At 49.9% G+C, this 62,971-nt stretch overlaps 3 protein-coding genes across 10 annotated transcripts; 1 reads left to right on the top strand and 2 right to left on the bottom strand.

The window, feature by feature from the left end:
* Positions 1-6,203: 6,203 nt before the first annotated feature.
* On the bottom strand, positions 6,204-41,996 carry LOC121443526 (centrosomal protein of 104 kDa). 4 transcript variants are annotated; one of them, XM_041645280.1, is made up of 22 exons: positions 41,618-41,996; positions 37,428-37,579; positions 34,798-34,971; positions 34,578-34,716; positions 33,068-33,130; positions 32,725-32,807; positions 30,881-31,208; positions 29,332-29,559; positions 27,022-27,219; positions 26,018-26,185; positions 25,347-25,520; positions 22,400-22,576; positions 20,154-20,360; positions 19,421-19,528; positions 17,954-17,990; positions 16,974-17,040; positions 16,684-16,792; positions 11,264-11,402; positions 11,102-11,169; positions 8,638-8,728; positions 8,008-8,088; positions 6,205-6,682 (listed from the first exon to the last, which is right to left on the bottom strand). In XM_041645280.1, exons 2-22 carry the CDS (start codon positions 37,538-37,540, stop codon positions 6,675-6,677), a joined length of 2,760 nt encoding a protein of 919 aa, XP_041501214.1. In that variant the 5' UTR covers positions 37,541-37,579; positions 41,618-41,996; the 3' UTR covers positions 6,205-6,674. The 4 variants fall into 4 exon arrangements, with proteins under 4 accessions (XP_041501212.1, XP_041501213.1, XP_041501214.1 ...); XM_041645278.1 differs by having other exon boundaries at positions 6,204-8,088; XM_041645279.1 differs by having other exon boundaries at positions 6,204-8,088; positions 37,428-37,554.
* A 128-nt stretch (positions 41,997-42,124) lies between these two features.
* On the top strand, positions 42,125-55,265 carry LOC121443527 (DNA fragmentation factor subunit beta). 2 transcript variants are annotated; one of them, XM_041645282.1, is made up of 7 exons: positions 42,125-42,368; positions 42,524-42,650; positions 44,207-44,395; positions 46,298-46,377; positions 49,095-49,265; positions 50,455-50,555; positions 54,998-55,265. In XM_041645282.1, the coding sequence occupies exons 1-7, from the start codon at positions 42,246-42,248 to the stop codon at positions 55,263-55,265; spliced, it is 1,059 nt and encodes a 352-aa protein (XP_041501216.1). In that variant the 5' UTR covers positions 42,125-42,245. The 2 variants fall into 2 exon arrangements, with proteins under 2 accessions (XP_041501216.1, XP_041501218.1); XM_041645284.1 differs by lacking the exon at positions 50,455-50,555 and having other exon boundaries at positions 54,998-55,159.
* LOC121443528 (UPF0688 protein C1orf174 homolog) lies at positions 54,652-60,340 on the bottom strand. Of its 4 annotated transcripts, XM_041645287.1 has the most exons (5): positions 60,016-60,340; positions 57,675-57,781; positions 56,539-56,769; positions 56,305-56,436; positions 55,391-55,862 (listed from the first exon to the last, which is right to left on the bottom strand). In XM_041645287.1, exons 1-5 carry the CDS (start codon positions 60,260-60,262, stop codon positions 55,755-55,757), a joined length of 825 nt encoding a protein of 274 aa, XP_041501221.1. In that variant the 5' UTR covers positions 60,263-60,340; the 3' UTR covers positions 55,391-55,754. The 4 variants fall into 4 exon arrangements, with proteins under 4 accessions (XP_041501222.1, XP_041501221.1, XP_041501220.1 ...); XM_041645288.1 differs by having other exon boundaries at positions 54,652-55,862; positions 56,305-56,769; positions 57,675-57,788; positions 60,016-60,114; XM_041645286.1 differs by having other exon boundaries at positions 56,203-56,769.
* Between the last annotated feature and the right edge of the window lie 2,631 nt (positions 60,341-62,971).

The raw sequence follows: 62,971 nt of genomic DNA, 5'->3' as shown, positions 1-62,971 counted from the left end.
AATGTAAGACTTTAGTAACAAGCTTGAGCTATTGGCCAAGCATTTGTAATTAATATAAGCCTCTGTGTGTTTATTTAGAAATGGGTGGTCAGGACAAAAAAAAATTCATCTACAGTTTGTCATAAGATAATAGGAAGAGTCAGGCACATCTTTGGAGACTGGATTGTGATTACTAATCTTATCTGTAGTTTGCTAGGGAACTGTGCAGGAAAACACAACCAGGCTGAAATGGGGATAGTAGTAATCATGGTGATTATGACTCAGGATGGCTTTGGTTATGTCGAGTGGAACCAATGCAAGAAGAAAGGGCCTGTCAGGCAGTGGTGGTGTAGCCAGGCAGTGGTGGCACACACATTTAATGCCAGCACTCAAGAGGCAGGTGGATCTCTGTAAGTTTGAGGCCAGCCGGGTCTACAAAAAGAGTTCCAGGACAGCCAGGACTGTTACACAGAGAAACCCTGCCTCAAAAAGACCAAAAAAGAAAAGAGGAAGAAGAAGAAAGAAGAAGGAAAGAAGAAGAAGGAAAAAGAGGAAGAAGGAAGAAGAAAAGGAAGGAGGAAGAGGAAGCCCAACACATTGTCAAGGATCTTTAGAAGTAGGAAAAGGAGGAAGCAGACAGATGGACAGTGGTATAGTGAGTAGAGACATGGAGACACCTTAGCGGGTTCTCCCCTACAAAGGAATGGACTTCATGTATGATTCATTGGTTTGAGTCTGGTGAGATTTGTAGCTGACCTCAGCACAGCAGAACTGTAAGGTGGAGGCCTCTGTGCTATCCTGCTAAGGAAGCATTGTGAAGTACTGTTGTATTTCAGTAGTAATTATTTTCACCTGTAGGTGGAATGGACACGGCTGGAGGGAGGTGTGGTGCTTGTTCCTTCACTAGCGCATAAGAACCTCCTCCCTCGGAGACACACAGTCGTGGTTGATTGTGCTTTGAAAGTCCTCCACCCTCCTCTCTGGGTCAGAGAGGCAAATGCTGTGCTCCTTGACCTACACATGTGTTCTAGTCAGGGTTACTATTGCTGCCATGAAACACCATGACCCCAAAGCAAAGGTGGGGAGGAAAGGGTTTATTCAGCTTACATTTCCACAGCACTGTTCATCATTGAGGGAAGTTAGGGCAGGAATTCAAGCAGAGCTGGAAACTGGAGGCAGGAGCTGACGCAGGGGCCATGGAGGGGTGCTGCTTACTGACTTGCTCCACATGGCTTGTTCAGCCTGCTTTCTTATAGAACCCAGGACCACCTGCCCAGGGCTGGCACTTACAATGGTGCCCCCATTGATCACTAAGAAAATGTCTTACTGCTGATCTTCTAGGCTTTGGCTGGCTCCACTCCACTGCTACTTCTGTCCTTGTTGGCCCAGGGTACTGGCATCTCCAACACTGCTGGGGTCCTCTACTGCAACTGGACTGAACTTTCACCAATAGCCTCTCCTAGGCTCTACATGGAACCAAGCCTCTGCTTCTCGTGACCCTTTCATTCCTGGATCTTGAACTGTTACTGAGGCTGCACCTTCACTAATGGTCTCTCCTGGTCTCTCACAGTGCTAAGCCTCAAGCTGCTCTACATACATGATCCCTTCATGCCTTCAAAACCAATACCACCTGGGTCACTCTTAAAGTCCAGTTCAGCTTCCAGCATGAGACACAACCTAGACCAGTTCCAGAACATGGCTTCTCTGTGCTCTCAGGAAACACTTCCCAGGAGATTTCACCTCCATGATGCTGGTCTCTCTCTCTCTCTCTCTCTCTCTCTCTCTCTCTCTCTCTCTTTTTCTGAGACAGCGTTTCTCTGTGGTTTTGGAGCCTGTCCTGGAACTAGCTCTTGTAGACCAGGCTGGTCTTGAACTCACAGAGATCAGCCTGCCTCTGCCTCCCAAGTGCTGGGATTAAAGGCGTGCGCCACCACCGCCCAGCGTGCTGGTCTCTTTTTAATCACTAATTTCTCACCTCCAGCCAACCAGTATCAATTGTCCCAGTAATGCAAAGGTTTCACTTCAATGGTGCTGGTCTCTTGATAATCGAGGCTGATTATTCAGCCCCAGCTGACAAGAATGATAGACTCTCAGTTCAAAGTAGCAAACAACCCTGACAGAATTGTCAAGCTTTCCCCCACCCCGAAACATCCCAAGCCAGGCCTCCATCGACTGCACTGCCCTCAACATTCTCAGCTTCCAAGCCCCTACAGAACATGCCACAGAGCTCTTAACACTCAAGGCTCTTTTGCCCAAAGTTCCAAAGTCTTTCCTTTATCCTCCTCAAAACATGACCAGGTCCATTACAGCATATCCCACTTGTCTTAGACCACTGTTACTGTGATGGAAACACCGTGACCAAAAAAGCAAATTGGGAAGGAAAGGTTTATTCAGCTTACATTTCTACATCATTGCTCATCCTTAAAATCAGGACAGGGACTCAAACATGGCAGGAACCTGGAGGCAGGAGCTGACGCAGAGGCCATGAGGGGGTATTGCTTACTTCTTGCTTCCCATGGCTTGCTCAGCCTGCTTTCTTTTTTTTTAATAGTATTTTTATTTATTTATTTATTTATTAAGGATGTCTGCCTTGTCCCCGCCACCGCTTCCCATTTCCCTCCCCCTCCCCCGATCAAGTCCCCCTCCCTCATCTGCTCGAAGAGCAATCAGGGTTCCCTGACCTGTGGGAAGCTCAAGGACCGCCCACCTCTATCCAGGTCTGGTAAGGTGAGCATACAAACTGCCTAGGCTCCCCCAAAGCCAGTACGTGCAGTAGGATCAAAAACCCACTGCGATTGTTCTTGAGTTCTCAGTATTCCTCATTGTCCGCTATGTTCAGCGAGTCCGGATTTATCCCATGCTTTTTCAGACCTAGGCCAGCTGGCCTTGGTGAGTTCCAGATAGAACATCCCCATTGTCAATATCAGTCCGAACACACTGAACCTGATAGAAGAGAAAGTGGGAAGTACTCTACAGCACATGGGCACAGGAGACCACTTCCTACGTATAACCCCAGCAGCACAGACACTAAGGGCATCATTGAATAAATGGGACCTCCTGAGGCCGAGAAGCTTCTGTAAAGCAAAGGACACTGTCACTAAGACAAAAAGGCAACCCACTTACTGGGAGAAGATTTTCACCAACCCCGCAACTGACAAAGGTCTGATCTCCAAAATATATAAAGAAATCAGCCTGCTTTCTTACAGAACCCAGGACCACTAGCCTGAGGAAAGCACCACTCACAATGAGCTGGGCCCTCCCCCAGTGATCACTTTTAGAGGAGCAGCAGGAGGCAATTGAAGTTCAAGGTGTTAGCCCACCAGGAGGCAATTCCCTGGTGGATGAATCTCTGATAGAAGAGGCCCTGAGACCTGAGACTCTGGAATGTCTTTTGCTTCTGCTGTGCCTTTACGTGTTTGCGGCTGCTGTCTTTTTCTGGTATCTGGCTTGGTGTGAATGGGTGTGGGAGATCCCCACTGCCTGTAATATAGTATGCTTATCTCATTCTGCTGGGCATTTTTACCTGTGAATTCTTATGAAGATGATTCCTTCCTAAGCTGTGCTCTCTGATTGATAATAATAATGTTTATACAGAGTTTTGATGAATAAAAATACATACAAGGACATGTTACAGAGCCAGGGCCTATGAGTTTCACCTAAGGAGCTGCACAGATTGCAGCTCAAGTTAATAATGATTAAGAAAAACGATTGAGGGCTGGAGAGATGGCTCAGTGCTTAAGAGCATTGCCTGCTCTTCCAAAGGTCCTGAGTTCAATTCCCGGCAACCACATGGTGGCTCACAACCATCTGTAATAAGGTCTGGTGCCCTCTTCTGGCCTGCAGACATACACACAGACAGAATATTGTATACATAATATATATATATATATATATATATATATATATATATATATATATACGATTGAGTCCCAGGAGCCGGGCTGGCTCCAATTCCTCTCATCTTAATGTAGAAAGAAGCACTCACAGACTTCAGTGGGCATCATTAGCTCAAACAAAGCCTCACAATAACCTCAGGTTAGAGCAGACGCTTTGATGATAGCTCTGAGGTCACAAACCCAAGAAGACAATCTAAAGTTTTAGAAAGCCACACAGCTGAATGAGGAACTCTCTAAGTTCAGAGAACAGAACGAAACAGCCTAATTATTACTGGGATTGGATGACGACCAAAGGTGACGATTAATTCCTTGTACCCATTTCTGCCCTCAATCTCCTGATATAAACAATATTTATGAGTGGGTATGGACTCTAAACATTTAAAGTAGAGCTGACCGACTCTTTCCCATATAGAAAATTTTAGATTCATGATTTCTTTAAGATTCCTTGTAAGATCACCTTTTAAGATAAGTAGTAGATTGGTCCTTTCTTTGGCTCTACAAAATGTAGCCTGCCTGTAGAATACCTTGCTTGCTTATGCACTGCTGATCTCTAACAAGTTGCGTGAGTGTGAATATGCCTGGGTTCTTGGAATAATCAATTTCTCACCTGTCATACAGAAAATCATGGAAGGGATGTGGAAAACAGGCTGTGTTTTATTTGTACTCATTGTAATAATTCACTTGAAAAACAGAATGTAACCACACTGTAATTTTTATTCTCCCTGGAAGATTTTCCTGAGGTATATAAGATGTAAGTGAAAGAATGAAGAGAGAGTTAAAATAGATTAGAAGGAAAACATCAAGAATAAGGTTAGAAGGAAAACATCAAGAGAGATAGAAGGGACATTTCTGGATAGAGATAGAAAAGAGAAGATAGAACACAGAAGAATAAAGAAGGAAACCTTCAAGAGACAATGTGTCTTTTCCCTTAACCCTCCTCTGCTGTGGGATAATGCTCTTGTACACTGTAAAGATTTGTCATTTGTATTGGTTTAATAAAACGCTTATTGGCCAGTAGCCAGACAGGAAGTATAGGTGGGGCAATCGGACTAGAATTCTAGGAAGAGGAAAGGCAGAGAGTCACACCAGCCAGATGCAGAGGAAGTAAGATGAGAATGCCTTACTGGGAAATGGTTCCAAGCCACGTGACTAAATATAGATAAGAATTATGGGTTAATTTAAGTTGTAAGAGCTAGTTAATAATGAGCCAGAGCTAATAGGCCAAACAGTCTATAATTATATAAGCCCCTGTGTGTTTCTTTGGGACTGAATGGCTATGGGACTGGGTGGGACAGAAACTTTGTCTACACCCTTCAGATAACGAAGTCACAGTAAGTGCTGACTCTGTGGATTCCCTTTGTACCCTGCACTGCTGGGGCTGGTCCCTAAGACATTGATAATCACTAATTGAAGAAATGCCTTCCTGCTGGAGCCATTTCCTCAACTGAGGCTTCTTTCTTTCTGGTGACTCTAGTGTATGTGAAGTTGACATAAAACCAACCAGGACAACACCCAGCTGCTCATCTTTGTCTACATAGGTGACTTATCAAGCTTTAATTCTAGAACCATTCATGGTTGGCTGGCTTTATCACTGGGCCTGCGGAGGAGCAGAAACGTGGTGTTGGAAGCAGACAGAAGAGGTGGTACACCTCATGGGAGAGCAAATCAGAGAGGAGAAGGAGAGGTCAGGGTAGAGAGATCATGCCCCAGCCCAAAGGTCTGGTTAATTCTCTCTGGAAACTTGCCCCACAGACACCTAGAACGTGACTTACAAATCCAGTGAGCTGGGCACAGTGGTGATTGCCTTTAGTCCCAGAACCTGGGAGCCAGACTCATGTGGATCTCTGAGCTCGAGGTCAGCCTGGCCTACACCACAAGCTCTAAACCAGCCACGGCTGCATAGTGAGACCTTGACTCAAACACAGAAACAGGACTGAAGAGGTGGCTCGGTGGTTAAGAACTCTTATTGCTCTGTAGTGAGCCTTGGTTCAGTTCCTAGTACTCACACGGTGGGTGGCTTATAACGATTACTCCCGTTCCAAAGAATCTGGTGCCCTTTTCTGACTTCCATGGGCACCAGGCACACATGTGGTGCACAAACATACATGTTGGCAAAACACACACATGTAAAAGGAGTAAATCTAGTAAAAAAATGAAATCTGTAGGGGCTGGAGAGATGGCTCAGGGGTTAAGAGCATTGCCTGCTCTTTCAAAGGTCCTGAGTTCAATTCCCAGCAACCACATGGTGGCTCACAACCATCTGTAATGAGGCCTGGTGCCCTCTTCTGGCCTGCAGGGGTACGTGTAGGCAGAACATTGTATACATAATAAATAAATAAATATTTAAACAAAAAAAAATGAAATCTGTATATAAAATCTTGAAATAAAAGTGACAAACACTGAATGATCTTTTTACTGTATTAATGTACTCAAGTCAAATTAGCACATAAATCCTAAAACAATAAAAATATATTATTTTATACTTCTGGCACCTGAAATAAAGACAAATAGAAAAACTATGTTAAAACATTAAAAAGTTGCAGGTTTTCATTAAAGGTATTTACAATGTATTTCAGTATCAGATATGACACAATTCTTTTAAATTAGGTTTAATAGAATATCTTTTATGAAAAATAATATAAATAAATATTAAATATCCACAATGTGTCGTACGTGAAGCTTGAGGAGTGTTCCACACTTTGATATTATGAATGGTGGGCTCTTAGCTCCCTCCCTGAATCAAGCACAGTGGTGTGGAGCTTTGAGGCTGCCGAGACCGCCAGTCACCTCTGCAGAAACTCATGATTCTGTAACAGGCAAACACGGGAGCTAAAATAAGGGATTCTTTTTTGTTCTGTTTAATTTTGAGCCAGTGCCTCACTCTGGAGCCCAGGCTTCCCTTGAACTTGTGGTGAGCTTCTGACTCCGGCCTCTCGAGTGCCAGGAGCACAGGTGTGAGCCACCACGTGGGCTAAGAAGGAAGGATTTTTACAATTATCTTAGTAAAGGCCTCCGACAGGATCCTCCTCTCAACAGATCCTGTTCCACGCGACACTCTCAGCCATGCACAGCAGCTGTCTGCCAACATCAGGGGTGAGCTCATGGGATTGACTACCCAGCATGCTCGCTGCTCAGGCACCTATACATATGGAGTTTTACATGGTTGGGAATTTTAAAGAAATATGCCCTAATTTTATAACACTCATTTTCTCAATCCTAGACATTTCAAGGGGAAATGAGGAAAACCTCAGGAAGTAGGCACAGGGCAGGGCCTCAGTGGCCCCCTTCAGCCTGGGGCGGAGACAGGGGCATGAGTTTCAGATGGACTCAGTTCTCCACAGATGCTTGTCTGCTGGAGCTCCTGGGAGGAAGGCGGGCGGAGGATGCTGCAGCTGCCCCTGAGGTCTTGTGAGTGACATCCTGTGAATGATCTGGGAAAGTGGGTTCACTTACATCATAGGACATAACACAACTTTTTGGGTTAGCAAATGTGGAAGGTGCTTTCTTGTGCCGTAAAGAAACTGAGGCTTGCAGGTGGGTAACCAGGGGACATCACCCAAAGCCCATTGAGGACTCTGCAGCAGAGGATCTGAGCCCGCTGAGGGAAGGCATCAAGGCAGGGCTGTCAGTGGGGAATGGCAACAGGTGTGCACAGGAGCACTGGGCAGTGTGTCCTGGAGGGGCTTGTTCTTAGGACGGCCGCCTTTTGCTTGCTTCCCTTTATTGCTTGTCACTGTATATGCTGTGACAACCTAGCAGACAGGCCGTGAGAGAGACAACACAGGAGGTTCAGTCTGGCCTGCTGCTGTCTGCTAGGGTCACCAACGCTGAGCTTAGCCCTGTGCAAAGTCTAACATGTGCAACAGACACCAGTGAGCTCAAAGTTTGGGGCTTCCTGAGCAAGAGGTACTTTTGTGCCCGGGCACTGACAAAGGGCCTAGCGTAGGATGGGTTCTTTGGTCATATCCATACACTCTGTTCCTGTGACACAAGAGGCCAAGGTCAGCAGGCACAGAGTCCTGCATCACTATATCAACACACATGGCTTAGAACGGGGAAATTTGCACAGCCCCTGGCAGAGACAGAAGTGGAAACTGTCACCGTCTCATGTACGTCCTGCTGGAGCTCTTACTCGGGCCCCCCTTTGGGGTGGGGATCTTGCTTCCAACCTTGGGTCCTGAGGTGCCTGACTTCGATGCTGCTGGGCCCTTCCCTGTAGTGGAGACAGATGCACAGGACACAGAACCACATGAAAAGAGGAACTCTTACCTGCAGGTGGACTGTAGACCCCATAGTGACTGTGAGAATGGCCGAGAACCCACACTAGGCTAGAAATGCATATGGCAGCGGGAGAGGAAGACACAGGACACATGCACAGAAGGCCATCAGTTCAAAGACCCAGGAAGGGAGTGGAGAGCCTTCCTTGTGCATAAGTACGGAGATGCAGAGCTACACCCCCAGAACGAGCCACTGTTTCACAGTATCACCACATCCAAAGGTCTTCTGTTCTCTGGGAGGGTGTCTTAATCTGAAATGAATGCCTTAGATGGTGGGCTGAAAGAAGGCAGTGGCTTCCTCTGTGGGTGCAGCAGCTGTGGGGAGCCTTACAGCCCCCAGTGAGCTGCCAGGAGGCATCTGTGGGGAGCAGCTGCCCCTTGGAGAATAGGGTTAGCAGGTCAGATGCACACAGACAGGAAACTCAGGATGCATCTCACCTAAGTTGCAGCAGAACGCAGGGCCCCACGTGTGACTTCTGACTCACCTTGCTGCGGGGCTGTGGCCCTGCTGAGAATGTGTGTCTTGCGCAGGTTCATTGTACAGCCAGTAGGGCCCATCAGATGAGCCTTCCACGCCTGCAACAAAGAGGAGGCTCAGCATGTTAGCCTGGTGGCTCCAAGGGACCCAGGGCGCTGCCAGAGTACACAACTCACTGTTCACAATGGGAATGAGGTGCCAACCAGTGAGAGACCTGGCTCCCTGCCCTTCTTTGGCCTGAGCACCAGAGTCTTACAGGCTGGTTTTGCATTTCACATTCCACCCTGGATGACTGGAACCTGAGTCCTGTGGCTACGAGGACTTATTTTTGCCAGCTGCTAGAAGGCACTAGGCAGTGAGCTCTTCCCTTGTTGAGCTGCAGGTGAACATGTAGGTTAGCTAGCAACTCCATGGCAGCCCAGCCTGGAGTCAGGGGAACCATGAGGTGGTAAATGGATGTTGTCAGACAGAGCTAAGGTCGCATAGACACCCGGAATAGGAAGTCATGTGACAGCAAACAGCCACCGATAGTACATGGCAGATGGTGGGCACAGAGGGCAGAAAGGAGGAAGCTGCTGGCTGGTTCAGTACTGTTCAGGGCAGAGACCAACAGAGCGAGGGCAAGAGAGAGAAGACTGTGGGCAGCTGGAAGTGAGTCAGTAAAGGCAGTAATTATGATGAAAACTGAAAGCTCCTAAATTACAGATGAGTCTGGACATGAGGACGTGAGGACGTGCAGGACGTGTAGGTATGAACAAGTCCTCTTACACAGGGTAGCAGGGTCAGCACAGCGGTCTCAGCCTGGATGCGGGTCTTACAACAAGCCCTACGTACAGACTGGGGAAATCAACGCTAGAGCTCAAAGCCTGGGCCTGTGAGATGGAAACCATGCACCCAAGCGGTCTTCAGCGGGTGTCCAGGCTGCTGGAGCCACACCCTGGGCTCCAGAACAGAACCTGACAATAGCAGGGGCCGGACCCACCGACTCCAGGGTGGTCCTAGGGCAGACACATTGTGTCCTTGGACCTTTTTTGGTTGGTGAGGCTACAGAACTTGGGGACAGGGGAGGAGGGAGCATGCAGGGATTCCAGGAAGACAAGGCAAGAAAGGTGCACTGGCTGGGTGTGGATGGGAGACAGCAGACATCAGTGTGTACTGACAGGGTTGTGACACCTAAGTGTCCCAGCTCTGTCCACTGTGGCTTGGCAGCAGTGGCCCTCCCTGTGCTGAGGCCTGCTGAGAGAGAGAGGGCCACACATCTTGGCAGGACAGCTGATTCCTGTCTGGGTAGAATGTTCCACACAGGAGGATACACGTCAGCTACAAAGCCTCAGAAGACCAGGCAAAAGGACCCTTGCTGTCCAGAGGTGACCATCTATAGGGCAGGGTGGCCATGGCTCTGTATCTACTCCCATCCATGAGTTTAGCAAGACACTAAAAGCAGACAAGCCGCCACCTAGAGACTAGAGAGCTGGCCTGACATTCTGATAGCCACTAAGAGTCCCTCCAAGATCGAAAAAAAACTCATGCTGTGGGAAAACTCCTTAAGCAGGAAGGTAAACAGCTTCAGGAAGTCCCCAAAACTGACCTGGTTCACTACGCCCCTCCCTGTCAGTAAATGAAGTCAAGTTGCAAAGACACCAAGACCAGCCCAGCTGCCTGGGAGAGGTTTAGACCAGAGTCACCAGGAAAGGACACCCCATACAGCTCTGTATGCAGAATGTGCAGTGTGCTCCAGGTTCCTAGCTTCAGTAAATTGTCGCTCACGCTGGGGCGAGCTTTGGTGACACGACAGTCTCCTATAAGCAACCCCTCACTTATTCTCCTCCTAAGTTATCCCAGTACTACTCAGGCTTCACCAAGTTGGACTTTGGTAGTTTCTGTACTGTGTGGGCTCCTTCTCTGGGGTGGTTAGATGTGTGTTGTGTCTCCCCAGTGAAAGTCTTGTCACACAACACTGGGGATGAAGAAAAGTGACAGGAAAGAATATTGGACTCCATAGCATCTCCTGGGGCAGAAGCACAGCCAAGAGAAGGTCTCCAGAGCTGCCTGGCATGTAGGGCACCACCACTGTGCTATGCAGGCAGAAAGGGGGTAGGCCTGTGGATACCTCGGCCCCTGCATGCATCCCCAAATACCAGAGGCAAAACACATGACAAAAATCAGCCTGTGTCACCATGGTACCTGCTCAGGACAGGGGGAGAGCATGGCACTGAGTAGGAAGAGAACCATCAACCACCATGGGGCACATTCTTTTACTCCAAATGGTTATGGGCTACAGACATGACCACGATGCCAGGGAGGCCTGGATTCATATATGAAAGCCACACCAAGAAGTGTAAAACCATGGGTGCCCAGTGACCAACACTCTGCTGTTAGGAAGTCAGGAGGGCACTGTGCCTCCTAACTGTCATCCTGAGAGTGTGTTCAGTGCTCCCCGGCTGCCCACATCTTGGTTCAGGCCCCCTTACCTCTTCTCCAGGGGCAAAGTTTTCATGACACAGAGGACATCGGTTTGCCACCTTCTCTGATTTGGCAGCTGCAATGATTTCAATAAGAAGACTTGGTTACTTGGATGACCCCTCAGTGAGAGGAAGGGTCCATCCAACCCCACAATTCTAGATGGCACTCACGGTTGCACTCCTTGGTTTGGATGTGCTTGGGAAGCTCCTCCGTGGGGACAGCCTCGCTGCAGCGGTGGCACTTCCCAAACCCATGCCTCTTGTCACACTCTGTCAGCAGGTGCTCCGTCAGGCTGGAGATCTCAACCACCTGCACCAGAGACAGAGCCGTGTGACTGCTGTGGGGAGGCCAGGGCAGCTGTTCTGGATCCTCTGGCATTTGTTTAACCAACAGTGTCCACAGTCACACACTTCGTAGTGACCCTGGGTCCTCCTCATGTCACCTGAGTGCCATGGAAAGGCCATGGTATGGGCTGGGGCTACAGCTGATCTGAGTGTCTGCTGTGGCTCTGGGTTCAAATTCTGGCTCCCCAGTATTTCTTAAGAATGTGCATATGAAGAAGGTTCTCCCACCCATCCAACACTTGCTCAGATACCTTCTGCATAGACATGGAACCACACACTGCTGAAGAGGTCAGTTGCACACCCGGGGCTGTCAGAATCTGTACTGCAGGATGGAGGAATGAGTGTCCAAAGGGTGAGACCTGCCCTCTTACATCCTTCCCTGTGCACCAGATGAAACGAAACACTTCCCATTTGTCTTCACTGTTTGAAGACAGAGGCCCAGAGCAGGAGGGAAGCAGCGCAGGGCATGACCCCTAGGAAGGACTTCTGTTGTGGGATGTTTGTACACTGTGTGAAGATGGGTTGTGGTTGGTGCAATACAAAGCTGAATGGCCAATAGCTAGGCAGGAGGTATAGGTGGGACTTCTGGGTCAAGAGTGGAAGGGGAGATACTGGAGGCATGCAGGAGACACCAACGAGACACAGAACAACTCAGACACACAGAATGGGGAAGAGGTTGTGTTTTTGTTTGCACAGGAAATGAAAAGCTATGGATTCCTTCAAAATGAACAAAGATCAGATCTGAGCAGGGGAGACCTCCGAGGATCTTGGCTGCAGACGTGAGGGAGGAAGACAGGAAAGACCACAGGACAGATGACATGTACACTCATTCCTTGACATGGGAACAGCTCTGCGATTGTATGAGACATGGTGTGGATAGAGGTTGGTTATACAGTTCAGACAGACTGTTTATAAGGTTGGCAGATGCCTTTTACTGCTCGAACACAGAGCAGAGAATCATCTTTAGCTGACTGTGCTTATGGCACATTCTGCTCTTGTGTTAATGCTGATATGTATGCTACCTTTAAAAGTCTGTGTTTTCAGAAAAAAATGATCAGACACCAATGAAGTCAAGTAGCCCAGCTGATCCAGTCTCTCAGAATTTCCTCAAAGTTCTGCATCCAGAACAACTTCAAAGCTGCTAGCTAAACTAAGATGGTCCAGTCTCACAGACTACTCCAGCCAGGACTTTCCCTGCACTTTCCCATCACACAGAAACTAAACAAAAAATAATATAGCTAGCTCTCCTAGGACTTGACCATTATCCCAATTTTATCAGGATCCCCTGTAGGTACCATCACCCCAGACACTGGAAGCAGTCTAGAAAACCTAACACCTGCATCCCCAAGAGGTGGGGTGAATGGTTTTTGGTCTTCTGGAAGGTTAAGGATGTTTATCATCATTTAGGGGAATTGGTTACAAATTGTTGTTGATCATGGTCAAGAAAAAAAATTGAGCAAAAGAGATTATACTCATGGATCTCATTTTGAAAAGAAAAAGGGGGATATAGGAATGATAGGATAGAAGGGAAAATTATTGAATCTACTTCTAAAGTAAAAAAAAAGCAACTACTAGTCTTAAGTAGTTTACATCGGTAAGGATTTTTGTATACTGAAACAAATTTAAAGTTATTTTTATTTTAATATAATGTATATGTGTTCCTACTCTTGTGTAAGGTATTGTACCTATGCAGCTCATTTTAAAATGCAATGTAAATCTCTAGTCCTTAAAAGCTATTATTACAAATTGTTTAGGACAATTAAGAAAATGTAGGTTAGTAGTTAGTCATCTATAACAGTCAAACTTGTAGCCATGTTAGGTATGTTTTCAAGGTCAAACAGATATTTTAGATAGATGGTCTTCAAATACTTCAGAGACCTACAGGATATGGCATTTAAGATGTTTTTAATAGCATAAAACTTTTCGTGATAGTGAGACACATCTGCTCCTGGCAGCACCATTTTACTCCAAAAAATGACGACAGACATTGAAGAACCTCAATATGGAGTTTGCTTTCATTGGGGTAAAGCTAGCCATTTAGGCAAGAAACTGCCCTTGCCTTGACTGCTGACAGTATACTGTCCAAATTGGACAAGCAGGACACAAAAGAGTGACTGCTGAACTTTGTCAAGACACAGTAGGACAGTCCTTCAAAATTCCTGCTTCACAGAAAAGCCTGTGGAATATTCGAAGCCTGAAGACGTAATGCCCCAATACTGTGGAGGAAACTCTGTTGACTGTCCAGGAAGTCAGCTGTTTTGTCATTTCTACAATTTTAGAAGTTGCTTGCTCTGCACTTCCTGTTTACTCAGGTAATATTATATCCGTCTCGGGTCTCTGATGGGGTTGAAGATGAGACAGTTAAAGTTATGGTTTTGTTACCAAATTCAGAAAAGACACTCATATAAGTGATGTCAAGCTTATAAAGGTTGAGAGACATATAAACCTAAGTTGTTTATCTATAAAAACATTTTAAGGTCTAAAACGTAAAAGGATATTTTTAGGATGGCAATATAAATTATGATAAAAAATGATTTAGGGCTGGGTGATAGTGGCACACACCTTTAATTCCAGCACTCAGGAGGAAGAGGCAGATGGATCTCTGTGAGTTTGAGGCCAGTCTGGTCTACAGAGTGAGTTCCAGGACAGGCTCCAAAGATCCAAAGTTACAGAGAAACCCTGCCTTGAAAAACCAATTAAAAAAAAAAAAAGAGCTTAGGTATAAAACCTTGGATTCATCAAGATAGAATACATAATAAAATAATCTTTCCAAATTTGCCAAATAGTTTTACTGTATTAGAGTTAAAATCTTTCCTTTTTATTTATTTATTTTTTTTATTTTTTTATTTTTTTGGTTTTTCGAGACAGGGTTTCTCTGTGGCTTTGGAGCCTGTCCTGGAACTAGCTCTGTAGACCAGGCTGGTCTCGAACTCACAGAGATCCGCCTGCCTCTGCCTCCCGAGTGCTGGGATTAAAGGCGTGCGCCACCAATGCCCGGCAATCTTTCCTTTTTATTTAGACAAAAGGGAGAAATATTGAGGATATTTGCACACTGTGTGAAGACGTATTGCTGTGATTGGTGTAATAAGAAACTGACCAGCCAATAGCTAGGCAGGAGGTAGAGGTGGGACTTCTGGACAGAGAGAGGAAGAGGAGGCAATCAAGGAATGCAGGAGACACCATTGAAATGCAGAACAAGTTGAACACACTGAACAGAGAATTCTCAACAGAAGAAGTTCAAATGGCCAAAAGACACTTAAGGTCATGCTCAACTTCCTTAGCATCAGGGAAATGCAAATCAAGACAACTTTAAGATACCATCTTACACCTGTCAGAATGGCTAAAATAAAAAACACCAATGATAGCCTTTGCTGGAGAGGTTGTGGAGAAAGGGGTATGCTCATCCATTGCTGGTGGGAATGCAAACTTGTGCAACCACTCTGGAAAGCAGTGTGGCGGTTTCTCAGGAAATTCGGGATCAACCTACACCTGGACCCAGCAATACCACTCTTGGGAATATACCCAAGAGAGGCCCCAACATACAACACAAGTATATGCTCTACTACGTTCATAGCAGCATTGTTTGTAATAGCAGCAGAAGCCATGTGGTAGAATGTAGATTAATAAAAATATGGGCTAATGTAAGTTATAAGAGCTGGCGCAACAAGCCTGAGCCAAGGACCAAGCTCTCATAATTAACAGGGTCTTTGCCATCATTTGTCGGCTGGCGGCCCATCCAAGAGACGCGGCCAAGAATGAGACCGAGGGCTATACCCAGATGTAGAAGATGACAATAAAAAGACACCTAGCAACGGAGGCCAATGACCAGTAGACAAATGGTGCCCGCCTCAGTCACAGGCAGCATGTAGCATGTGAGAACAGAGGTGCCCTCTTTCTCATTGCTGTGAGCTGTAAGGTGGCCGGGACTCTGTACCTCTGGGCACTAGTTCAGTAGAAAAAGCCTGTCCAACAGGACCCGGCTAGACATGTGGCCCAGAGTTGCCCTGTGGTCACATCCACAGGACCATGATTGGACATATGGCCTAGTGCTGCACTATGGCCCATCAACAGGACCAGGCTAGGCATGTGGCCAGTGCTGTGGTCACATTGAGACTCCATAATTAACTCGACCATGGCCATTGTAGAGCAGAGATTGCTATGCTGATCTTGAACCCATAGTTATGGCAATAAAATTATGCAAAACAATACACCGATAGCCTGATACATGGTAAGGGATGGAACTGCAGCCCTCCTGAGATTCCACCCACCATTCCTGATCCTGCCCCTCAGCTGCAGCACACAGGAAGTGGAAGGTTCACTGAGGATGGCACTCCACTGACATGGCTTTTGTCAGCTGTACCCTGTTATGGAGGTGAACAAATGTTCTGTATATCTCCCTAGGAAAACCCACACAGCAAATCAGAGCCTGACTATAGATACAATAGAGCCAAGGAAGAGTGTTGGACAAGCTGCTGCATTGCCTGTTATGGGAAACAAGAGGCATTTGCAACTGCGGCCCAACCATCTAAGGTTGGAGCATGTGCAGGAGAATCTCAGTGTGCCTGTTCTTGTCTTGTATAGCTGGAGGTCCTGAAAACACACTCAGCTGGAGCATATAATAACATGCCTTCAGGCAGCACACTAGGGACAGGACTGGAAGCAGGCCACAGTAGTGCATATCACCTGGCTACTTGCTGGAGATGGAGGGCCACACAATGCCCACGAGCCATAAGTAGCTAATAAACTTCCTGGTAAGTTGGACTTAGAGGATCCTAATTAGTGTCCTAGCCAGGGACAATGAATGTTTGTGTGTTCCAGGAGTAATGAAACATGAGAATTCCAACAGTAAAGCTATTCCCAGCAGTCCCAAACTGAAGCAGTCAGGGTAAGAATCAATCATGGTCTATGCAAAACACATACATAGCAACAGGCAATGGACACAGGAGAGCGTGGGCCCACACAACAGGATTCCACTTACAGGAAGGCCAAGCAACAAATGCTGTAAATGTTGTCAAAGGGGGACAGGGACAGACTGAGTTGCAGGTGGTAGAGAGTGGCTGACACAGTCAGTCACTCTGGGTCACAGCACAGACTTCTCTGCTCTCTTCATGACTTCCCTCTCAAGCTTCAAAGATCGGGGCTACCCATGCTTTGGTCTTTTTCTCAAAACCTTGGTGTCTTAGTGCCCAGCACCTGTCCTGCAGTGGTCACCTGTGAGTGGCCATGGCCCATGCCCAGCACCTGACCTGCCTGCAGTGGTCGCATCTTGTCAGCATGAGGCAGTGTTTCCAGTAGTGGAGGTCCAGGCCCTCTTCTGTGAAAGATTCATTCCTCTCCCCACAAAAGATGCACAGACTACAATGAATTAGAAAAGGCAGAAGTGAAGGCTTTGCTCTGGCTACCATGACCACTCAACCCCCAATGCATTAGACTCAGAACTCGCTAGGCCCCTCCTGTCCTGAAAGGCCTGGTGCTCTACAGGCAGACTATTCCCCTTGAGAGCCCCCATGTCACAGACACAAGCAGCGTCACTCACTTATCCAAATAATGGTTATCTGGGATTTCCGGAGCATCTGGTGGGGCAGCTTTCCTTCCTTGAGGGTCTGAGGAGATTAAAAAAGCACAATCTAAGTAATGTTTGGTTGAAATGTTTAAAGTTTCAGCAAAAAATAGTAATTTATGAAACTGTCAGTTTGGTGTCCAAGCACAAAGTAAGCTCCAGTTGGGGTTGCAGAATCAAGAGAAGCAGCTTTCTTTCCTTTTCTTCAGTGCTAGGAGCCAAATCGAGGCCTTGCACATCCCAGGCAAGCACTGGCACCATGAGCTACAGCTGCAGCCTCAGGTTTGTGGCCAAGGCCTTGCGAGGCAGCTTGGAGTAGCTGCAGACTTGCTGCAGTGCTCTAAGTGAGCACGGCCCCCACAGGCTCATGTCTGAACACGTGTCCCCAGGTGGCGGAACTGTTTGGGAAGGATTAAGAGGTGTAGCCTGTTGGAGGAGGTGTGTCATTGGTGGCAAGCTTTGATGTTTCAAAAGCCCATGTCATTCCCAGCATCTGTCCCTCTCTCTGGTGCCCGTGGATCAGATGTGAGCTCTCAGCTACTGCTCCAGCACCATGCCTGGCTGCCTGCAGTCATGCTCCTGCCAGCGTGGTCATGGCTCACCTTCTGAAACTGCAAGCCCCAAATAAAGTTTTTCTTTTATAAGGTGCCTTCGTTATTGACATCTTATCACAACAGAAAAGTAACTAAGGCATTTGCCATCCTCCTGCTTCATCTGCCATTCACAGGGCTCAGATGTCTGACACCAGGCCTGCTAGAGGAAGTGATTTTATTTTGTTTTGACACAGCCTCACTATGCAGCCCTGGCTGGCTTGAAACTTGTTTTGTAGCCCAGGCTGGCATCAAACCCACAAGAAATCCTCCAGTCTCCGAGGGCTGGGATTAAAGGAATGCATAACCATGCTCGACAAAGGAAGTGAGGTCAGTGTTGCGGTGTCTTGGTTGGAATTCGCTCACCTTGATTTCTGAGCTTCACGCCGTCATTCTCCTTCTCCTAGGACACAGACAGCAACGGTCAGAGTGAACTGCAGCTGTGAGTTAGTCTACCCAGGATGCACTGTCCTCAAAGTGCATGGCTAGGTTTTGTTTGATATTTCTATCAAAGAATAACAGAATTCATGCTTTTCTATTCATTCGTTCAGGACAGTCCTTCCTGTCTATCTGTCTGTCTGTCTGTCCGTCCATCCATCCATCCATCTATCTATCTGTAACAGTCTCATCTGGCCGCAACATTGCAATCCTCCTGCCTCAGCCTCTTTAGTGCTGTAATTATAGGCACTGGGCTCCACAAAACTATGAAAGAGTTATCAGCAATCTTTTCAAGCCAAACCTGGTGGTGAACACTTGTGATGTTGGCACTTCTTAAGCAGAAGCAAGAGGATCACAAATTTGAGGCCAGTCTGTGCTACTGAATGAGTTCTAGGGCAGCCTTAGCTACAACTGTGGGACTCAGTGCTAAAAACAAGAACAAAACAACTCCAACATTTTCTCCTGCTCTCTTTAAGCCCCTTAGCTCCACCATTCCATAGACACACAAATACCAAGGCTACCAATCTCCTCCACAGGTGACTGTCATTCCTAGGAGCCAAGTGATCATCAGCCCCAGCACAGGTATGATGGGCAGCAGGGCCCTGGTCATGTCCTAGCTAGCGTGTGACCTGGAGTGAGCCTCTCGTTCATCACACTTGTGAACCAGTGGGAAAAACACAGCATGACTGCCCGTCCTCCCTACCCCCCAGTGGTGACTGCCATAGTGCTACAGTGGTAGAGGAGGCAGGGGAAGGAAGCGGCCAGCTCCTGCCCCACCACTTCTCCTTTCCTTACTGTTCCTCTCACTTTGGCCTTTGGTGGGAAGGTCTAGGGACCTCCAGCCCTTCTTGGGCAAATGTATTTGTAGATGTGTTTTCTGATTCTCTCTTTGTTCTTTCCCATTTGTGTGGACAGTAGCGTGTAGACCTCTGCCCTCTCCACAGCATCCTTGGGTTTGTGTAGTAGCTGTGGCCACAGGCACAAGCAGCTTGGAGGCAGGCTCCAAGTACACCTGGTAAGACTGAGCCTTCATCTGGGACTGTGGCCCTCCTTAACTCCTCTGCCCTCCTACAGTTTCAAAATTACTTTACTTTGTGTGTACGCGTGTATGGGGGCGGCTGTATGCATACCATGGTGCAAAGTGAAGAGGTCAGAGGACCACTTTATGGAGTCAGTCCTACCACGTGGTTCTCAGGGAGACTGAACTCAGGTTAACTTGAGAACAGGCAGGAGGATGCTCCCCCCAAGCCTCAGAGCAGCAGTGGAGCTGGCTAACTACTGACATGGGCACCAAAGGCCTGGGGCAGGCCCTCTTTTATCTGTGCCCCTGCCAAGGCACCATCTGCATCGCCGTGGCACCCCACACACTCAGGTGGAAGGTGCTGGCGTTCTGACCTGGGCTCCGGCCTGGGTCTCTCTCAGCGCTGCCAACTGGCCCTGCAGAACCTTCACCTCTTCCTTCTTCTGCTTTTCTGCTTCTTTAGTGGCTGCTCTTTTCTGGGCCTGGTTAAAAAAAAACATTTTCCCCATTAGAGGAACTTTCCCAACTCTGATCCAATCTGTTCTTCCTAAACAAATAAATTCCCCTAAAGGCAGACTTCTCAACCCCAGCCCCTCTAACTCTAGCTTTACTGAGCCTTTAAATCTAGGCTGACTTGAGAAACTGAGTTCTTAGGGTAGCTTCAGACATTGGGAGACAAACTGAAGCATCTAATTTGGACATGACTGTAACTCGTATTAAAAGGAAATTCTTCGGTAATTTACTAAAGGTTTGTACAGCACTGATCCCGCTCTTCCTAGACAGGAAACAGTGGTCTTACAGGCAGGGCACAGACAGGCCAGGGCCTCGCTCAGGGGTATGCTTCTTACAAGACTGTGCTTGTCCATATGGGCTCCTAGAAAGAAACTGGCCGTTTATTCACATCTCAGGTAGCACTGTTCTCTCTCTCTCTCTCTCTCTCTCTCTCTCTCTCTCTCTCCTCAACCCAGCCTGTCCTGTATTCACAGCAATCCTCTCAGCTCAGCCTCCCAATGCTGAGACCATAGGTATGAGTCAGCATGGCTGGTCCGTGGTCCAGGTTACTTCTTCAACCCAGACTGCAGTTTCATCAATCCGTGAGGCACTCACCCTGACTTCAGCCTCCGTCAGCCTGCCGTCTATCTTAGCGATTCCCTCAAAAATGGCTTTGTAGAGCAGGTTCCTGCGTGTGCTGCTGTCTTCCGGGGGAAGGTGCTCCAGGGTGAGGGCTGGGTGCTGTCTGTACAAGTCCAGGATGATTCTGACTGCTGTCTCTCGCACCTCATATACCTTGTGCTCCAGGGCACTCAGTGCAAACTGCAAAGAAAGCAGTCTCAGCTCTGCTACTGATTTTCTTTTTTCTTTTTTTGGTTTTTCGAAACAGGGTTTCTCTGTGGCTTTGGAGCCTGTCCTGGAACTAGCTCTGTAGACCAGGCTGGTCTCGAACTCACAGAGATCCGCCTGCCTCTGCCTGCCAAGTGCTGGGATTAAAGGCGTGCGCCACCATCACCCGGCTCTGCTACTGATTTTCTAATAACAAAGTTAACTTCTCCCAGCACAAGAGAGACCCAGGTATACCACAGAGACTTGGAAAATAAAGACAAGAGCAGAGGGGGCCACACACCCAGAGTTCTCTTCCACATGTGACACAACCCACTGGAGTCTAGCACCACTGGTGCACTGGGAAGCCCTCCTTAATTTGCATCCACACACTTCCTACTGGGAAACACTCCAAACAGGGATGAAGTGGGTGGCGCCTTTGGGACTTTTGTCTGTCTGTCTGCCTGGGCTGTTTTCTTCCCCTGCCTGCAGGTTCCCATTTATCGGCAGCTGACACGTGCTGCTGCCGGCAGGCTGTCACTTTGCGCAGTGTCTGCGCACAGCAGTGTCTGTGCAGTTTGTTGTTTTGGCATCATGAGCAGGGTGCTGGGATGCAGCTAGTGTTAAGAGCACTGGTCTAACATATCCATGTGTTCTTTCCCTAGAACCGTAATCGATCAGACCACCAAAAATACTGGCGAGATGGCTCAGCCAGTAAAGGTACCTGCCACCCAGCCTGACTGCCTGAGTCCTGGCCTTGGGAACCAGAGTGGAAAGAGAACATGACTCTTACAAATTATCCTCTGACCTCCACACGCACGTTGTGCTTTCTGCTCGCTCTGTCTGTCTGTCTATCTATGACAGTCTCATCTATGCAGCCCAGGCTGGCCTCAACCTGGTTATCTCCACATGCACACTGTGTCTTCTGCTCCAGCAGTGCTCAACACCATGCTTTCCACACCCTGAGCTCACTCACCTTGTGTCAGTGGTTCCCAACCCCCAAATGACCATCGGAAAACACAGACATCTACATTATGATTCCTAACAGCAGCAAAATTAGTTATGAAGTAGCAACAAAAATAATGTTATGGTTGGGTCACAACATGAAGAGCTGTATTAAAGGGTCCCAGCATTTGGAAGGCTGAAAACCTCTGCCTATGACTTTCGTTTTCACTGCACCCTGGTGCTGTCATACCCAGGTCAATGCCTCCCCAGTGGCTCTGGACCCTGGGCCTCCCACCCCCCACATTTCTGAAGAGCCTGAGTCCCACTCTTAGGCTCTACCTAGACCTGGCTGTGCGCTGTCACCATCTGGCTCTCACACTGCGTCTGTGTTTCCTCTACTCTTACATCAGAGATTCTGGTCCACCCTGCTGCCGAGTCTCCCGGCCTCTGCACTGGGTCTACACTGCACAGCCACCCCGGTCCTGCTCACCCAGTCTTGCAGTCACCCCGTACCCTTCTTCCTTTCTTTCATATCATCAGGGGGCGCTGAATGTGACGGCAGCCATCAATGCCCCACTGGTTTATTTTGTTTCACCCCAGTCTTGGGTCACATACACTAGGGGTGTCTTGTACTATGGACAGCGAGGTTCAGTCATGAAACAAGTGTCTGGCAATGATTCAGGCCGGAGACCAAGGTAGGGATGGTTTGTTTATATTCTCTGATGTATTCTTAAGCAAATAAGTTTTTTTTTTGTTTTTCAGGTTTTTTGAGACAGAATATTATGTAGCCCAGGCTGGTCTCAAACTCACCGTGCAGCCAATGATAATCCTGACCTCGTGATTCTCCTGCCTCTACCTCCTCCGTGCCGGGATTGCACGAGTGTAAAGCCTGGTGTATGCAGTGTTGCAGATTGAACCTGGGGGTCTATGCTTGCCAGGTGAGCATTCAGTCAACTCCCCAAAGAATGACTCTCATGATTTGCTCCCCACTTTGGATAGTGACTGCTCCCACATGCTCCCTGGCTCAGTCACTGATTGGATAGCCCTGCCCTAAGCTGTGACCAATATCCTGTTGCATGAGGCTGGCTCACCTTCATCACACTGTCCACGGTGAAGCCTGAGTTCCCAGTGCCAAGGTCTCTCAGCAGCCGGGCCAGAAGGTCCACCTGGCTCATTGCCAGATGAGTGGAAGCATTGGGTTTCAGTGGCTGTACTAAGTAGGATGGAATGAGTTGGAGAGATTTCACCTCCTTAAACAAGGCCATTTCCTACAAAACATAGCATGATTTGTTAATTATTACAGGTAAAAAGCTAGAGGTAATTCAGTACAACTTAGCATGACTGTCACATTGAACACCCGAGGGAACAAACAGGGAAGTGAAGGGACAGTGACAAGCCACACGAGAATTATGAATGGGAGCTGGGGTTTCTTGGAAACAAGTTAGGGAGGGGGTAGAACCACAGATCTGAAGCAGAAGAGATCAACATGAGAGTCAGGAGAACGTTGAAAACAAACTGAAAACCTGAAGGCTTCTGTTCTTGGAATTTCTCAACCTCAATAAAACTATTTTCTGAATGTAAAATGTGGGAAAAGATTAGGCTTAGAGATAGAATTTCAGCATCAAGTGTCAATGATTCTCTAGTAATGTGATCACTGGTGGGCCAGAAGAAAGTCCTATCTATTGCTTCCATTGTTGGGTGACAGGGTCTCACTATGATGCTTAGTCTCCTTGAACTTGCTATACTGTGCTCAGTATGTAGTCACAGTCTCTCTTTGTATTTGGGCCATGAGTGATGAGTGATAGCTCAGATACAAAGGACAAAGGCACAGTAAATATGGCCTCCAGAGGCCAGGACAAGAGGTTCCTGAAATGACAAGTGGGCCTGATCATGAAGGCTCAGAGACAGGTAACCTGGCAACTTTGAAAGTTTATTTTTATTCATGTGAGTGTGTCTACGTGTGCACTTGTGCTGTGTCTGTGTGTATATGCCACAGGAGTGTAGGTGGAGACCACAAGAGGGCGCTAGATTCTGTGAGCTGGAGTCACAGGACGGTGTGAGAAACCACACATGGGTTCTGGGAACCTAACTGCAGTCCTCGGAAAGAGCAGTAAGCACTCTTCACAGAGCTGTCTCTTCAGCCCTAGTGAGGGAGCTTTAGACCACCCAGAAACTAACAGGAAAAGCCAGGCAGAGAGGCACACTCCTGGGGCACTAGCAAAAGGGATGTTGGGGCAGGGGACCTGTGCGTTGAGGGTAGCATGGCTATATGGCAAAACTGTCTTAAAAAAATATTGAACGTGAGCTGAGTGTGGTGGCACACTCCTGCAGTTCTGGCTGTGGGAAGGCTGATCAGTAGGAGGAACACCTGTGCCCAGAAGGAGGCGACCTGGGTGACATGGCAGACCCTGTCTCTTCAGGAAAACAAAAACCAAACCGACTTCACACATAGAAAAGAAATGAAGCAATACACATTTTCATTTGTGCTGAGACTCATGAAATCCTCCTGCCTTTGTCTTTCAAGGGCTGACGTATCTTTTTACGGTGACACCCTGCCAAGCTCTGTGCTACAAGCACATGGCAGCACTTCTGTTTTTTGTTCTTTTCATGAGACAGTGTTTCTCTGTGTGTCAGTCCCGGCTGTCCTGGAACTCACTCTGTAGACCAGGCTAGCCTTGAACTCAGAGATCCACGGACCTCTGCCTCCCAGGTGCTGGGATCAAAGGTGTGCTTATTTTTTTTCCATAATTGCTTTCCCTGAAAATAAGTTTCTTAATAAACCAAGTCTGGGATTCCTCACATCTTGATGAATGACAAGAGCCCTAAGACAGATGTTCTATGTCATAAAACTTGCATCAAATTTTAAGGAGTTCTTAGGTTTTCTCCAGTCCAGATACGGAGCTTTAGGATCCCAAACTCTGCTGGGCAGTGCACACCTGTACAAACCCCAGAGCTTAGGAGGCCGAGCCGGGAGCACCATATCTAGTTCCGGGTTACTCTTGGCTACGCACAGTACCAGCTGAGCCAGGGCTACATGAGACCATGTCTCATAATAAGCAAAGCAAAGCAAAACAAAACAGCTTCCTGAACTAGATGCGCTCATCAGCTAACTTAAATAAAGCCAATACTTTCACAGCACTTTCTAAACGCTTGCCCAGGTATGACGTGAGACTTTCACACTGAGGACAGAGTAAGTGTGCTTGGCGAAAGGGTGAGGACGGACTCACACAGGACTGGGTTTCCTTTTCATTTTTGTTAGCAGCCCTCTAAGTGACTGCACCCTGTTCCTCTGATCTCGGCATGTGTGTGGGTGTGAGCACACCACAGAGGGAGAGTGGAGGGCAAAAGACAGTTTGCTGGAGTTCTTTCCTTCAACCCTGTGAGTCCATCTCAGGGAGTAAACTCAGGTTGTCAGGCTTGGTGACAGGCGGCTTTTACCCACTGAGCCATTGCTCCGGCCCTTTCTTTGTTCATGTGAATGGCATGTGTGTGAGTATCTATGTATACCAGCATGTGTGTAGGTACATGTGGAGGCTTGAGTTGATTTCAGGAATCTTCGTCCATACCTAGTCCATCTTATTTGAGGAAGGGTCTCTTAATTAAACCCAGAGACTGCCGACATGGGTAGTCTTGCTAGGCAGCTTGCTCCATGCTCACCCTGTGTTTATGTGGGTTCAAAGGATTGTATCTGTGAATCAGCAACTGCTCTAACTGCTGAATCATCTCCCTAGCTTTATATAATCTTTATTTTTATCTCCGATAAGCTGGGCTTGAGTCATGCTTGCAATCTGAGCACTTGGAAAGTTAGGGCAGGAAGATCACTGAGTCTCAAGGAGCCAGCCTGGACTACATGGTGAGTTCAAGTCCAGCCTGCATTACAGAATGAGGCTGTCTCAAAACAACAACACAAGCTGGTGTAGACAGAGCTCATTCCTCCTAGCACCAGGGAGCATCACGGCAGCTGTCTGAGGATCAGCAGTAGAGAACCCTGTGAGGCAGAGTCAGACAATCACAGGAAGGTGATGGGGAAGTTCAGACCTGAATGAAATTCAGAGCCATGACACGGAGGCGAGCAGAGGAATCTCCGGTTCTGGCGAGTAAAAGGGGAACGGTCCTCTCTACACAGTGCGTCGTCTCCAGTTTGCTCAGCTTGTGCTTGGGAATGTACTGGGTAATTATCATTTTCACCAACTTCAACGCGGCCTGAAAGACCTGAAGAAACGAGGTCAGACACATCAGCCATTGTGGTGGGAGTTCAGGAGGAAACAGGAGACCAACAAATGTGAACCTCATACTACAAATTGCTTCCAAGTACAGCACCCCACACCCGGGGCCCTGCTCACTGTGGCCCCCCCACTTGACCCTCCTGACCACGTGATGCCAGCTCAGCACTCCTGAGAGACACCGAGCCTCTCCACTTTTCATTTCTGAACACTCAATCTAAAGCCTGTCCGGAGCTACAAAAAGGAACTCAGCTCATTGGCCCCTCACTCTCACGAGAAGGAGAGCACTAAGCACACCTGCTGAACTCTGTGTGGAAACAGGGGCTGTGTGGAGCAGAGACGTGCCCAGGAAGCATGGCATCTCCCATCTGCCATTGTCCTGGAGCTAGGATGTGCCTCTTACTGGAGAACCCTCATTCCTGGTCTCACTGAAAGCTAAGTCACAGTTATGTCAATGACCTGGGGACAGGAGGCAGAGGGACTTACTGAGGTCACGATGTCCTTTATGGCTCTTCTGATGAGAAAGACAGATGCTCTCAGCATGTTTTTCAAATCCTCCTTCTGGGTTCCAACAGGCATCTCCATCAGCTTCTGGTACAGCGCCAGCAGGGCATCTTCCCGGCAGGACCACGTCTTAGAATAGGCCCCAGCCACCTGCCAGCCAACAGCAGTCCTGTCTCAGCTCAGGAGGCAGACTGTCCAGCCCCACACAGCCATCCCAACTGCCATCCTGCACTTCAAAACTCTTCTGTAGGAGGAAGCCCTCTGCAGAATTGAGGGGGAGAGCTTGGCTACACTGGGGGGAAATTAAGACCTGAGACCTCCACATGTGAACGGCAGGATGTACACACACACACACACACACACACACACACACACACGGTTAGGGTTAGGACACACACGTTAAACAAAGCAAAACCCCTGCAGCAATTTTCCCCTCTCTCCCTATGCTGGTGTGCTCTGTGTCTGTTTCCCCTTCTCTCCCTATGCTGGTGTGCTCTGTGTCTGTTTCCCCTTCTCTCCCTATGCTGGTGTGCTCTGTGTCTGTTTCCCCTTCTCTCCCTATGCTGGTGTGCTCTGTGTCTGTTTCCCCTCTCTCCCTATGCTGGTGTGCTCTGTGTCTGTTTCCCCTCTCTCCCTATGCTGGTGTGCTCTGTGTCTGTTTCCCCTCTCTCCCTATGCTGGTGTGCTCTGTGTCTGTTTCCCCTTCTCTCCCTATGCTGGTGTGCTCTGTGTCTGTTTCCCCTTCTCTCCCTATGCTGGTGTGCTCTGTGTCTGTTTCCCCTTCTCTCCCTATGCTGGTGTGCTCTGTGTCTGTTTCCCCTTCTCTCCCTATGCTGGTGTGCTCTGTGTCTGTTTCCCCTTCTCTCCCTATGCTGGTGTGCTCTGTGTCTGTTTCCCCTTCTCTCCCTATGCTGGTGTGCTCTGTGTCTGCATGTATCTGCACACTTGCATGCCATACACATGCGTAACTTGGTTTTGATTTTTACCAAGGGTTCGCCTAAGATGTCAATGGCAGAACTGGCTTCTCTCAAGGCCTTCTCTGTCAAGGGCTCTGGTTCCCCTGAGACACCCCGTCTCCGGACGTCACTGCTGTCTGCGTCTTTCACTTCGGGCTCGGTGGATGCTTCCCCCAGTTGCTTCCGAGTAATGGGAAGAGGCCGTTCATCGTAGGGCACGGCGTCCACCTGGAGGTGTGCAGAGGTGAGCAGAGTGCTGGGGGTGGGTGCTCTGCTGGGGTGTCTCCTCACAGACTGCTGGGCGAGAGCTCTAAAGGAGTCAGTCTGCTAAGCACCAGGTTAGAATATTCCTACAAGTGGGCTGTAACTGGAAAAAATTGATGAAGCCTTCCATTCCTGTCAGACTCACCCAGACATGGAGCAGCAGCACTGCCACCTCAGAAGTCAGCTCAGACACACACTAGTCACCTGCAGCCACTCCAGTTCGGCTGACACAGAGGACAGGAGGAAGGGTCATCCCATTATTTTTCAGACTAGTGTCTGTTGACATACTCTTACTGCATTGCATAGAGCAATAAACATGCTTCTCCTCTGGGGCCCAGTGAGGGAAGCTGTAACAAGCCTCCTCTGTGGTGTTCCTTGGTGAGGCAGCTGCCAACCCAGCCTTCAGTCCTCAGCACCTAAATCACCAGGCACTGCTCTTGGTGCCCACACAGCAGGGAAGATGGACCTTCTGCCCTCAGAGCCCCATTCAGTCAGAATTGAAGAGGCAAGGACACAGCAGGGTGAGAGCGGAGAGGGAGCACACGGTGCTGAGAGTGGGTGAGTGCACACATGTGTAAAATTACCGTGTGAACCCGAGACACAGGGAAGGCTAGGCCACGGTGAGCGCACACATGTGTAAAATCACCGTGTGAACCCGAGACACAGGGAAGGCTAGGCCACGGTGAGCGCACACATGTGTAAAATCACTGTGTGAACCTGAGACACAGGGAAGGCTAGGCCACGGTGAGTGCACACATGTGTAAAATCACCGTGTGAACCCGAGACACAGGGAAGGCTAGGCCACGGTGAGTGCACACATGTGTAAAATCACCGTGTGAACCCGAGACACAGGGAAGGCTAGGCCACGGTGAGTGCACACATGTGTAAAATCACCGTGTGAACCCGAGACACAGGGAAGGCTAGGCCACGGTGAGTGCACACATGTGTAAAATCACCGTATGAACCCGAGACACAGGGAAGGCTAGGCCACGGTGAGTGCACACATGTGTAAAATCACCGTGTGAACCCGAGACACAGGGAAGGCTAGGCCACAGGGTCAGCACAGGGATCTGCTCTGCTCTCGCAGCTGCTGCAGAGGCTGGAGTGCATGGCTAAGTTGGTCCAGCTGACTGAAGTGAGGACCCATGGGCCGTGACAGCAGGCAGCCCAGAGACAAGGAGCCGGGGAGTCACGTGATGGGAGGAAATGTGCTGTGGGAACTCCTTCAGCCAACAGCCTTTAAGATACTGGCCCACTTGGGGCATGGTCAAATACACTATATATACAGATATAAAATGTGTGCGGCCCCTTGGCTGCTGGATTCGGCTCCTGTGCCCCACTCATGTACAAGACTGATGGTCTGTGAGTCGACCCCCAGATAAAGAGGACTTTATTGTACTCCATTCTGGGCTAGTGTGGGGCTTTATTATAACTGACAACAGAAATCAGGTTGCTAATGACAATACTGAGCTCCCAAGTCAAACTAGTCCTGAAACCTGCAGGACCTACTGTGTTCCCAGCTAGAACAGTCAATAAAAAGCCCAGCTTGACTCAGGTTTCTTGTTACCAAGCTGTTTTAAGAGGCATGGTGACCACAGGTACATGACTGAGGTGTCATCTGGAAAAGTATGAATAGGGAATTTACCCATTTATTTTGAGACAGGATCTCACTCTATTGCCTTGGATGTCCTGGTCTTTGCTATGTAGTCCAAGCTAACCTGGCAGCAATCCTGCCTCAGCTTCTTGAGCGCTCCAGGAATGGGCATTTTACACATGCTCTCTTATTCCTTGAAGCAATGCTTGAAGTAGATGTAAAGACTTTGTGAGCCCACAGACGACATGGCAGACCCAGAGGGCCCGACAGGCCAGGTGACAGCTGTGCCTCTCAAGGGCGTGGCCAATGGACTATGCTTGCTTGGGCTCTGCTCTAGCCGGCACCCCAGTCCCTTCTGGACTCAGAGAGGAGGGCTGGCCATGGAGGCAGGCACGTACCTATGCCTTGGGATTAGGACCCAGTCCAACCCAGGTCCTCAGTGATGCAGCTGGTAGTAGTCAAGCTGGCGTGGAGTAACTTACATGGCTCCTAGGTACAGGGCCTGCGGCAGGTGGGGACCGGTCCACTGCTGAATGTCGAGGAGATGATGCCGAGGGATATGCCAAGGGCTTTTCCTGGAGGGCAGGGCCTGCAAATGTGCCTTCTGTTTCCAGCTCTTCTGTGCGCGGCAGTGAGGACACTGCCTTCCAGTGCTGGGGACTGCTGGGAGATGCAAGGGGCTGGAGGGGCAAAGCGAAGGGCCTCTGCATCTGGAGGAAAGATGGACAAGGGACCATGACCATTGCAGGCCATCTGAAGGACAAGGGGCCATGACCACTGCAGATCATCTGAAGGACAAGGGGCCATGACCACTGCAGATCATCTGAAAAACAAGGGGCCATGACCACTGCAGATCATCTGAAGGACAAGGGGCCATGACCACTACAGATCATCTGAAAAACAAGGGGCCATGACCACTGCAGATCATCTGAAGGACAAGGGGCCATGACCACTGCAGGTCATCTGAAGGACAAGGGGCCATGACCACTGCAGATCATCTGAAGGACAAGGGGCCATGACCACTGCAGGTCATCTGAAGGACAAGGGGCCATGACCACTGCAGGTCATCTGAAGAACAAGGGGCCATGACCACCACAGGCCACCTGAAGGACAAGGGGCCATGACCACTGCAGATCATCTGAAGGACAAGGGGCCATGACCACTGCAGATCATCTGAAGGACAAGGGGCCATGACCACTGCAGATCATCTGAAGGACAAGGGGCCATGCCACTGCAGGCCATCTGAAGGAAGCTGTGCTGAGCACATAATGGCCTACTGGTTAGTCACGGGACCATGGCATCACCTCAGCTGTCTCTGCCACAGTTACAGCACAGATCACAGCAGCCCCAAATAACTGACAGCCTGAGCATGCGTGCTTGGGCATGATCACAAACATACTTGTGCTAGAAGCACAACGGTAGGCAGGTGGCACTCGGGCAGGACTCTGGGTTCAGAACTGGCCTATGCTGTTCACAGCTGGTTAGGTGACTCTTCACAATCCAAACAGGCAGGGCTGATGGATGGCACACTGTGATTCTCACTGATCTATGTTTTACTTGCCAGGAAGGCAGAGGTAGATATAGAGCCGGCAGTACCAGTCTGAGACCAGCAGCCTGGAGGGTGGGACTGGTGAGAACTGGCATCTGTATGCACACCAAACCTGCCCCCATCTGCATTCAGCATTTGCCTGATGAACCGTAAGGTTATGGATCTTGCTAGAAGTCTGTCTCCACTCAGACTACTCAGGGGGTTTACACCTGAGGGCATGTGGCGTAGGGACCACACTCCATACAATATGGTGACTGGGCTGGAGGGGTCCCTGAAAAGTGACAGTGCCTTGATCTTCCAGCCCTGGGCTCCCTCTCGTCATCTTCTACGTGAACTCTAGAAGATCCCATCCCAGCAGAAACCTGCTGACTGCACATGGCACGGAGCAGCTGCTTTAGCCCACACATTCACAGAGCCCGAGCACAACTCTGGTTAGCCCTTCACTCTCTCCCACTTGCCCCTACCCTGTGGCCCATTCTGACCTCTGGCTCGCCCTGCAGGAGGCCGTGCAGCTCCAGCTGTTCGTACACCTGGGCACGGTAGCGTGCCATCTGCTGCTTCTTCTCTTTGGCCAGGTCATAGTCTTCCTTCTCCACTGCGCAGCGCTTCTCCACCTCGAAGCGCCCCAGGCGCTCACCGACCTTCTGCAAGTCAGCGATCGCTTGCTTCAGTTTCTTTGCATGATCATAGCGCTCCTTCTTGACAGCATCCCGTTTCTTTTCATCCAGCCTGCGAATGATCTGTGCAACTTCGGGGTCTTGGTACATGTCAAAGGCCAAGTCATCGAGTGGAGAGATGTAGTCAGATCTCCTGAGGAGAGAAGACGACCCCAGGTCAGGAGATTCCAGAGCTCGTGCTGCACACACAGGTGAGAAGGTCCCCTATGTGAGGGAGTACAGCCTCGGCTGGTCAGGCTGCAGCCATCAACTATCTGGGGCTCTTGCTCCTGGTGCTTGACCGAGCTGTATGTCAGGCCAAACCACAGATAAACTTAGCATCCATGACCACGTGATTATGCCACTATTCTTAAAATTTACAGCATGGCAGTGATGAGCTTCACTCTGTGGTCACAAAGTACAGCAATAGCATTGCTGGGACCACTGCAGACTCAGGACCAGCTCAGGGTCTCACAGCAGCTGCACGGGCTGCATCAAGTAAGCCAAATACAAGCTGTGACCTGGGTATTTTACATAGAGGTAAAGTTGAATTAGATATTATTTGTCACAAAGACTTTAGTTGGAAAACTTTAATAATAATAAGTTCAAGTGGGACTTGGGCACACACCACATTTAAAAATCCCCAGGTTCCTTTCTGCCACTCCATGCCCTTTGCCTGGCAGCCCAGTGACTGTGAGGGACAGCTGCAGCGGCTCTGGCCATTCCTTCCGTCAAGTAGTGTTAGGGTTGATATAACAGACATGCTGCCCAGCATGCCACATTATTAACTCTCAACACTATGCTTGCAACTCTACATCACTTGGCCACGATGTCACAGAAATAATATAAAGGTTTTATTTTTAAAAACCTCACCAGAAAAAAGGAAAAAAAAGTTCCATGTTGCCATAGTCAGAATTTGCAGGGCAGGAGCACACTCACTCTTATGCAGCACCCCAGGGAAGGTCAGGTTCTCACACCATGAGTCTCAGCACCGACACTCAACTCCACAGAATCCTGGGGCCAGACAGGTCAGGCCAGGCACAGCCTGCCCTACCACCGAAGCTGGAAGCTCTGCTGGAGCCTGCCATTGCTGCTGTGGCTGCTGTGTGGGCTCAGGCTTTGGGGAGGCAGAAACCAAGGGGTGGCTACCAGGAAGGAGCTGACTAGCGGTGACACAGCTGAGGGTGCACTGGCTCTCTCTGAGCACACCCTGAGAGCTGAGGGTGCACTGGCTCTCTCTGAGCACACCCTGAGAGCTGAGGGTGCACTGGCTCTCTCTGAGCACACCCTGAGAGCTGAGGGTGCACTGGCTCTCTCTGAGCACACCCTGAGAGCTGAGGGTGCACTGGCTCTCTCTGAGCACACCCTGAGAGCTGAGGGTGCACTGGCTCTCTCTGAGCACACCCTGAGAGCTGAGGCATGGTGGGCAGCTGCATCACTGTTCTCAGGCACCCGTGCTAACACCTGAACACTCAGAACTGAAGCATCTCTGAACGGCAGCAGTGCAGGCGTGCAAGATATGCAGTCACCTTAATCTCGGCATGGATATGAGACAACCCGACCAGTGGCCTCCTGCTCTCACCTGACCTAAGCCTCATGGAGACCCAAATCCTCCAGAATGACCAAGGTGTTATGAGCTGTCTTGTGAAGGAATGGGGGAAAGGTCTTACCCGGCAAAGGTTCCTTCTAGGGCTGGGTCCTCATTGTGGGGACTGTGGCCAAGGTAATGGTCAATCAGCTTCTCTCTAGAGGTCTTTGGGGACAAAACATCTTCTTAGACTCTCAGCAAAAAAAAGGACAAAACAAACATTAATTTTACAACTGTTTAACAGAGAGGTGCCAGTAAGACTCAGTGGCCCTAGTTTTCTGGACAGGCAGCTAAAATCCTTGAGGAAAGTTTTGAGGCCTTCTTAATTGATACATGTGTGTGTGTGCATGTGTGTGATGAGAATTAGTGATTCCTCCTCCCACAGAAATTCCCTTTACCTTAGGAACTAAACTTCTCATACTTACAATATTGCTTTCATCACCAAAATCTGCAGGGTCTCCAATGATATTTATCGCAACCAAAGCCACCTAAGAAATAGTTAAATCAGCAGAAATCAAGTTTGAAGTGTTTGAGATGCCTTAAGCCCTTGAACCATATCTTGCCCGTGTTGTTATCAGGTAGGAGGGTGTGCGATGACAGTAAGGGTCACGCTGATGTAGAGAACTGTGATGTGCTCAACAGATAACAACCACTGCTCTTCTCATGCTCAACCAAGCTGCTATGGCTTATAGGTTTCTAAAACAGTAACCGCTAACCTAGACTTTTAGTAGTCTCTCAATAAGAGGTCTCCACCCACATTACCCCAGACAAGGAAAAGAAAGTAAATTGACACAGCCCAGCTAACCCAGTGCTTCACCTCTCGCCTTGGCAGGAAGTCGCTCTCCTTCCCACCCATCACTGTGGTCCAGGTTCCTAACCAGTTCCTAGCAGCTGAGCATCTCACAACTCATTCACCTGCCACAACAATGTGACCTGTTAGCTTTCTCCTACTGCTCTTGGAAAGGCAGCAAGGGGTACAAATGTGTGTGCAAACAAGATTGTTCTGGGCACACCAGATCTCCTTTGTCAGGGTGGGATTGAGTTCTACCAAACACTCTACCACTGAGCTACACAGCCTGTCCCTAGCGCTGTGCTGAGCTACAGAGCCTGTCCCTAGCGCTGGGCTACACAGGCTGTCCCCAGCGCTTTGGCTGGCTTTTGGGAACATATTCCTCATACTGGGTTGCCTTGCCCAGCCTTAGTACAAAGGCATCTTAGTCCTACCGCAACTCCATATGCCACGCTTTGCTGATACCCATGGGAGGCCTTCCCCTTCCGGAGCAGAAATAGAGGAGTGGACTGGGGGACAGGGGTGGAGGGGAGATGGAGGGAGGGAATGAAGGAGAGGAGGGAGGAGAAACTGAGGTTGGGATGGCAAGTAAATAAATAATTGATTAAATTTTAAGGAAGGAAGGAAGGAAGGAAAGAAGGAAGGAAGGAAGGAGAAAAAAAAAGACAGCAGAGCCGTTGGAGCAGCTAGAGCAGTGGCGGGCAAGCGGCTTCCCTGGCCATGGACAGTTCAGACAGGTTATCTGCTTGATTCTGCCAGAACAGCTGCCAGTCAAAGTCACACACGCTGTCACACACACCTGAAAATACGAGGTAGGAACTGTGGAAGCAATTTTACCACAGCGGTGTCAAGCTACTGCATGCAACTGAAGCGCAAACCTCAGGAACCATTCTGGTACTCTCTTTCATCTGAGTCTGGTCCAATCAGAGGCTCTTGTGTGCCCCATGACTACATGCCAGAGTTAACATATGGGAGAGTCTGGCTTCAGAGAGCAACAGCTGCTCACACAACTGCTCCGAGGAGTGTGCAGGTACGAGGACACCTGAGCAGTCTGCTCATGGAGGTGTGTGGTGAGGGGGTAGAGGGTATGGGGTGTGCTGTGGTGACAGGACAAAGACACACACACACACACACACACACCTTACCTGATTATATATGTTGTACTTGTTGGTGTGGTTTTGGTGAAAGATCAGCTTAAGAAACTGCCCCACAGCATCCACGTAAACAGACTTGAGTTCCCTGGCTTTGCAGCCTGTCTTTTCGTTGTCACACAGAGAGACATAGCTGGAAGGAAAGTCACACCTGATGAACTGTCCACAAAGCTGTCGGGTTGAGGGCACCCCGTGCACCGAGTCTCATTCTCACCCCAGTCTGCGGAAGCGCTCTGCTTGGTACGGCACCAGGTACTCAGGCAAGCTTTCACTGATGTAGAACTCAACCTTACTGGAGATCATGTACTGGTGAGCAAGAAGCTGCAGTTTCCTTATCCGACACCTCTCCACCATCTGGAGAACAATCTCTTGTGGAAACTGGCAGAATCTGAAAGCAAACACAGCCTTGGGTTTCTGAGAAACGTCTGTAGTTTCCTGTCGGCCTGCTTCCAGGCAGGGGAGTGTGAGGCGCGGCATTCTGGATGTGGGGTAGCATCTACCTGACTAGAAGACTGTGCTGCCCCTCCCTTCCAAAGCCTGGACCTAAGGCTGACTGGCTCTGCTGGCCACCTGTAAACCTAACTTCAGGCTGCTAAGACTAAAGGCTACAGTGGCCTTCAGGTTAATCAGGAGATAAATCAGCCATTCTTCTGGGACTGTACCAGTAGGCCAGACAGAGCCAAAGGTTTCCCCACAGGAACCTGAGTCCTTAAGCGAAGCATCTGCTTACAACACACAGGCTGTCAACAAACAGCATGGCACTTCCAGGCGCAGGCTGAGCTGAGAGCTACACACTGCATGACCACCAAGCAAGACTTGGCTAGAGCACTGCTTCTGTCAGCAAGGAACCTACACAGCCAGGCACAGCCGTGACTCAGCACTGACACACGCTAGCCAGCAGGCACTGTGGGCACGTGGAACAAAGGGAGCTCTGAAGAACAGGGCAGTCAGGGAAGGCCCCTCCCTTCACAGGTCTCAACATCATTGCCTGGTGACCCGTGTGTGCACGCGTGCTCACGTGTTATCACTGCTGTCCAGGTCCTTCTTCCACATCCCACTAAGAAAACCCATCAACACGGTGAGGCTCCTTTGAGGTTCTTCAAGAGTAGAGCCATTTCCCCCGACCAGGTGGAGCACAGTGAGCCTGGGTGCCACTAACACATCAGCCCTGTGCTCACCTCCCAGTTCTGACTTCAACTCAGGGTAAGTGCTCTCCCACTGAACCACACACTTATAAAATACATTGACAGGGACAGACTGCTTTGTCTTGAATAACAACAGCTCAGTGGGTGAAGGTGCCTGCTGCCAATCCCTGGAATCCACACGATGATAAAGAACTGAGTCCTTCAAGTTGACCTCTGCAGTGGCATTTCATTTGTGTTCTGATAAATAAAGCCTGCCTGAAGATCAGAGTAGAACAGCCACACTGGTCAGCTTCACAGACCAGGTAGTGGTGACACACATCTTTAATCCTAGTAGTCACAATAGTTGCCATAGAAACCAGGCAGTGCATGCCTTTAATCTCAGTGGTGCACGCCTTTAATCCCAGCCCTAGAGAGGATTATAAAACGGGAGGAGACAGCTCTCAGACATAGTCTCCTTCTGAGATTCTGGAGGCAGGACTACCATTTCTGACTGAGGTTGAGGTAAGAGCAAGTGGCTGACTGCTTTGCTTTTCGGATCTTCAGGTTGAAGCCCAATTTCTCTCTGAGTTCTTATTAATCGTGCTTCAGACCTCCGATATCCACACACATTGAGAGACATGCAAGGACATGCACATTAATAAATGTGGAAAAAAAACTCTGAAAACTGAGACTATGCAGGCTGCGGTCATCAGCTCTGGAGATTTGAAGCCTGGATCCCAAGGCTCTGAGAAAGACATGGCAGGAACTTCCCCCATCCCATAAGTAGCACCCTGTACCCAGTTCCACCAGAACCCTGAGCAAGCTTTCTGAACCACTCCTGACAGGACCCTTTGTCCATCTTGGTGACACTTGGGGATACTTTCTCTTGACTCCTCCAACACATTTGACCTCAGGTAAATCAGGAGACTCCTGGGCCAAACCTTGTGTGACTCTATCCGGTGGTTGAGGTACACAACCCTTTCCTTTGGTATCCTCTGGAAGCATGGTACTAACATGGATACAATTAAGAGTTTAAAGGAAAACCACGCCAACTACAAAAGTACCATGCTGGGGTGACTTGCATAATCACTGTTACAAAGTAGCTCTGTGTGTCTACTTACGAACCTATGAGCTTCATGGATTTGACTTGCAGGGCAGACACAGCTAAGATCTCTGCAGAGGGAAATGCAGAAGGCAGAGAGTGGAAGCTTTGCCCTTAACAACTGGAGGGAAGCAGAACAGAAATGGGGAGCTCGGGAGAAAAGAGGGTGTGGCTAGGAGCATGAACCTGCACTCCTCAGTGGGGACAGCATGCCTGGGAGGGAATGGACCAGGAAGTTCGACACTGTCAGCTCCAGCAGGTTCTGCTCTATCCTCTCTGCTTGACTCTTCCAGTCTCCCAGAGCTCAGGCACAGAGGAGGGGTCCTGCTTACCTGACACCTACAGCTCCAGCAAGCGCCTCTCTACCCTACCTGTTTGACTTTTCTAGTTCCCGGGAGGTCAGGCATGGGGGGAGGGGGTCCTACTTACTGGGTCCCCTCAGACATTCCAAGAGGAAAATGCACTTTAATTTTAGTGATTTTAATTTAGTTTTCACTGAAATACACCATGTACCCGACTAGAAATGCATTTCGTGTTTTTAGATCGAGAGGCACCAACCCTACCAGGTATTCAGACCCAGAGATGTGCTCTCAGCACTGCCCCTCAGGCCAGCCTTACTTTGGTGACCTCCAGCCACTGACAGTCGGTGCGTGGATCATTAGTTCCCGAGCACTGAAGCCATCTTCATGTCCAGAAGAGCTGACCACTACAAATCCAATCTTGTGGGGCATTCTGCACACATGGGCTGTTCAGAAGATCAGGGAAGAGTTCTGAGAAGGGATTCAACTAGGTTAGATGAGGTGTTAGCTCACGCCATACAAGGTAAGCCACAGAGTACTCAGACTGGCCCATCACTCCAAAAAGGTTAGTTTGTCTACAAAACATTTTTAAATGGATGTTCTAATTCTACTTAACACACCATTTAAGCTATCTTGATTTTCCTGAGAGTCTGACCTGTGCTGCGGCTGAGTTACATCCTCACTAATGATCAGAGTCTGCCTTTGTTGTGTGTGAAAGTTACCTCACTGGGGTTTCTGCAGATGTGATCAAATTAAAATGATACCCTATTGGGGAATTCATGTGGCTGGTGCACTTGGAGAAGAGGAAAAGGATCTGGGGTGAGTACCACTAAGGGACAATGCCCACCTAGCATACAGAAGGCTAGGTGTGGACTTCATCTCCAGAACCCATCCCCCACAAAACAATCCCTAAAAAACACACACAAGAAACACACGCAAGAAGTGGAGGCTCAGACACACTAGAGTGGTGGGGGTGCCACATACTGAAAGACTGGAGCCACTTAGTTAATGCTAAGGTTGGTACTGGAAACCATCAGGAGCGAGAAAAGGCTTCAGACTTCAGAGATGCTTGTCCCTGCTGCCACCTCAATGCCAGCTCTGAAATTCCTAAGCCTCCCTGCTTGTCACACTCTCATGGTAAAACCAAAGCTTTTGGTAGGGTACAAAGTCTTTTGGTATTATCAAGGAAACAAACAACTAGCAATGATTAGGGAGGACACCTAATCAGTGTAAACATGCAGCCCTACGGAATGCAGGACGCACAGATGCACTGGTGCAGATGTGAGCACAGTTGAGTTGGGAACCTGACTCGGGACATTTAAGTGTTATCTGTGAACAAGATGGACCAGGACCATCTGTTGGCTCCCAGACCCTCAGAGGATGTGGAAAACTACCCAGCGACGTCTCGTAGGACACATTGCTGGGCCACCTGCCCTCGCCCTCCTGATGGGCACAAGCAGTTGTCAGTTTCCCCCTGAACCTAGACAATCAAGCTAGGCCAGAAGCAGAGGCAGTTCTCCCAGTCCTAGTGAAGAAGGAGTGTCACTGCTTATACTAACAGAAAGTCTGCTGGAAGCCAAGTCGAGAGGAGACATGGTCAAACTTGAGGGAGCTCGAAGAGGAAAAACTGGCTGAATGATTCTTTCAGTATGATTTTTTGGTGAACTGACCTGTGCCCACCACTGTCACTTGGAGGACACATGCTGTCATGTCTGCTTTGCTGCTTGGCACGCATGCTCTCCATGCTGGAACACAGCACAGAGTCAGCGATGAGCTGGTGTCTCTGCACTCCCCTCCAGCCCTGGTTGGGACCTGTTACACTTTCCTAGGCTCGGACAGTCCGAGAATTCCACATCCATGCACAGTGAGGGTTCATGGATGGGAACACACATATGTGTTGCCCAGAGGGAACAGGTGACACTCAATCCCAGGATTACACTGAGGCCACAGCAGAGGAGCTCTCTCCCCAGAGAGATTCCTAACACAAGAGTCCAAGCCAGGCAATGGTGGCGCACGCCTTTAATCCCAGCACTCGGGAGGCAGAGGCAGGCGGATCTCTGTGAGTTCGAGACCCGTCTGGTCTACAGAGCTAGTTCCAGGACAGGCTCCAAAGCCACAGAGAAACCCTGTCTCGAAAAGCCAAAAAAAAAAAAAAAAAAGAGTCCAGGGCTACTGAGGCCACTAGGAGAGGAGGCCCTGCCCAAGTGAAGCTAACCTTGGGCTGGAGGAGCAACGTCAGAAAGCAACACACGGGCATGGCTACTTCTCAGTTATCAAACCAATCAAATACTTGCTAAGTAGACAATTGTTGGTGAAATAAATCATCATCAGAAAAAACAACAATCCTCCTAATACAGGAAAAAGAAGAGCATTGGAGGTTTCTTGGAATAAGATGCATCACTGAAATACTCTGTAGGCAGTGCTATCCAAAGTACCCCGCAGGAGGCCTGGCTCACGTGAATATGCCTGATGTATAATTCAGAGCTTTTGCTTACTTTCATGGGATTTGAAAAGGACCATTTCAAGGATCAGTGCCAGTCTGATGCTTGCTGGTGTGTTTTGTTTTTGGAATGTATGCACTAAACTACTAAAGCCAGCACAGCAAGTCACCGTTAAAGGTGCTCCACTGAGTTCCCTGTGTCTGTCGCAGCAGAGCGGAGGAAACTGACCCAGAACACAATCAAGAGTGGTTCAGGGGGCTGGAGAGATGGCTCAGAGGTTAAGAGCATTGGCTGCTCTTCCTAAGGTCCTGAGTTCAATTCCCGGCAACCACATGGTGGCTCACAACCATCTGTGGTGGGATCTGGTGCCCTCTTCTGGCCTGCAGGCATGCACACAGACAGAATATTGTATACATAATAAATAAATATTTTTAAAAAAAAAGAGTGGTTCATAAGCACAGCTGGGTGACTTAACATGCGTCTCCTCTGACTGTGAGACCACACTCCTATAACATGCGTCTCCTCTGACTGGGAGACCACACTCCTAGAACATGCGTCTCCTCTGACTGGGAGACCACACTCCTATAACATGCGTCTCCTCTGACTGGGAGACCACACTCCTATAACATGCGTCTGCTCTGACTGGGAGACCACACTCCTAGGTCACTCAGGTCCCCGAGCCTGGAGCTCCTCTCAGGCACTACGCTCCCCTTCAACACCCACGGAAGCATGGAAAGTCTTACTGCGTTCAGTCACTCCCACTGCCTTGGCTCTTCTGTTCCACACATGTTCCTACCAGACAACATTCCTTACACCCCACTTCAGTTACCTCTATTCAGGTCTTAATTCCAAAGCCCTCTGTGGCCTCCATCTAGGAATTAAAATGCTGCTTCTGTTCTGATACCTTGTTTCCCCCATTCTTACATCTTATCTTGAAATTTGTTATTTTTGAGACAGAGTCTCAATATTTAGCTTCGACTAGTCTAGAACTCAGTATGTAGACTGCAATGGCCTCAAACTCACAGAGATCCTCTTGCCTTGGCACGCAAAGTACTGGGATTAAAGGCATGTGCCACTATGCCTCAGCATGTTGTGAATTTTAGAAGGATCCAAACACTTAGAGGTATATCCCTGGCTCTGACTTCTTCAATTATTTGACCATCTTCAAGGGCCTGGCCTATACCGGTTGTGGTTGCACACACTTTTAATCCCGGCACTTGGAAGGAGGATCTCTGAGTTTGAGGTCAGCATGGTCTATGTAGGAGTAACAGGGCTACATAGTGAGACAGTTTAAGACAGACAGAGAGAGATAGATAGATAGATAGAGAGAGAGAGAGAGAGAGCGCAGGCAGGCCAGATTTCTACCTTGACAACAGTTTTACTCAGTTGGGTCTGCATCTCTGGTCTTAACTAGCACCTTCTGGGGTGCATTGAGACTTACAAACAGAACGTTAAAGGCAGATACAAGTGTGTCCCCAATAAAACCAGAACAAATAACTGGTACTGAAGAGGGCTGTGGGGCAGTGTGCGAAACACCGGGAACTCAATACAAAACAATCCACTTTCAGACCTGACACTGCAGGAGACTTCCACTCCCTACTCCTCCCCTTTGCCCCAATCATCAGGAGCCTCGGCACATGCTCGTGGCTCCACAAAACACACCGCGGAAACTTCTGGTCACCAGACATAGGTGGTGTCCCAGCTGTCCCTAGGGCAGCCATAGCCAACAGTGTCAGGTGACATTTACCCTAACATTGCTTAAAAACCGTAACTAGGCACAAACTCTTATATTTTTGGTTGCGACCCTTCCCTTTAAAGCCATCTCTCTAGCCCTAAGTCCAAAAACAATGTAGCAACTTCAAACATTTTGTTACAAAGAAATAAAAAATGTTTCTAGTTTTCTTTTCAATAAACGCAACTGTTACAATATTAAGTGTTGATTGGGGACCGATTAATCTTAAGGATTGAAAGTGTTTTTAGAGAATCTTTAAGCTTAAAAAACATCTCAAACCTAACCCAACTAGGAAACAAACCCCGCAAACAACACGCATCAAAGTGTCTGGCTTACCAGGGGCCAGAGCTACAGTCTTCAGCCTCTTGGTAACTGGTTCTGCTCAGTAACGCATCCAGAAGAGGACAAGGCGGGGCTGGAACCGGATTCCCGACACGAAGGCCGAGGTGCGCTACCTAGAGGCCTAGAGCAGGCAGCGGCCACGTCCCTCCACGGCCAGATGTCTTCTGCCTCGGTTCCGCTGAGGACCGAGGCCGCGCGGGGTCACAGGGCGCCGCGGAGACGAGCAGGAGGGACGCTGCCGCGATGCCGGCCTCCGCTCGTTTCGGAGAGGCCTCGCCTCGGTCCGGCCGCCCCCACCCCGGGCCACTGAGGCGAGGGCAGCGGAGGAGCAGCCCGGGCCTCCTCTGCCCAGCGCCCGGGCCGCAGCCACGCTCCCATGGCAACCAGGCCGGCCCGCGCTGTACGCCTGCGCGGGCGTCCGTAGGCGCCTGCGCGCGCAGCCACGCCTCGCGGGTTCCGGCTGGGGAAAGGTCCTGCAGACGGACGTTTCGGGTCGCGCCTGCCAAGGAGTAGAGTAAAGCGTTCCGGGCGGCGCCTACGCGCCACAGTTCCGGGAGTGGCGAGGAGTGAGAGTCAGTCGTCGTCGTCCGGTGCGTGCAGTGTCTGCTGCCGGAGTCCTGCCATGTGCGCGGTGCTCCGCCAACCCAAGAGCGTCAAGTTGCGAGCCCTACACAGCGAGTGCAAATTCGGCGTGGCGGCTCGGAGCTGCCAGGAGCTGCTGCACAAAGGTTGCGTCCGTTTCCAGGTGGGTCGGGGTGGCGGGGCGGGGACCCGGCTACTACGTGCGCACGGTTTCCGTCCCCTTAGATGGACTTGGAGGGGCGCTGGGCTCCTGCAGACAGGTGGCACCCTGAGCGGACTGCCTGTGGGCAGGACGAGCCTACTCTTCCTGTTCTCCAGCTCCCGGTGTCCGGCTCCCGGCTGTGCTTGTATGAAGATGGCACGGAGGTGACTGATGACTATTTCCCGGGGCTCCCCAATGACGCCGAACTCCTGCTGCTCACTGCTGGACAGACCTGGCAGGGCTGTAAGTAGTAAAACTTCGGAGATTGGCGGGACCCACGCCGTTTAAGCCCAGGTCCAGGAGCCCAGGAACGAGCCTAGTAGATCAGGTCAGGGGCACTGAATGCCAAGAGCTTTTGCTGAAGAACTCTATTTCCAGTGTATTTATTTATTTATTTATTTCGTAACTGGAAAAGCAAGGGGGGAGGATTGGAGGAGCCTGGGGAAGGTTTTGCTGTGCTGGGCTGTGCTGGGCAGGGCAGGCGTTGCTCAGGGCCATTCTCCGACGTATGAGTGTTGAAATGCTCTCAGGGATCGTAGTTTTTATTAAAGCTCTTCTAGGTAGGTGTGTGATGACAGCTCAGTGTGGCCTTAATCCGAATTTCCCCGGTGGCTAATGGGATTGGATATCATTCCGTGTTCTTATTTGCTACCTGCAGGCACTTCTTGGTGAAGCAGTCTTCATGTCTTTTGTGTTTTTTAATCGGATTTTTTTAAGCTGTTGAAATATTTACCCCACCCTCAGCAAATCCTGGTTATGCCTTCCATGTCAGATAATGTGGTTTTCTAATATCCTCTGTTGGGTTCCGTTTCATTCTCTTGTTTTGGAACCGAGCTCCAACCAGCTGAGCTAACCGACCTTGCTCTTTTCATGCTCTGTAATAGAGCAAACGGTTCAGATCTGGGAGGGAAATGGAGGCCAAGGTTACATGTAGCTGAGGCTGGCCTTAAATTCACTCTGTAGCTAAGGCTGGCCTAAAGCTTTTGTTTCTCCTGCCTCCATCTACCAACTGCTGGCATTCCAGGCATGTGTCCCATACCCAGCTTCAAATTTTTTAACTTTGATGACATCCAGATTGTCATTTTCTTCGCTGTGCATTTTCTTTTCTTTCCTTTATTAATATTACTAATTTACTTATTTTTGATGTTTCTTCATGTTCACTGTGCATTTTCACTGTCCAGGAATCTCTTGGTGGGTCCTGTCTTCTTGAGGTTTCCCCCTGCATTTTCTACATCTGTTGCTGTGGCCACAAGACCTTATTTCTTCAGCTTGTTGACACTGGATCTCACTGAGTTTTGAGTATGAAGCAGAGTTGGAGCCTCATTTGGCTGTGGTCTGTGCTTTTTAGTTGTCACTGGATTCTGTTTGCTCCTGTTTAGCTAAGATCCTCAGGAGAATACACTTGGCATTCAGCATCTGCTAGGAAAGCCCAATGTAGCTTGCTACTTGTGGAAAGGGTCCCTGGGAAAGTCAGGAGAGGGACTGTGAGGCCTGGAAGTTGGGTCCTAAGGGAATGAGCAAAGGAGGTGACCTAGTGTGGAGGAAGAGAAAGCAGAAGAAGAGCAAGTGCACTATTCTAGGGCACTGCAATCCCATCACCTGGCAGGACGTGGCCAGAGGAATGGAATTGGCAGCGTCACCCTGTGGAGGATTCGAGTGTCAAGTGCCAAGGCAAGGGTTGGTGACACCAGAGTCTTGAGTCTTCACTTCTGGCTGTCTCTGGGCTTAGTGGACAGGAGCCTCCTCTTGGGACCAGAACAACATGAATGTGTTTCTGTTTTGTCTTGTGGTGGCAGCAGATGTGAGTGACATCACCCGCTTCCTCAGTGTGTTTAATGAGCAACATGCTGGGGTCGTCCGGGCTGCGCAGCAACTGCTGTCACATGAGCGGGACCCACTGAGGCAGAAGCTGCTGGCTGACCTTCTGCATCATGTCAACCAGAACATCACTGCTGAGACCCGGGAGCAGGACCCGTCCTGGTTTGAAGGTACGTAGACTGGGGTGACCGTGTGGCCAGGACGTCTGAGACAGGCAGGGAAGGGCCTCCTTGGAGCAGAGGCTCGGGAGGATCTTTGTCCACTTCAGATCCTGATGCTTCCCAACCAAGGGTGACTGGCCTCTGGAGTGAGTGATAACAAAAGGTGTCCATGAGAAGGCATCTGGCCAGGACTCCTGGGTGGGGGCAGTGTCCTGGGCAGCCTTGAAATAGCTTTCTTTCTTTTTTTCTTTTTCTTTTTCTTTTTCTCCCTTCCTTCCTTCCTTCCTTCCTTCCTTCCTTCCTTTTAAATCATTTTTCCAAAAGCCATGGCAAAATGCATGGAATGTGGAGTTTATCATCTTACCATTTGAGAGAGAGAGAGAGAGAGAGAGAGAGAGAGAGAGCGCGCATGTGTGCGTGTCTGTGTATCAGAAGAGAGAGAGAGAGAGAGAGAGGGCGCATGTGTGCGTGTCTGTGTATCAGAAGACCACCGTGGGTGTCATCCTCAGGAATACTATTCACCTCCCTTGAGATAGGGTCTCATTGGCTAGAGCTAGGCTGGGCTGACTGGCCAGCACACTTCAGAAATCTCTCCTATATGATTCATATCCTCCCTAGGTCACTTAAGGTACCTGGTTCCATGCAAATGCTGGGAAAGTAGTTGTCAGCTGGTCCCTTTAAGGAATAATGACAAGAAAAACCAGTCTATAGGGTTCTGGGAGATGGATCAGTGGGCATTGCTTGCTGCTTGAGCTTGGGGACTTGAGTTCAGATCCCCAGCACCCATGTAAAATCCAGGTGTGGTGGCATATGCCAGGCAGAGTCAGGCAGATCCTTGGGGTTCACTGGTCAGCCAATATATCCCAAACAGTGAGCTCCATGTTTAGTGAGGGTGGAGAGTGACAGAGGAAGACACTCAGTGGTGACCTCTGCTCTTAACATGTGTGTGCATGGGAGAGTGCACCTGCACAGATGTACACACACATGTGCACATTCATGTACACCACAGACACACATGCACAGACTTAAAATTCTAGAGAACAGGAAACAATCTACATGCTTATTCAGATATAAGTTTTTAAAATGATTTGTTTATTGGTTTTGGTTTGTTGAGACAGGGTTTTTCTGTGTATCCCTGACTGTCCTGGAACTCACTTGTAGACCAGGCTGGCCTCGAACGCAGAGTTCCATCTGCCTCTGCCTCCCGAGTGCTGGGATTAAAGGTGTGCACCTGCCCGGATATGAGATTTTTAAAGTGTTAATGTCTGTGGTTGGGTGAATCTACTGTAGGGCAGGCTGGGCTGCAGAGTTAGTGGCACTCCACATATCCAAGCCCCTTCACCCTGTCCTGCCGTCGGCACTGGCGTTTGCTGTCAGAGCCCATGCTCTGTGGGTCTGCAGCCCAAGCCCTCTCATGCCCATTTCCAGCTCTATGAACAGAACCCCTCCCCAGCTCCTCCTTCACATGGTACCTTGTGTGGGTGGAATCATACAGGGTTTGTCCCACAGCTCCTCTCGTCAGCATGCTGCCCTTTATGTTCGCCTGGGTGACCAGCGTCCTTCCCTTTTAATAGTGTCCAATCGTACGGATGGAGCACACTTTTGGCCCTCTCCTCTGCTGCTGACTACTTGGGTTGTTAAGTCCAGATTGAGGTGTCCTTGAGTAGTTGAAATTTCTTGAGGGTTTGAGGGCCAGCCAAGAAGAAACCTCTTAGCAGTGTTTGAGGTGCCTCAAAACCAGATCCCCCAACTAGAGAACACGCACCCTGCCGTTAGGCATCTCTGCGGCTGATGCAGTCCCTGATACACCTCCCTCTGGTCATTTCTTGTCTGCTTGGCTCCTGAGCCACTCAGGACACAAACCAAGAGGTCGTGGTCTGCCTGTAGATCCCAGAGTAATCTTTCTTGTAGGTTTGGAGTCTCGATTCAGGAATAAGTCTGGCTACCTGAGATATAGCTGTGAGAGCAGGATCCGGGGCTACCTGAGAGAGGTAAGGCCATGCTCAGATCACGCTGAGGGAGGATGGTGCAGTTGGTGGGGTTGCCACTCCACTGCTGATGCACGTCTGCAAGGTTGCCTGTGAGGCTTGCGTACCTCAGAGGAGCAAGAGCTTCCTGTCTCCTACATCTGAGCTCTTCTGTACTTTAGCCTCTGACCCCATCATCTAACAGGTATTAGAACCTTTCTGGGCCGTGTCCTTTGGATAGGGTCAGAGGCCTCAGCCTCAGCTCTTTGCCAAGGATGCTATTACGTAGAACAGCACCAGCTGGCGCCTTATGCAGCGGGCAGGTCTGTTCTGATGAGCTTCGTTCCGTTATGGAGAGGTTTTCTGCATCTCCTCCATTGCTCTTCACGATCGGGTGGTTGTTTCCCCCAAACACTTGTATTTATTTATTCTCTGGGTGCTTGGCAGTCCTCTGACCTTGGAAAAGTGGAACACAGGACCGAAGACACCTCTGCTTGGGGTGCTTTGTAGATAGGCTGTGAGCGGCTGACTATTGGGTCTCAGCTCTGGTCTTCTCTGGGAGGAGCGGCCAGCGGCTCCACTGCACCTCGCCTGAACTCCAGGAGGAGGCTGTCCTTGGTGTCCTGATACCCTGGCTTCCTTTCTTGAAGATACGAATGCCAGTGAGGTGCAGAGTGGAAGGAAGACCCTCTATGGTGCATGGGACCTGCCCATACCGAGAGCATGAGGTGCCCCTCATTTTGCCAGGTGAGCCTTCTGTGCCTCTCTGCACTGGGCTCCACGTGACTGCCTTCATTCAGATATGATGAGCAGTGGATGGGTGGTTTGGGGACAGCAACTTGTTTTGGGGACCTTCTTCTCCCTGCTCTCCTTGGGGTAACTTGGGTAACCGCCCAGCAGTTGGCTAGTGGCACAGACCTGGGGCTTCTCCATCTGTCTGTCTTTACAGCATCCTCTTCAGCACCCAGAACATGGATCATATGTCAGTGTCTGTCACCAAGATTCCAGTTCACTAACCAGAACTAACCCAGCATCTGTTTGGGTTCCTACCCCTGAGCTTCTTGGTTAAAAGTAGATCCTAAGGCTGCCTTCTTCCTCCGTGCACACCCTCCTCCGAAATCTTCTTATCTCGTGGTGTAGCTCGAGCTGGGTGTCTATGGGGAAAACCTGACAGAGCCCCCTGCTGGTTGAAGCCACCCTCCCTTCCTGACCAGGCCTGGAACCTGACCACCCTGACTGTTCTCTTGTCACCATGGATACTGCCTGCTTGCCCAGGCCCCGCTGGGCTCAGAATCTCCATTGGGCATGCTCTAGGACTTCCTTCTCAGGCTGCTGCAGCACTGCCTGTACTCACCTGTTAGCTGCCCTCCACACCAGAGTGAGGTCCGCAAGGGCAGTGTGGCGGGCAGTGGGCACAGTGGTGCTCCATGCCTGACTGCTCTGCCCAGGTTTCTTCTAGGTGGCAGTAACAACCCCAGGCAGACGGGTGGGGGGGGGGGCGCTGATAGAATTCACAGCTCGAGTTTGCAGGAACAAAGCCAGGCGTGGGTCCCCCTTCACCCTGCATGGCCAGGCAGCTGAAACAGCAGGCGTGGGTTCCCCTTGACCCTGCATGGCCAGGAAGCTGAAACAGCAGGCATAGGTTCCCCTTCACCCTGCGAGGTCAGGTAGCTGGAGCGGCAGGTGTGGGTCCCCCTTCACCCTGCATGGCCAGGAAGCTGAAACAGCAGGCGTGGGTCCCCCTTCACCCTGCGTGGCCAGGCAGCTGGAAGGGCAGGCATGGGTTCCCCTTCACCCTGCACTTTCTTTGTTTTTAAACCTTTCCCTTTCCCCTCTCTCTCACACAGTGGGGTCAGCTTGGCCTTTGCTGCTCATTTGCATGTCAGGCTCCACATTGATTGGCAGGTAGAAAGTGCTGCAGGAGCCCTTACATGGCTGTGTGCTGTCCCCGTACTCCCCATATCTACCTCAACCCGCTCAGTGTGTCACAGCTGCCGATGTATGGTGTCCAGTGTTTTGTACTTCATGTGGCCTTCCTTGGTGATTGTCCCCACATGACCTAACATCGCCGCCGGTGCCCTGACTGATCCTAGTACTGACCCTCTGGCTGCATGGACGGGGCCCCCTTGTGGGTGCTGCTCGCCTTATCACAGAGGGAATGCTCCTCCTGCTGACTATGGGATCTTAAGTCACTTCCCCCCCGCACCCCCCCACCCCCCCGCCCTCACCATGGGATCTTGCTCTGTAGAGCAGGCTGGCCTTTGGATCCTCCCACCTCAGCCTCCCAAGTGCTAGGATTACAGATGTGAACCTCTCTGCCTTGTTTTGTTCTCCCAGCCAGATGGGAGTGTTAGTTTTTTTTTTGTTTTTTTTTTTTTTTGGTTTTTCGAGACAGGGTTTCTCTGTGGCTTTGGAGCCTGTCCTGGAACTAGCTCTGTAGACCAGGCTGGTCTCGAACTCACAGAGATCCGCTTGCCTCTGCCTCCCGAGTGCTGGGATTAAAGGCGTGCGCCACCATCGCCTAGCTGATGGGAGCATTGTTGATTCCACTTCACGGCCCCCCGAATGGCCATGATGTGATAGCTGAGCAGTGGTCAGACACTCTAACTGTAGAACTAGGCGTAGGCTGGCTCCTGACAGCCAATGCGTGGTGTAGGTTGGTGATTGAAGGCAGGCTTTCGGGCACGGGCAGGCCACAGGCAGGCTACGGGCTCAGCGATGCCTCTGGCTCACTCTCACAGGTGAGTGCTCACACCTCTGCGGTGGATGCAGCGGCTCGGGAAGAATTCGAGCGGGTCCTCAGCTCCATGTGCCAGAAGCTCAAATCCCAGAAGTACAATGGCAGCTACTTTGACCGAGGTGCAGAGGCCAGTGAGCGGCTTTGTACTCCGGAAGGCTGGTTCTCCTGCCAGGTGAGCTCTGTGCCCTTCATTCTGGGGTCACTGCCTCCTGGGGGTGAGAGGTGGGTAGGACATTCAGCAGCTGGCCTAAGAGTAGGTGCTGGTAGCCCTCAAGTTCAAAGTGCGGGAGGAGGCAAGGATGGTGGCGTGCAATTGTTGGGGTGTACAATTGTTAGTATATGGCACCGTAGTCGTGCAGGAACATGTTGGGAATAACAGGTCTGTTCCTGTGTGGATCTGTAGAGGCACCTAGTGAAGGATGATTATCTAGTATCAGGGACAGAAATGCCTTCATCTTTTGAAAACTCAGAATATTAAGATCAGGGGCAATGGAATGTTAGGGGCGGTAGAATTCCAAAGACCGCATTTTTAAAAATTAGGCTTAGTTTTTTGAATATGAGTGTTTTGCCTGTGTATATGTCTGTGCCCATGTGTGCTTGGTGCCTGTGGAGACCAGAAGAGGTTGTCAAATCCCCTGGAACTGAGGTTACAGATGGGTGTGAGCCACATATGGGTGCTGGGAATCAAACCTTGGTCCTCTAGAAGAACAGGCAGGAACCTCTGAACCGTCTCTCCACCCCACAAAGAGAGAATTTTCTTTTTTTTTTTTTTTTTTTTTTTGGTTTTTTGAGACAGGGTTTCTCTGTGGTTTTGGAGCCTGTCCTGGAACTAGCTCTTGTAGACCAGGCTGGTCTCGAACTCACAAAGATCCGCCTGCCTCTGCCTCCCGAGTGCTGGGATTAAAGGCGTGCGCCACCACCGCCCGGCAAGAGAGAATTTTCAATCTCCAAAGAACAGCAAACACTTTTGTTTTTTAAAATGAGATCTTAATATGTAGTTGAGGCTAGACTTAAGGTCACTATGTAGCTGAGGCTGACTTAATATTTATTTCCTTTTATGTATATGTGTGTAGTGTTTGTGTGGGAGTGTACACATGCCACGGCATGGGTGTGGTCAGAGGACAGACCACACCTGGCTTTTACGTGACTTCAGGATCCAAACGTGGAAAGTGCTCTTCCTGCCGAGCCATCCCCCTGGCCTTCACCTCTGCCTCTTAGTGCTGGGGATCACTGCCTGGTTCAAATGTTGGTTCGTGGATTGAACGCCTTGTGGGGCCTGCGCCTTCGCAAGCTTGTTGGCTTGGAGGAGGACAGTAACGTACCTCCCTCTGCCTTTCCAACCCCTGCCTCGGTCCCTGCAGGGCCCCTTTGACCTGGAGAGCTGTCTTTCCAAACACTCCATCAACCCCTATGGCAACAGGGAGAGCCGGATCCTCTTCAGCACCTGGAACCTGGATCATATGTGAGTGTCTGTCACTGAGATTCCAGTTCACTAACCAGAACTAACCCAGCATCTGCTCAGGCAGCTCAAATCTGGCCCATTACACCTGTGTGCTTCAGGCCCAGGGACAGACCCCAAGCGCTTATGGAAGGAGCATCTGGAGCGATGCTCCTGACCTTCCAGCTGTCAGTGCCCAGTGCTAAACTGTCCCGCCCCCTCCCACCCCCTTCTGTGGGTGGGTCTGGTGGCCTGGCTCCTCATGGCCCAGTGGTGGATTCAAAGAGAGTGGGTGCTCTGTGTTTGAACCGGGAGTCTGCTTTTGGGCTGTGTTGTGGGAGGTCAGGACCAGTAGGATGGTATCACAGCTGGGCAAGCTGCAGTCACTTCTAACCAGGGCAGGGCAGGACATATTCTTACAGCTCTTGACTGTAACTACCCTTGACCTTGCTTTGTGAAGGCAAAGTGCTCCCAGTATCCACAAATGGCTACCTGACTCTTGGAGTCAAAACTATGAAACATATATAAAGAGTGAGTTTTATTTGAGGGCCCCTTTATCCCTCAGTACTCAGTGCCCCTGCCCTGTTGCCACAAAAAACCACTCTCCTGAAACATGCCCCGTTAATGCCTGTTGCACACCTTTGCCAGCAAGTGTGGACTTCCATGCCTTTCCAGATCTACTCTCTGGCTCCACGGTGCTCTGTCCACACAACTCAGTGCACAGCAGACTCCTTCACTGTTTGCAGACTAGCCCACATTAGTTCCCTCCTGGGCATTTAGGCCGTTACCTAACCCTGGAATGAAACTGTCTCCCAGTTCCATCCCTGTCCGGCTGATCTGTGGACCGGCTGCATCCACAGCTGGCGAGCAATGCAGATTTGGACCCCACCCAGCATCAAGAAGGCCTCCGGGGGTCTGGTGTGGACTCTCCATGAGAAAGAGTGCCCTGGCTCTGACCTCCAGACTCCTTGGGAAATCGATACTGGTGTTCCCCTTCCGAGTATCTCCAGCCTTCTCTGAATGTTCCAGCTCACATGCTTGCAAGTTGCTTCATGTCCTTGTCACCACTCGGTGTCACTGTGCCTCTTTGCATTTCCCTGACTGAGGAGAGCACCCACTCTGCTGTTTCTGTTTCCTGGCTCCTGGGAAGGCTAAGGCCTCTTTGCCATTCATGGCTTTCTTTCATGTTGCTTCCTTTTGCTCATTGTTTACTTTTTGTCCCGGGCACTGATTCTCTCCTGGCTGTCTGTGAGAGACATTGTTGCTATAATTTTGCCACATTCTGATGTCTTTTATAACAACCGGATGGGTGGCCTTGGCGAGCCCTTGGAGACTGGGTCCCTTTCTTAGGGTCTGAGGCACTGTTGTCAGGATCCTGACTGCAGGCCCAGAGCCGTACAGATCCTGCCATTCCTCCTGCAGGTGCAGGGGCCTCTGTTTGCTCCCCATTGCCTGCAGCTGCGTTTGCCCTATGCTTAACTGCAGGGTGTTTTGCTGTTATTTTTATTCCTACTTTGCACTCCTCTTAGGGTTTCTCCTTGTTTTCTAGTTTCTCTCTTTTGTCTTTTAACAAATGCTGAAGTCTACGTGTCTCCGGCTGCACCTGACCTTAGTGTTTTGGGGTCAGTGTGATTGTTCTGACATGTGAGCCTTTGGCAGGTCTCGGAGTCCCAGGGCTGTTCCCTCATTCTGCTCTGGTACCTGAAGGTTGCGACTCCTACGCCCACTCAGCTCTTTGCCTCACGCTCCCCCGACTCGGTTTCTGTTGCCATCAAAGAGGAGATCACTAGTTGGCACATTAACTGCCTTTTGTCCTGCACGGGTCCCTCCAAGTGGCTGCTCAGCATGAATAAGTGTGACTGGCTTCGTCTCATTTTCTGTTTGCTGTACCTGTTGTCCTGGTCTCACTGTGTAGCCTGGACCTGCCTGTTACTCTTGCAGGAGTGTGTTTTGAGTGCTGTCCTGCCTGGCTGTAAGCCTGCACGGATGCTTGTTTTCATCTCAATACCTACTTAGGCCGTCCACTTCTCTGCTCACTGCCTCCTGCATCTCCCTGCTCCTGCTAAGGGCTGGCGAATGAGTGACCCTAGTGCTTCTTAAGGAGGGCCTGGGGTGAACTCCCTCCTAGAACATCTACCACTGAGCGAGTGCAGGGTGACTGTCTCACACTGGGTCTGGGATCACAGGCATCTAGGTCCCTTCTGCTCTCCCTGGTGGAGGCTGATCACATTGATCCCTGGTGCCTGCTCATGGGAGCTGCTGCCAGTCAGCATTCTCTTTTCAGTGAAGACTGGTTCGTCCCCTTACCTGAAAGGGATACACATCCAGAGACAGCTCTTTCTCTTTGCTTCTGCTGTGACTTGTCCTCCGTTCTGATTCTCCTCTGCAGTCCCTTGGATTCCCATGGGCATTCTGGGAACTCCTTGCCACCTACCCACCCACTTTATGCTGACTCTGCTTGCCTGCTCTGGCTCAGTGCTGTTGTTTTGGGGTAACTTCCTGCTGTGGAATCGGTTGCAAACCCCCCCCCCACACACACACACCGCCCGTACATTGAAACTGTCACACAATGAGACTGCATCCAGAGATTGGGCCTTTGGGAAACAGTTCAGGTGAATTGGTGTCCTAGGAAGGAGAGTGATCAACAAGAACAGATAGTCTTGTTCGTAGGAGAGCGTGTTCATGGTGTCACTGCCGTGTGAGGACAAGCCAGCAAGTTGGCCCTGATCAGACCAGACTGTGCAACGGCTTAGACTTCCAGCTCAGAGCTGTAGAGTGATAGATGAGGGGGAAGTGGCTTGCTTTCCACTCTGCTGTTCTTGGGACTGTGTTTGGATCTGAGTTTCTTTGGTGACCATTTTTCTGTTGCTGGCTTGTCAAAGGGTCTCTGCAGAGTAGTCTGCACCTTTTCCCTGGAGGCGTCTCAGTTTCAGTAGCTCTGAAGCAACACAACATTCTCTTTGCTTGCCACTTCCGCGTCACATTGGTCATACACACTTGGGTCACATGCCTGTGGGAGACACAGTATTGGGGAGGGTGGTTCTGTGGGCACCTGTGTAAACGGGAGTCACTCTGGTGTAGTGAGGAGGAGAGGCTGGCTACGTTCCTGGCACCCGGCCGCCCGCACGGCTAGCTTTATACCTGAAATAATTACACGGAAACTGTATTCTTTTAAGCATCGCCTGGCCCATTAGTTTTAACCTCTTATTGGCTAGCTCTTACATATTGATCTAACCCATTTCTAATACCCCTGTAACACCACGAGGCGTCTTACCAGGGAAGATCTTAACCTGCGTCTGTGTCCAGTGGGAGAATCATGGCGACTGCCTGACTCGGCTTCTTTCTCCCAGCATTCTGTTCTGTTTACTCTGTCTATCTAAGCTGCTGTCCTATCAAAAGGGCCAAGGCAGTTTCTTTATTTAACCAATGAAATTAACATGAAACAGAAGACTTTCCCCCATCACTCTGTGCCAAGAAGCACTCCCACGTGGGGCTCGGCTTTGTTGAATGACCATGTGAGCCGCCTGGCCTTGCATCCTTTCTAGTATGTTAAGCAGTACCCACAATTCAAGTTTGCAAAGTAAGACAATGGCATTGCTAGCACCAAACTCTGCTACAATGACCATGCCTGCCCACGGCCATGTCAGTGTTGGGCCGGTGCCACCAGTCTGTGAAGCACAGTGCTGGGCTTCTCTGGTGATTTATCCACAAGCCCCATCCATTCCACTGCCTCTGCCCTTCTGGGATATTCTCAGCTTAGGTTCCTTAAGAATCTTCAAGATCCTCCCGCCTGTTACACCTGCTAGCAGGTGTATTAGGGTTTCTGCTGCTGCGATAAAGCACCAGCCAAAAGTAGCATGGGGAGGAAAGGATTTATTTCATCTGAAACTATCATGAAGGGGTCAGGACAGTCCCTCAAGGCAGGAACGGATGCGGAGCCCATGGAGGGCTGTTGTTTACTGACTTCTTCAGCCTGCTTTCTTATACAGTCCAGGACCACTGGCCTAGGGGTGGCACTGCCCACTGTGAGCTGGGCCCTCCCACACCAATCATTAACCAAGAAAATGCTTCGCAGCCTTTATTTTTTTTTTATAATTTATTTATTTTTTTATTTGCCTTGGTGTCAGATCTTGGAGTTACAGACAGCTGTTAACTGCCATGTGGGTGGTAGGAATTGAACCTGGGTCCTCTGGAAGAGCAGTCAGCACTCTTAACCATAAAGCCATCTCTCCAGCCCCCCGGTTCGCAGCCTTTATACACACCAGTCTGATGCAGGCGTTGTCTCACTTGGGGGTCCCTCTTCCTAAATGACTCCAGCTTGTGTCAAGTTGACCAAAATCTAAGCAGCACAGCAGGGATATTTGCTATGGTAGACTGCTATGAGTGTCTGTGGCTGGTGGGAAGGGCACAGCACCCTGCAGTGCGTGGCACTGACAGCAGATGGACTGTCTTCCCTGACTTGGCAGAATAGAGAAGAAGCGCACCGTGGTGCCCACGCTGGTGGAAGCCGTCCAGGATGGGAGGGAGGTGAACTGGGAGTACTTCTACAGCCTGCTCTTCACGGCCAAGAACCTGAAGCTGGTGCACATTGCCTGCCACAAGAAGACCACGCACAAGCTGCAGTGTGACCGTAGTAAGATCTACCGGCCCCAGGCAGGATCCAAGAAGAAGCGGCCTGCTCGCAAGCGCCCGCCAGTGACACATGCCAGGCCCTCTAGGGTGATGCAGCGGTGATGGGGCTATTACCCTTACATTTTTTCACTCTAGAAGCCCCAGCCTGAGTTTTCTTTTTAAAAGCAAGTATATTTTATATGTTTTAAAATTTTTTACATTTGCCATACATAAAATAAAGATTTTTTCCAAAATAGACGTGTCTAAAAAGTGTGCACACATCGAGAAAGGTGGGGCCAAGGGCACAATAACAGTAGCCGGTGACCGACCCATTGCCCCAGCTGAGTCCGTCTTCACAGCCGTGCGCAGCAGTGCCTCAGGACAGCGTGGTGGAGCTTTCTGTGCCTGTCCTACAGTCACGGACGCACACTGTTCACAATGTGTGGTCTTCCATGTTTCTGAGGGCTGTCCTTTCCGTAGGGGCCGGGTGTTGGCGCTGGTGACCTTGTGTCAATTCTGTGTTCAACTGACAGTGTGTTCTCTTGGAGACGCCATCCAGAGATCTTCAGACTCGCTGAGCCGTCTGCTGAACACGACAGGGGAAGACCCACACTACATCTCGGCGTCGTCCTCATCCTCATCCTCTTTGGCTCTGAAATGCATTTTTCTGAACTCTCGTCTGCTCATGGAAGGACAAGATGAAGAGGCTGGTGGCAGATCCTTAGAGGGAAGAAAACATGACTTCAGTCTTGAGTGGCACTGCCTGGGCACCAGATCCAAACCTGACCACGGTCTGCTCTGGGCCGTGCAAGTCTGTCCAGGCACTGGGCCCTTGGTAAGAAGGACGCTATCCTACAGACTAGGGGCAGCAACAGAAACATGGGTGCATGCTCACAAAACCACAGCTCTGACTTCCTAACCTGTTCACTGTCCAAGATACACCCAGGGCGCTGGAGCCAGGAGCCCTGCCTTCCAGCCTGTAAGCCCGAGAGTGGGGCGCTGCAGGGGAGAAGCCTCCCACTTACACAGACCTCATTTTCTTTTTCTCAGTTATGCTTACCTCTGAGTTGTGGCCTTATGGATACACAGGAACCTGGGAGCCCAGGATGGCAGCTGCAGTTTGCTGCCCGCACTGCAGGAGAGACAGGAGGGCAGCACTTACCTGCATAAGCTCAACATTCCCGAAGAAGCGACTCACAGGCATGGGCTGGTTGCTGTCATCATCTAGAAAGACGCTGCTCTCCATCTGGAGCACAGGTGTCTGCACCTCCTCTGTCCTGGGCACTGGCTCGGCCTGTCTGGCAGAACTGCCATCAGGTTCCTGGGCTGCAGCCACCCTGCCGGGTTCTGGTGTGGGCAGGCCACCTTCAGTCTTTGCTGAGGGTTCCTCACTCACAGGCTGGCAGCAGCCCTGGGGAGGCTCTCTACTCTCCGGCACAGGGACAGCCGTCTTAGCGCTGGCCTCGGCAAACTCACTGTCACAAGAGGCCTCGGGGGCCACTTTTGGCAAAGAAGAAATGTCACTTTTACGGTCAGCTTTCTGTAGTTCTGCCTTTACAAGGTGACCTTTGTCATACTTGAACTTTTTGGAAGTACGTCTGTCTGTAGTCTTATGTGATGAAGAAGCCTGCCAGGAAAGAAAAATGTAAGAGAAAACCAGACCTATCTGGCAAAGGCACTGGGTTCAGGGCCAGAGCCCCCTCTGTCCTGCTAAGGGGCAAACAGACTGGAGGCCGAGGGAGACTCCACAGCACTGCTCCAACAAGCTTTCCCAGGGCTGTTTTCTAAAGTACATGCTTGCCTGCTTTAAAGTCCTGGTAGGGACATGCAAGATGGCTTAGAGAATAAAGGTGCCTGCTGCCAAGATCACATCCTAGAACCCACATGACAGAAGGAGAATCTCCCATTGCAAGTTGTCCTCTGGCCTCCACATATGCACCATGACATGTGTGCCTCACCCCCAAATAAATAAAAATGTAATTCTAAAATATGTAAAAGAAACCAGTTTCCATCTCCTCACTCAGAGCAAGCTCCCGGCTCTTTTGCCTGGACACTGCACACCAGGAGACACTCAGGCTGGCTGCAGCAAAGTGTCAGCATGCTGTCCTGAGTGGTGCTGTGCCAGACACAGAAGCCGGCCCCAGCCCCAGCTGCGGCGCTGTGGGGGTCAATCCCTTGCCTGGGGCAGCTGCACTGTGGTGTGTCCCTCCTTGCTCCACTCTAGGGGTGAAGCAGTTGACAGACTCACATGGCTGCACAGGCCACCTTCAAAGCGGCACTATGCAGGAAGCTGTCTTACTGTCTGGATTGCTAGCACACTTCCATCCACGCACGAGCATAGTGCACAAAAGCAAACTCAGCTGTGTTGAACGTGCACCCCTCTGACGGCAGTGACAACATGTACAGGACCTCTGAAATGTCTCCCAGTCTACACACAGCAGCAATGGCTCATATTTCACACAACACATCTCGGGGTGACAACTGTAGAAGGGACGGAGCCAAGGCCTCGGTGTTCTTGGTAATGAAGCTCACCAGACATGCTGTCTTGACAGATGTGGAGCTGGCAATGCCCTCGGTAGAGGCTGAGCTGGCTGGAGTGTAGCTTCGGGCCTGAAGGCGCGCTGAGGATCGCACTCCACCTGTGAGCTGGACAAGAGCGACGCTCAGAGAGCAGGCTATGGCACACCAGCCGAGCTGCGGCTTCTCAGCTCGGAGCCTGAGCGTTTCTGCCCACATTCCCTCACCTACAGGCAAAGACTACTTCGGCCTAACGTGGTCCAGCCCAACTGTCTAGGTTTAGACACAGGGTTCAGGGTCAGAGAGATGGCTCAGTGGGAAAGGGGGCTTGCCACCAGGACAGCGGACCTGAGTTCAATCCTAAGGACCCAAGTAGTGGAAGGAAAGAACCGACTTCTGGAAGTTGTCTTCTGGCCTCCACCCGTGCTGTGGCACATGCCCCCCCCCCCCCACGCACACACACAATTTAAAACAAAAGATGCAAGGCTGGCTGCCCACTTGTCCACTGTGGAGGCTCAGGACCATCAGTCCCCCTGGCAAAATAAGATGAGACAGAAACACCAGTTCCTGCACTCATCTCTGTCCACCCCCTTCAGCAGTCCCCATCCTATGGACCAGAGCACATAGCTCCTGGTCCATATGTGTTTATTTTTTATTATTATTTTTTATTCTGGGGTGGCATCCAGGGCCTACTGTGTGCTTGGCGGAATCTGTACCTTGTGCTATAGCTCCAGCCAGGACCTTGCACCCTTGAACCTGCCGCTGTTTCCCAAGTGCTTGGCTTACAGATGTGAGCTGCTACATTTGGTTTATGTGGGAGGGGGATCAAGTCGGCTTCATGCACACTAGGTAAGCGCTCTCATCCCCAGCTGTGCCACATTCCCAGCTCCACCCCTTCAAAACAGTTTTTGAGAAAGGTTCATACTCTGACAGGTCTTGAACGCAAGCTCCATCCGTCTGCTCTAGCTGTTTTGAGTGCTGGAGTCAAAGCCTCCGCCGCCACACACAACTCTCTCACATCAGCCTATTGCCGCAGCTGGCCTAGAAATTCCTGGCCTTAAATCAAAAAGTACTTGAAGAAATAATGGCTGAAAAGATCCTCTGTTTACTGAAAACAGAAATCTATACATCGAGGAATCTTAAACTCAACTCCAAGTTGACAGGCCACCTCTGTGACACAAGAGGAGAGGAGGATAAACCACTGACAGGACCACCCCGTAAGAGTGCTAATCTCAGAAAGACTGGTAAGAAGCCAGCCCCTTACTCAGCAGAAACAGTGGGAGCCACACTGAGTGCACTTGGTACACTCAAAACAAAATGCCAGCTAAGAAAATCCGCACCAGGAAACCTGCCCTGTAAAATGAAGGCACGGATAAAGAAATTCCCTGATGCCAACTGAGGACAGCTGCTTTAGAACGGCTGGGAGCACTGGCTGAAGCTAACACACACAGGGGCACCCGGCCCCAAGGGAAGTCCGTGTACAGGATACTTTAGACACACTTCTCTCGGGTAAATGAGGCAACCTGGTCATGACATGCAAGCAATAACAAAAGGGTGGATATGAGGGAGCCTTGCTGGCCCAGGCGAGTGGCTCCTTTGGAAAATGGGAAAGTCACGATTGCAGGACTGGACTGTCAATAGATGGCAAACAAAATATTACAAAACGTGGGGAGCGACCCAGGCGAGTGAGGCCGCTCTGTATCTCACTGGCACGGAGGCAGCTCAGCTCTGCAAACCCTCACACGAGGAAGGAAGAAGCATAGCGAAAAACTGCTAAATTCAAACCTCAACGCCTGAGCAAGCAAAGGGGGGACAGCAGCTGACATGGCACACAGCTGCCTATCAGCGACACTACAGGCAGCCGCCTACACAGTTCAGCCTATGTCAGCGGGATTCTGGCCACCTGGAGACGGAGGGCACACTTCAGGCTAAAGGACACGGTCCCCGCCTTGCAAGCCCTGCCAGGTCAGAGTCCCTCTGCAGGGGGGATGAGGCCCAGCCACCCTCCTCACTGTCACACTGCTGGTCCTCTGCCCCGAAAACATGACGCGGGGGTCTGGCTGAGGCCGGCTGCCCCGTGCGGGCCCGGGTCTGAGCAGCGTGGCCGGGACAGGACGCCAGAGCAGGGAGCCGCACTGTCAGGGGCCCCACTCGGTCCCAGCGCCAGCCCTAAGTCCAGGAGCCCTGTAGCCCCGAGCCCGGAGGAGGCCGTGCAGGAGCCGCACTCCCGGGGCAGGGCTGGAGGGGATCCGAGGCGGCTGGACCGAGCAGCCGCCGCTGGGCGAGCCAAGAGAGGCGCCCGCCCCTCCTCGGCTCCCCAAACAGCGGCGAGCGTCCTGCCCGCCCGGCCGCTCACCTTCCGACTCCTCATGAGTGAGCGCCCTGGACCCAACGCTCCTTCGCCGTCTCAATCGTGCGCCCGCCAACGCCGCCGCCGCCGCCGCCGTCACTGCCGCGTCTGACGTCACCGCCGTATCCGGATCACGTGCAGTGGTCCTTCCTGCAACCAGGTTGAACTTATAGTTGGGTCTCACACTGGCAGGTGATAATGGTTGGAAGTTAAGAACTTTCTCTGGGTGTTCTGCTCCTATTAAGCTTATCATGGTTGGCCGAGTCCTACAGTGAGGCCTCAGACAGGTGGCCCAGGCCTAGCTCTGCCAGCTGCGGGTCCTGGCTTCATTGTGGGCCTCAGCAAGAGCCTAGCGGTTAGATGCATTTGCAGGAAACAGTTTTTGAGTTTGACCCCAAGACCCACTAGGTATCCTGTGACCACATTGACGCTCCCTCACGAGACTGACTCATTCTCTCTCAAAATAAATAATGTAAAAAATGATAAAGATCTTGAAATACAAATGAAATCTTTGGTCTCAGCCTCTGGTCTTGCTGGGTGGCTGGGACTGAGTGTAATGATTTAAGTAAAACGCTGCAGGTTCCCGAGTGGTGACAGTGGGCAACGGGCCAGGAGACCATGCTGCAGGTCCCTGAGCAGCGGCAGGCAGCAGGACCAGAGACCACGGTGGACCATGAAGGCAGCCAGTTCCAGGTAGGTAGCTGCATGCTGGGTGAGAGACTGAGACGGATAGGCAGCCATGCAGAGTGAGGTTGGAGTTATGGAGGGGAAAGGGGGAAGGGGAGAAGGGAGAAGAGCAGAGAGAAATGGGGGGGGGCGGGATTGGGGCACAGTTTTCTCCAAACTGCTTCCTACTGTTTATTGGCCGAAGTGTTTTTAGGGTTCATGAAGACCTTTTGGGACTTGTTCCATCAAATCACTTAGCCTGGAAGGAATCCACAGGTTCTTCTATGGAAATAAAAGCAGAACCTCTTTTCCAAAGTAACATATCCTTAGACTCAAATTTTGAAGTCAAGATAACTTTAAAATATATGTTAGTTTAGGTTAGCAGCCCCCAGAAACAAATGTCTCTCTGCAGTCAAAAAATTCAAAGAAAACACAATAATATACATAGTCCAGATTCTCTATGTATTTTTCATCTTTGTGTGGCTTATTTTTCTTTACTCCTTTAATCTATGATTGTCTGTACTCTTTTGTATTACTTTAACTGTCTCTTTAAAGACTTTACTTCTTTTTATAACTGTCTATACTCTTTTTTTCTCTCCCAAGCCTTCGTACATTTTTAAACACGTTGTGTCTTGTTTAGAGGTTTTTAATGTCTGAATCTGTCCTATTGTGCATCTGTAATCCTTTTCTGATAAGAAGCATTTAAAAATAGTAAGCAATGTGGTTGTCACAGCCTTGGATGCCAGCTCCACCTCTCTTGGCCTTTCAATATGACAGAGGTACATTTACTACCAGTTCTGGGACTGCTGGGTGGGAGCCATGCTTACCACCTCAACTCTTGGAAGCACCATGTGGCACATAAATCTTTTCTGTCTTAGTTAAAGCTAAATCTGCTATGCGGCATTCTGCTTGGCCTAGAAATGTCTCCGTGTATGGTGGCAGTTGTTCCCATGTAGAAGGATCAGCTTACACATCACATTCCTGTACTCTAACTTAGTTTCCTCTCCCATGTCTATAGCTAAGATACTCAGGAGGTCTCCCATGGTCAAATCTTTTCTCTATTAACCTGGAAGGAATCATCAGACTTTTGATTCCCATGGAAATCAAAAGCATAACTCCTCCCAAAAATAAAACATTTTGGACTTCCATTTTAAAGTGAAGGTATTCCTAATGTATATAGGTTGGTTTAATTCAGCAGTCCCTTCCATAATCCTATGTGTCTCAGCAGCTGTTGTTTGTCCATTAGCATTCAAAAACTTCAAAATTAACAAAGCACCATTTAAGGTCCAAACTCCTTGTGTTACAATATTTTCCATCTTTACGTGGCTTATTCTTTTTTAAATTTCTTTACTTCTATATTTAAAGACTTTGCTATTTTTAAACTTCTTAAATGATTGTCTATATCCTTTTTCTTTTTTTCTTAAGCCTATGCACATTGTTAAAGACATCGTATCCTGTTTAGAGTTTTTTTTCTGTGTGAATATATACCATCATGATTGGTTTAATACAGAAGCTGACTGGCCTATATCTAGACAGGATAAGGTAGGTGGAAGAACCAAACTAAGAGGACATTAGGAAGTAGGTGGCAGTCAAAGGGTCATGAGGAGAGAAGCAAAATGAATTTGCCATGCTGAAAGAAGGTACTGCCCACCTGGCAGAGGGTAGACAAAAAAATATGGATTATGCCAGCCTGCAGGCTGTGCCCAACCCTACCTACCACACACTAAACTCTGTCTCTCCAAGACCCACTCTGCTTCCCAACCCCATGCACCTGAAATCTTCCCCCTGGCCAACCCTCCCTCTCAACCCCAGCAGACTACATAGGCACAGGTGCTGACCACAGTAGTTGGAAGAACAGGCACAGGCCCAAGCCACACCAGTTGGAAGAAAAGATGAGTAAACGCCACTGTAAGAATACATTCAACAACCAAAAGCCATGTGGCACCACCAGAACCCAGTGATCCTACAACAGTAAGACCTGAACATACCTATGCAACTGAAACACAAGAAAATGAATTTAATTAGTTTATGAAGATGATAGACGCTCTTAAAGAGGGGATGAAAATTTTCCTTAAAGAAATCGAGGAAAAGACAAGCAAAAATTTGGAAGAAATAACTCCCTTAAAGAAAGCAAAGAAAAAAATAAAAAGAGGTGAAGGAAACAGTTCAAGATTTCAAAATTGAAACAGAAACAAGAAAACACAAATTGAGGGAATTCTGGTAGTGGAAAATCTGGGGAAGTGAACAGGAGCTACAGATGCCAACATTACCAACAAAATACAAGAGATGGAAGAGA

The sequence above is a fragment of the Microtus oregoni genome, unplaced genomic scaffold, assembly GCF_018167655.1.
Source record: "Microtus oregoni isolate MIOR12 unplaced genomic scaffold, Mior012 000109F_ref0000275, whole genome shotgun sequence".
In the NCBI taxonomy this organism is placed as follows: Eukaryota; Metazoa; Chordata; class Mammalia; order Rodentia; family Cricetidae; genus Microtus; species Microtus oregoni.
The sequence above is the reverse complement of the archived record's forward strand: the minus strand, read 5'-3'. Positions and strand labels throughout refer to the sequence as shown.

Coding starts and splice junctions, on each gene's coding strand:
- LOC121443526 (XM_041645278.1), bottom strand. CDS start 37,540: ATGCCCCACAAGATTGGATTTGTAGTGGTCAGCTCTTCTGGACATGAA. Junction 32,808..33,067: donor TTGGTGATGAAAGCAATATT/GTAAGTATGAGA, acceptor TTGTCCCCAAAG/ACCTCTAGAGAGAAGCTGAT. Junction 17,991..19,420: donor AGACCCAGGCCGGAGCCCAG/GTCAGAACGCCA, acceptor TCTGTGTCCTAG/GAGAAGGAGAATGACGGCGT.
- LOC121443527 (XM_041645282.1), top strand. CDS start 42,246: ATGTGCGCGGTGCTCCGCCAACCCAAGAGCGTCAAGTTGCGAGCCCTA. Junction 44,396..46,297: donor GGACCCGTCCTGGTTTGAAG/GTACGTAGACTG, acceptor TCTTTCTTGTAG/GTTTGGAGTCTCGATTCAGG. Junction 46,378..49,094: donor TCCGGGGCTACCTGAGAGAG/GTAAGGCCATGC, acceptor TCACTCTCACAG/GTGAGTGCTCACACCTCTGC.
- LOC121443528 (XM_041645285.1), bottom strand. CDS start 60,262: ATGATAAGCTTAATAGGAGCAGAACACCCAGAGAAAGTTCTTAACTTC. Junction 56,770..57,674: donor CTGTCAAGACAGCATGTCTG/GTGAGCTTCATT, acceptor CTTTCCTGGCAG/GCTTCTTCATCACATAAGAC. Junction 55,863..56,304: donor GGAATGTTGAGCTTATGCAG/GTAAGTGCTGCC, acceptor CTTCCCTCTAAG/GATCTGCCACCAGCCTCTTC.